This window comes from Elgaria multicarinata, chromosome 8 (assembly GCF_023053635.1).
Source record: "Elgaria multicarinata webbii isolate HBS135686 ecotype San Diego chromosome 8, rElgMul1.1.pri, whole genome shotgun sequence".
Taxonomy (NCBI): domain Eukaryota; kingdom Metazoa; phylum Chordata; class Lepidosauria; order Squamata; family Anguidae; genus Elgaria; species Elgaria multicarinata.
The window spans coordinates 37104110-37158516 of NC_086178.1; the positions used below are offsets into that span (position 1 = coordinate 37104110).

Sequence of the window (54407 nt, forward strand, 5' to 3'; positions counted from 1 at the left end):
TCTCAACCTGGCGCCGAAAAGATAACAATGTTGGCGCCAGGCAAGCCTCATTGGGGAGATCATTCCATAATTGGGGGGCCGCCCCTGAAAAGGCCCTCTCCCTTCCCTCGGAGTAGGCCCCTGGAGGAGGATCTTAGATGTTGAGTGTAATGTATGGGTAGCTTCATGTCGGGAGAGGTGTTCCATCAGGTATTGTGGTCCCAAGCCATGTAAGGCTTTATAAGTTAAAACCAGCACCTTGATTCAGGCTTGGAAACGTACAGGCAGCCAATGCAAGTGGGCCAGAATCATAGAATCATAGAATAGCAGAGTTGGAAGGGGCCTACAAAGCCATCGAGTCCAACCCCCTGCTCAATGCAGGAACCCACCCTAAAGCATCCCTGACAGATGCTTGTCCAGCTGCCTCTTGAAGGCCTCTAGTGTGGGAGAGCCCACAACCTCACCAGGCAACTGATTCCATTGTCGTACTGCTCTAACAGTCAGTACGACAACTGATGTCCAGCTGGAATCTGGCTTCCTTTAACTTGAGCCCGTTATTCCATGTCCCGCACTCTGGGAGGATCGAGAAGATATCCTGGCCCTTCTCTGTGTGACAACCTTTTAAGTATTTGAAGAGTGCTATCATGTCTCCCCTCAATCTTCTCTTCTCCAGGCTAAACATGGCTAAACATTGATCTTATATGTTCAAACCTTCTGGTTCCTGTTATCAATCTGCCCGCTGCATTTTGCTCAAGCTGCAGCTTCTGAAACATCTTGAAAGGCAGCCCCACGTAGAGTGCATTGCAGTAATCTAACTTGGAGGTTACCAGAGCATAGACAACTGAAGCCAGGTCATCCTTGTAGCTGGGCCACCAACCAAAGTTGATAGAAGGTACTCTGTGCCAATGAGGCCACCTGAGCCTCAAGTGACAGAGATGGTTCTAGAATCCCCAAGCTACGAACCTGCTCCTTCAGAGGGAGTGCATACAGCTTTCTAGCAATTAAAACATGGGCTTCAGCAAAAGTAAACCGAACATCCAAATAAGTATCCATTTCAAAGTGGAGTCTATATGCCACCCTTTCAAATATTGAAAAAACTGTATGGTCTTCAATCCATTGCAATATAGGTGAGTGTTTAAATGATATAATATCAGTTTTTTAGCTGTGAAAATGATGCAGATAATCCATTTATGCTGACCAATTGTTAATTTCCATGAAGCAGATAAATAATTTAAAAGACAGTGTACATCAGTGAATATTAAAGGCTGTTCTTGTACAAAAAAAAATATCTGTGTAATGATTTCCCTACAAAAAGAAGCAACTACCGGACATTGCCAAAACATATGTTTAAAGGAAGCATTAACTGTATTGTACTGCCAGCAATGAGCAGAATTAGACAATCCCTTATTAAAAAGTCATTGCAGTGTCAGATGCAAAGCAAACATTTTTGCTGAAAAAGACACAGCCTAAGAGCCACAGATGTGAAAGGTAGACACCAAAGCAGGGATCCACTGATTAGGCATTTTATAGTGGTGACTACAGCAGTTGGCGTCTTTACATTAAGGGGAAATCGCGTTGCTTACCCGGAGCGTTTGTGCTTTCTGCTTTTTGGCGCGATCATTATGGGCTGCATTACACAGACGGAGATGGGGAAACGTGTGGTTTGAATTGAATATTTCCCCTCTAAGCATGCTCTGTTCACTTCCATTGAGACAGTGCTATCTAATAGTGGAAGATCCCACTTTTTTTAAAAGTGATACCACCTTAAATGTGGTTCTCTTCATGATGGAATTTCCAGTGGATGTCCTGGTCATTCACAATGTCATTTAAAAGACCCGGAAACTTTTGTGAGCTGCCAGTCACGAACATGCAATAAATTGCTCATTTAGAGAAGTCCTATATCTCAAATTCCCAAATGAGTGTTTTCTGCCTTAACTGGGTGTGTGTTTTTTGTATAGAGAAAAAGATGGAAGACACAGTGGGAAAACATGAGAGAGTATCGAGCTGAGGTGTCACTGTGATCCTCCATAAAATTCCAGGAATGAGTCAGGGTGATTACATGACAAAAGTGTTATCTGGAAGTACCCCTTGTCATGATTTACCTTCAGCTGCCCCATGGGAAGGATTTTAGGAAAGAGAGGAGACCTCAGGGCCTGTTCCAGCTGAACTTTTCCACCTTCCCACAAAGCCACCTACTACCAGCTACCCTGTGAAAAGGATTCCAGGAAAGAAAAGGAGGCATTGTTTTTAGTCCAGAAAATATTGGAAATATTATTATATCCATACAGTTGCCTAGGTGGAACATTGCCACAATAAGGTCATTGCATTTCTTGCAAAAGCGAAGCTATGCTAGCTATTCCCAAGCACACGCTCATGTGTATGAACATGCTGTATGTGTATTGCATAATCATAATGATGGGCTAACAGCCACTTCTGATGCCAGCACTGGGAAAGATGCTCCAGCAATCCCAGAAATCGCTGCCCATTAATAAGTGTGATCACCTGATTCATGCACTACATTTCTACATGTCAGCTTAACCAGCAAAGGGAAGGTCTGCTTGAAATGTATTCACACTTCTGACATCAGTACAGCCACAGCGTAAAAATACAGAAGCCATTTAAACCTTTGCCTCTTCTAATACTTATATTATAGCCATGTCCTACCTTTATATTCTTTCCATATTCAGGATGGTTGCTTGTTTATATTGGGTACTTAGGAGGGAAATTTCTTTCTCTAATGAACCAAGTAGGCTACTGTAATATAATTTATATTCAGTGGCCCTTGACAACTGTTCAGTAGTTTCAGTTGCTCAATACAGCAGTCCACTCATAAAGATGAGACAGAGGGAATATTATTACTCTTCAGCAGTCTTCTCCAACCAGATGTCCCCCAGATGTTTTGGACTACAACTTCCATCAGCCCCACCCAGCATGGCCAATTGTCAGGAATTATTATTTTTTATTTTTTATTTATTTATTTATTTATTACATTTCTATACCGCCCAATAGCCGGAGCTCTCTGGGCGGTTCACAAAAATTGTGGGAGTTGCCATCCAAAACAGCTGACGGGCACCAGGTTGAGAAAATCTGCTCTACAGATTAAGATCCACCACAATCTCTGTATTAAGATTGAAAAGATCTTCATGACTGAACAAGAAGGGAATGCAGAGAGGCTCAAGGCAAATGTCCACGATTACTGAACTATTGCCAAGTTAATCATGAGAATCTTGCAAAAGACATGCAACACATGCCTTATACTGCAATATGTTACACACACACACAAATATAATGTTTGAAATAGCTTCCTGATGGAAATGGCAATAGTTCAATAATCGTGGGCATTTGCCTTGAGCCTCTCTGTATTCCCTTCTTGTTCAGTCATGAAGATCTTTTCAATCTTAATAAAAATGAAGTGAATGGGACAAGTTAGACTAACATTGGATACAAACCTAAAATTTTGTCAGACAATCCCTGAATGTGATTGCATATTTATTTTTTATAAGTCAATCATGAGAATCTTGCAAAAGACATGCAACACATGCCTTCTGGAAGCCAGGTTAAGCTGACCAGACAAGGTACAGAAGTCGTTTTTGTGTTTAATCAGATTTAAACAGGGTTTTTTTAACAGAATATATTGCACACACACACAAATATAATATTTGAAGTAGCTTCCTGATAGAAATATAAAAAATAAATATGCAATCACATTCAGGGATTGTTTGACAAAATTTGGGAAATTTTAGGTTTGTATCTAATGTTGCCTCATTCATTTCAATAAGTCTACTCTAAGTAGGATTAACATTAGATATAACCTGTAATATTAGGCAACATTTCATCTTCAATAAAAGAAAATTTGTTCTGATTTGGGGTACTATGAAAGTATAGCAAGTTGTTGTTATACTTTTATTGCCAGGGAAGGGGAGACATCTGTGGGATTTTCTTGTCAGGCACCAAAATAATTTCACTAGTCTTAGGCACTATTCACCTTGACTTGAGGTGGACCCATCATTTGTTGCTCCGCCTCAGGCAGCAAAATGTCTTGATTTGACCCTCCCCAAGGAAGTTGCTAGCTAGAGTGGACCAGTAATCAGAATAGCCTGGCTACATGCTTTCTCTCTCAAGTCTTAAAGGGTCAGGACAGAGCATGTATGTACACAGCATATTCCTGCAACATGTACTCCTTTTCAGACACTAAGAAAACAAGAATGTATTACAGGTGCTGTAAGACTGCACAGTGGCAATATTCAGATCAGCCAGATGATTCCTGCTTCATAGCAGCTTAAAATAGCAGGCCAAGTTGACACAGATAGGCACAGCAGCAACTAAGCTGGATCATGCCACAGCACAGATAGGAGGGCATCAGTGAGGAAAGATGGCCTGCCAAGTGGCATGAAACGCTGGCGCTAAGGAGTTTTAGCCATAGAAAGAATGGTTCCTGGGTAAACCAGTTCAACTCTTCCAACTTTCAAGGTTTTTTAGCCACCAGCAGACATGCCTAATCACACACAAAATGTCCCCTTGTTTACAAATTATTGCTCCATTGCCTCTTCTTTTAAATTATGAATTGGCTATATATATATACACACATTACATCTTCATGTTTTATTATTTACTAATTATTCCATCTAATGGGAGCTTTCAAATTACTGGTTAATTTAACCTTTTAAAACTAATAGTAAGTTATGGCTGACTCATATTCCAGCATAACAAGAATATTGTTACTTCTAAAATACAATGTGATAATTTTGGAACGCCTTGTTCAATTGATTTGAAACACTGGGTTTGTTTGGTTTTTAGGCAGGGATAAAAGAAACATTAGAGAAGTAAAAAAAAAAAAAAGGCCCATATGGTCCACCAGACAACAGACTTGCTTAATTCAACTTTTTTAATGCACCTGTCACTGGCAAGAGAGGCTTACAATACTTCCTGTCACTTTTGATGTTCAGATTATGCAACTGTACTGATTACACAACTGCACATATGATAAATGTACAATCTCCCTAAGGATAATCTACACAATAGACATTATTTCTGATGTTGTTCCCCGCCTCGATCCAGAGAGAGAGGCCGGTAAGAAATAATTTTTATTAATATTATTCCCATGGTGGATTTATATTCCCACCCAACATAGAAAAATAGGTTTCAATGATGCAAAGTGTAGATTGAGTGTATACTAGTCAGTTTCATAATTTAGAATAGTATCTATATTAACTGCACAATGCAGTGTCATCCCACAAGTTAATTATCATGGCACAGGAAGCCTTTTGGCAAAGCTCAGTAGGCTTTACCGAAGAAAATCCAATTAACATTTTACTTTGTCGGTCTCTGAAAAGAATTGCCAGGCCATTGTCTCCATTGTTCAGAATGGCTCTATGCTCTGACATCGGAGTATGCACTTGTGTTTATTGTCAGAAGCACAGCACAGTCCTGCGATGAACCAAATCCTACTGTAATCAATGGGAGTAAATATGGGAAGGATCTAATTGGATCATATACTTTATGTTTATTATTGAATGCGTTTCACAAATGTCTTGAGTGTGAGGTTAACCTGAATTTGTTTGTGTGTGTGTGTGTGTGTGTGTGTGTGTGTGTGTGTGTGTGTGTTTAAAAAAACTGGATTGCCTCAACTGTGCATGTCTCTCCTGTCACTCCCTGCTTCCTTGACAACTACAGGTCAGTTTTCAAGTAGGGAAGCTACACAGAGACCTCCAAGGTAAGCCGCGTGAGGAGATTGGGTTACAAGGAGAGGACAGCACAGCCGAGTGCGCCAGCGCAGACGGGCTGCCTTTTCTTCGACAGGATCATTTCACCTACTGTTTAGCGAGAGGAACAGATGGGGAGGAGGGGACGTCGTGCGAAGGGGCGGGGCGTCGGCGGGATGTCCCTGCTGGCGTTACAAATTAATCGGGGCTCCCGGAGAGCTGAAAGGCACTGCGGTCTTTGCTCCCGTGGTGGGGACATCAATCATTAAGCAGCGGCGGCTTCATCTTAGGGCGCAGATGGAAAACGGGGCACGCTCTCCGCAGCGGGTTTAAGGAAACCGATGCCGAGAGGGGGGTCTTGCTGGGCCACCGCAGACAATCCGTGACCCGGGCGCGCCTGGCAAGGCTCGAATTACCGCGATGCTCTTGCTGCATCGGTTCTCTCCGCAGGCGCCTGCTGCGCGCTGGCCGGGGGCGAGCGAGGTTGCTGCTGCTGCTGCTGCTGCTCGCCTCCTGCCCTTGCTGCAATGAATGATGCGGAGGGAGGAGGAGGAGACGGTTGCCACCGCCGCTGCTCCTGTGAACAAATCCACTGCAACCCCTCCAGCACCGGCAGCGGCGGCGGGGAAAGCGGCTTTGCCTTGGTGAGCTTACATCACAATCCCGGCTCGGGTTGCTGCTGCTGCTGCTTCTCTCAGCAGCTGCACGCAGGCGGCTCGCCTCTCGGCAAGCCCGGCGGCGGGCGACGGAGGCGGCGGCGGCAGCAGCAGCAGGAGAGGATCATGCCCACGGGCGGAGCCGCCAAGGGCCAGGCGCCCCCCGGAGCCGGTCCGCCCGAGCCCGCTCGCCCTCGCGGCCGGGGCCCTGCCGCTGCCTCGCTGCCCCGGCGGGGCGGCCCGCTGCTGCGCTGGGACGAGGTCCCCGACGACTTCGTGGAGTGCTTCATCCTGTCGGGCTACCGGCGGCTGCACTGCACGGCGCAGGAGTGCCTGGCGTCGGTGCTGCAGCCCACCAACGAGACGCTCAACTTCTGGACGCACTTCATCCCGCTGCTGCTCTTCGCCGCCCGCTTCTGCCGGCTGCTGCTGCTGCGCGGCGCGGGCCACGACCTGCCCTTCCACCACCCGGCGCTGCTGCCGCTGTGGTGCTACGCGTCGGGCGTGCTGCTCACCTTTGCCATGAGCTGCACGGCCCATGTGTTCAGCTGCCTCTCGCTGCGCCTGCGCGCCGCCTTCTTCTACCTGGACTACGCCTCCATCAGCTACTACGGCTTCGCCAGCACGGTGGCCTATTACTACTACCTGCTGCCGGGGCTGAGCCTGCTGGAGCCGCGCGCGCTCAGCCGCTACCTGCAGCAGCGCCTGGGCTGGCACGTGGACTGCCGCGCGGCCCTGGCGGCCTACAGCGCGCTGGTGCTGCCCGTGGCCTTCGCGCTGGCCGTGGCGTGCACGGTGGCGTGCTGCCGGAGCCGCTCCGAGTGGTGCGCCTACCCCTTCGCCATCCGCACCTTCGTCTTCGTCATGCCGCTCAGCATGGCGTGCCCCATCATGCTGGAGAGCCTCCTCTTCGACCTGCAGGGCCACAACCCCACCCTCTTCGCCTACTTCTACCGCCGCTACTTCTGGCTGCTGGTGGCCGCCTTCTTCAACGTCAGCAAGATCCCCGAGCGCATCCAGCCGGGCCTCTTCGACATCATCGGCCACAGCCACCAGCTCTTCCACATCTTCACCTTCCTCAGCATCTACGACCAGATGTTCTACGTCGAGGAAGGGCTGCAGCAATTCCTGCGAGCTCCCGCGCCGGCCTTGCCCACCTTCGCCGGCACCATCGGCTACATGCTACTCTTGCTATTGTGTCTGGCCCTGGTCGTCCGGAGGTTTTTAAACGTCCAGGAAGCCTGCAAAGACGATTGAGGTATCCGCCTTTCCTTAGGGGGTTTCTGTTGAGTTGCTTATTGCAATCTCTGGTGGCTTCGAGAGGCTGCTGCTGCAAACCTCGACAAGGCCGACTCTAAAGAAGGAAGGTACTGCTAACACAAATGAGCACTGAATTTGCCCAATCAAGCACTGAACTCCTAGAAAACTGCTGTCTCTAGAAACACATTTAGGTCTTGAAGGAAAGACACTCAAACCACACAGTACTGTATACAACTTAATTCTATTTATTGCTGCTTAGGATACAAAGAGAAGCCATTTAGGACTATTGCTTGAAATCTCCTACAGTTTGATCCTCCCTGCATTATTTGAGAGTAAGCCTCCTTGACTTACTTCCGGCTAATGCACTTAGGATCAGGGGAACAATATGCATGGACCACGTGAATGCTAACTACTGATTTCAGCCTGTCTACTCTAGGAGATGCTCTTTCAATAAGCAATATGCAGTAGACCTGCACTGATGAAGAATTGAGATTTTAAAGCAGATCCTGTGTACAATTCCTTGGCATATTATGCACTGAAGGGTATGTGTGCGTTTTCTGTTTAAGCGTTTTGAAATCATATGCACTGGAACTGGGTTTTCATTTTCAAGACAACCAAATTGAGATCCGTTTCTTTTTTGCGTTAACAGCCTTGACCCAAAGGCAAATGCACAGCTTAAAATGGTATGTACAGAGAGATATCTTTAAGTAACTGTGAATTACAGTGGAGCCAGGTTATAATTTGATCAGAAGCTGTTGGTCATATTGTGAGAACAAAGCTTGAACCGTTAGTATAGCCGTTTTAACAACTCAGACATATAAAGCCTGCTTATCACAATATGCTTTGTACTCTGGTTCTGATACCCAGTTACAAAATATATGGCATATCTATTATGAAAGGCGCACGTATTTACAACTGGGGCATAGGTCAAAAGAATAGCTGCAATGGGTCTCCCCTTGCAGTGTTTTGTACATGAGTATCAGAATTGGGTTACCAAAGTCCTACAAAAAGTAGCACTAATACAGGACCAAACCATTAGTGAGATTATAAAAGCATGTCAGAATCTTGTTTGTGCTCTAAGTACCCTGGAATAACAGCCACTGAAGTCACTGCTCCGTCTGATTTGCATGCACATGGGGTGGGGTGGGGGAGTCAGAGTTGAGCAGAGAGAGAGAGAGCTTTGCAACAATCTATGGCAAATTCTTGGTTCATCTCTCTCCTAGTGGTAGAGCTTACAGTTTCATAGAGAGACATGGGATACATCCAGACGTAGGGCTCTTAACACTACCACTCAAAAGGCATTGTGGTGCTATTCCATCTTTTCTTCTTGAACAGATTTTTTTCTGGTAAGGCATAAGATGGAAGAAGAGATAGGAAAACACAGGAGGGCTACAAATTGAAGATGATATCACCTGGAAACACAAACAAACACACACACACACACACACACACACACACACACACACACGGCACACACCATGCCCACCAGATAAAATTCTGTGAATGAGGCAGTGCAATTGCATAATAAAAGCCTTGCCTGGAAGCGCTCCATGGTAACCTATGGATGACCCAGGATAATTGACAAGTCCATGAAAGGTGCTAGAATTTATGTTCCTATTGACAGCCACTGTTATCTCAGGACTACAACTTTGATACAACAACTTCTGAATGTTAATTGTGTAAATATGTCATCAATAAAAAAAACCCAAAATAAAACTCATAGACATGGTGTTAAAATCCAAAATATATTGAGAGAGCAGTAGAAGTAGAGAGAGCCACAGTCTGGAAGACACTTTAAAAAAGAAAGGCACTTTAAAAAGCCTTAACAGATTTATTGTGGCATAAGCTTTTATGGGCTAGAGCCCATTACATCAGATGCATAAAGTGTTATCCTCAATTGACATGGGTATAGAGCAGCCTTCCTCAATTTGATGACCTCCATATGTATGGGACTACAACTCCCATAATCCCTGACCTTTTGCCACGCTGGGGCAGATGGGAGTTGTAGTCTTAAACATCTGGAGGGTGCTGATATAGAGGGTTGGCAACTTAAAACTATGTTAGATTTTTGAAAAATGGTACATCTTTAGAAAGGTTGTACAACAACTAGATGGCCTTTTAGTAAATAAGGCCATATATAAGTGTTGTTAATTGAATACCCATAGTGAGAGAAAGAACCTCGGACCCAATCAAACCCTAAATGAATAGAATCAAATTTACACAATCAGTTCTAGTTTGGCAGTTTTCATTGGAGTCTCCTGTTGGCTCTTTTGTAGAAGAATAGTGACTTTTGGGTTAAAAGCAAAGTGTCTTGGGAGATTTATCTATCTATTTGGAAAGTGTATTGCCCACTTCATAATTGAAATGATTCTCAAAGTGAGTATAGTGTTTAAAAAGATTAACAATGCAGATAAAATACTACTACTACAATAAACTACAGGGCAATAGGATAAAACCAAAGGCTGGTGTTAAAAATAAACCCAAAATAGTTTATTTTGTTATAGAGCCAGTCTGTAATACTGTTAGGTGTCCTCTTGTTGTTGATAAGTAGCTATTTTAGAGCTGTCTGTGAGGGAAGACAGACCAATCACCAAAGGACTAGGAAAAAGAAGTATCACTGTCCAAAATGGGCCTATGTCATCTCACAGGCCTTGGACAGAGGCCTATCCTTGTTTGCAAGCAATGCCCTTCAGCTCAAAAAGGTCAGTCCTTCCCCCAGTATGTAAATATCTAGTATAAAACATGGCTGCATTTAGAAACCAGTGGAAAATCTGCTAGGACACTTGGCTGCATACCTGAAAGTCACTGTTCTCCCCAACTTTCAAGGGAGAACTCAGCACAAACTTGTTAAACTAGCATTTATCAGATGCTTGATTCTATTAATTTAGAAGAAAATTGGAACCAAAGTTTTCTCTTCCACTCCAGGCATCCAATTAGCATTGCAAACCTTAGAAGATTGTGTTGTCACCAATTAGTGCAGTTGTGAATGGTCACTGTGTTTATTTTGCATACATCTGAGCTTTCATGGCTTTTGGGCCCCACTGTTTACCATTTTCCCCTCTATATCTCAGTGACCTGGTTTGCACATAATGCTGACCCGTGGATTATTTAACCCATTGCTTTTTGCACTTGTTGGTCTGGCAGTTGATCAAACAAACTATGACTTTTTTCAATCCCTTTTTCTCTCCCCCTTCACCCATTCCCTCCCTCTGTTCCAAATGCCTTTGTGGCACTGTAAGTACTTGCATGTGGAGTGGCTGGGTTTTTTTAAACCACTTTTGGTCAAGAGTAGTAGTTTAGTGAAGCAAACCATGAACCACTTGTGGTTGTGGGTTTGCATATAATGACAATCTATGGTTTAAAGAACCCAGAGTTCATAACCTAAAAACAAACCATGGCTTCTCTTTCTGTGTTCATAGTTCACAAACCATGATTTATTAGCATGGCTGGGTTCACACATCACAACAGCCCAGAATTCAATAACCCATGGGTTAAATAAGCCATAGGTTACCATTACCTGCGAACTAGGTCTGGGTGTGTTTGTGGAAAATCTGCTCACTGAGAATACCACTTTATGTGTATGATGAAGTGGGTTGTAATTCACAAAAGCTTATGCCACAATAAATCTATTAGTCTTTATGATGCCAGAGTACTTTTTTCTTTTATTTTGCTTAACAGACTAATGCAGTTCCCCCACTGTATTCCGTGAAGTGATCTCAGTCCCATAACTCTTGTACTGTTGCACTTGAATTCAGTTTCCCTAACAGAGGAAACCACACCTGCTCTGGGTTGACCTAAATAAAATACTACTGAATGTAAGGATAATAGCATCATCAATTTGGGGAATGAAAGATTTGCCAATAATTTAGTTGAAGGAAGAATGTCATCCTGTATTACATTTATATCCTTTCTTCTTTGTTCTTCTGCTGTCTCTTAATTCAATGAGTGCAGTAGTAGATGGGCATTAAGAGTCACTTAATCTCAGGATGTGGATAGTCCGGAAGGGTTATTGTGGTTGTTGACTCTGATTTACAGTTTCATATCTGATATTTGGATGAAGGGGAGGGGGATCCCCTTATGCAGAAAGCCTAGAGCTGTTCAGGCTATTGCATTTTTAAAGTTGTTCTGTGGTTATCAAATGATTTGATTTTTGACCAGACATTTTGCCAGTGTTTACATCAGTTCTTAATGCTGTAGAAAATATTTTTTCCATAGGGGAACCCCTGTTATCTAACAAGATACGACAGTTAGCTGTGAAGTCATAGTGGTATAGTACAGTATACTGCAAGGAAATTACACTGTGAAGTTCACGTGGCAAACCAATGATTGTCTCCATTGGAGATATATGGCATTGTTCATTAGTAGATTATTCCTGGCTTGAATTGAAAAATAAGCAGTCTTTTCTTGGACCAAATTGCATAGCTCAATACCAGCATACAGAGTACTGCCTCATGTCTTTCTCTCTCACACACACACACACATGCACACGCCGCCATGTAGAAATGGGGTTGGATCCAGGAGCTTACTTCCATGAGAGAGGCAGTTTCCATGAGAAGAAGGGTTCTGTTCACGAAAGGTCCCTCTGCCCACATTTTGGGGATACGCCCCTTCCCCCACACACACACACCACAGCTGTCCCCATTAAGGGCTCTGTGTAGCATTTTCTGGGGGCTGGAGAGGCTGCTGTAGGAAGGGGGGGTCAGGAAAGTCCATATCCTTTAGTAGCACAGTTGATTTTCAGTAAATCTATATACAACCCATAATGTTTAATCAAGGCGTTTTTTCTTTATGGCTGTATTATGTCTGAATATGTAAACCAAGTTTTTTTAAAAAAAATCAGGTGTTTATATCCCACATTTCAACCATTAAAAGGTTTCTAGAGCAGCTAACAATTAAAACCAACAACTGAACACAACCATCACATTAAAATGATAAGCAACAGAACATTAATGACTGTGGTAAATGTTAAAACCCCAAGCCAGTAAAACAAATATCAGCACAAATTCCAGTTAAGTGTTGGGTGAAAACTAGAATGGGAAACCTTGATTTGAAATTTATGTACAAACAATGGTTTGTGTTACCATGGTTAAGTATTATATCTGCACCCAAAAAACCTTGTTAAGGGCATTTCCTTGCCTCTGCAGTCTTTCAGCCTTGCATGGTGACAAGTAGGTCTTTGGGTTATTAACCACATTGGGCCTGTTCAGACAACACTTCAGGCTCTGTGGTTAGCACTAACCACAAGCCATGCTGTTGCACACAACACTTTAAGCCATGGTTAGAGCCGCTAACCCTGCTGCAGGCGGTCTGACTGGGATTAGCGAGTGAGCATGGTTTAGCAAAACACATTGCACAAGACACCTTAAACCCTGCTGCTTAACTAAAAGCCTTAAACAGTAGGATTTAAGGTGTCTTTTGAACAGACCCATTGTGTAGGCTTAACTGTTGTTAGGCTTAATTTATTATTATTATTATTATTATTATTATTAATAATAATAATAATAATATTTATATACCGCCCCATAGCCAAAGCTCTTTGAAGTGGGTCTCATTGGAGCATTTACTGGAGCAAATGTGCAGTGAATCTACATTTTGTTCCCCTGACTGGGGCTAAGTTTGCCCAATACCCTAAACTTTGACTCTGTAAACTTTCTTGATGCTTCTCCTGGCTTCAAAAGAATCTCCAAATGTGGAGGAGCTGCGGGATTTAACCTCCATCATATTCTACATGTATTCTTGGTATATGTACAATGAGTCTGACATTAGGATTGCTAAAAAATAAATGTTTTGATGTAGTGCAGCCAGAACAACATAATTGTTCTAATGATTTGCCCCAAATGACTCATCCAGCCTTCAAAATAAATTATTTACTTAAAAGATTTCTGCAGGAGATGCCATTAGAGTATGCAGCCAACAAGGAAGAGTATGAGATAACAGAAAAGTCAAGCAGTTAATGCTAGGAGAAAGCTCAGGGTCCCACCTAAATTTAAAGAGAGCCTGTAAAGTCGATTATATAATGAGTTTTTTTTTGCTTATCAGTTACAAAGTAAGAGGCATCTTGAAGAGCAAAGCCAGAAAGATCATAGCAAACAGTAAAAATACATTTGATATTTGGACCATGTGACTTCTTCTATATATATCTCAATTACAGATAAAAGCTTATGGTGCTAGCTGTCCTTAGAGTCATTTAGTTTACTGCTCTTTCTCTGCAGTTACAATCCTTGTTGTTCAGTTGGGTTGCAGTGAAGGCTTTATTTCTTTTTGCTAAATAATGTTCCGTAAACTTGAAGCATGCTCACAATCTTGGCTCTGTCTAAAAAAATCGGTTGTGACTTGAGGTTACTGCTTACCGTCTTACCTTTTCGTGATTTACTGCATTTATACATTCCGTTAAATTGCCATTTTTATTTGGAAGTTTTTAAAAATATATATTCATTACTTATAATGCCAACTGCTACATTTCTCTGCAGGGTTTCTAAGGGTACAAGGGTTGAATCCAGATGTGTTCATACTTAGAGTAGACCCACTAAAATCAATAGGACTTAGGTTAAATAAGAACATTAGAAGAGCCATGCTGGATCAGACCAAAGGTCCATCTAGTCCAGCATTTTGTTCACACAGTCGCCAACCTGCTGTCCACGGGCAACCCACAAGCAGGACATGAGTACAGCAGCACCCTCCTGCTCAAGTTCCCAAGTAACTGGTGTAAATAAGTATACTGCCTCTGAAACTTAAAGCAGCACATAGTCATTGATAGCCCCCATAAATTTGTCCAATCCCTTTTACAGCAATGCAAAGTGGTGGCCATCACTACATTCTATGGAAGTGAATTCCATAGTTTAACTGTGTGAAGAAGTACTTCCTTTTTCCTGCCCTGAATCTCCCACCAATCAGCTTCATTGGATGACCCTCAGTTCTAGTATTACGAGAGAGGGAGAAAAATGTCTCCCCATCCACATTCTCCACACCATGCATACATTTGTACAACTCTGTCACATCTCACTTGCCTTTTTCTAAGCTAAACAATCTCAGATGTTGTAACCTTTCCCCATAAGGGAGTTGCTCCAGCCCCTTGATCATTTTAGTTACCTTTTCTGCACTTTTTGAAATTCTGCAATCTTCTTTTTTAGTGTGATGATGAGAACTGTACTTGGTATTCTAAGCATAGGGACGCCATAGACTTGTATAAGAGAAGTGTGATATTGGTAGTTTCATTTTCAATTCCTTTCCTAACGATGCCTAACATGGAATTTGCCTTTTTCACAGCAAACACACACTGGGTGAACATTTTCATTAAACTGTTCACTACAACCCCAAGATCTCTTTCTTGGCCAGTCACCACTAGCTCAGATCCCATCAGCTTCTATTTGAAGTTGGGATGTTTTGCCACAACATGCATTCCTTTACACTTGCTTACAATGAAATGCATTTGCAAGTTTGTTGCCTGTTCTCTCAGGCCACAGCTAGACCTAAGGTTTATCCTGGGATCATCCAGGGTTCGCCCATGCCTGAGCACTGGATCCCCTGTGTGTCACCTAGATGAACAGGTTTGACCCCTGGATGATCCAGGGATAAACCTCAGGTCTTGCCATTTTCTTCTGCTGCCCCTTACGCCTGGAACGCTCTTCCAGAACATTTGAGAACTACAAGTTCAACTGCAGCTTTTAAAGCTCAGCTAAAAACTTTTCTTTTTCCTAAAGCTTTTAAAACGTGATTTTGTTCTGACTTTATACTGTTAGTTTTACCCTACCCTGTGCCTGTTTGCTTTCTCTTCCCCTCCTTATTGTTTTATTATGATTTTATTAGAATGTAAGCCTATGCGGCAGGGTCTTGCTATTTACTGTTTACTCTGTACAGCACCATGTACATTGATGGTGCTATATAAATTAATAATAATAATAATAATAATAATAATAATAATAATAATAATAGCTATGGCCTCAGTTTGGAGAGAACTTTTTGGAGCTTCTCGCAATCTCTTTTTGTTTTAAACACCCTAAATACTTTGGTGTCAGCAGCAAACTTGGCCACTTCTCTGCTAACTCCTAATTCTAGATCATTTATAAACAAGTTGAAAAGCATTGGTCCCAGTACAGATCCCTGTGGGCCCACACTATTAACATCCCTCCATTGGGAGAATTTACCATTTATTCCTACTGTCCACTTTCTGTTACTGAACTAGTTACTGATCCATAAGAGGACCTCTCCACTTATTCCATGATTGCTATGATCGCTCTGGAAACTTTGGTAAAGGACTTTGTCAAAAGCCTTTTGGTAGTCCAAGTAAACCATTTCTACCGGATCACCCCTGTCCACATGTTTATTGATACTCTCGAAGAATTCTAAAAGGTTAGCGAGACAGGACTTAGCTTTGCAAAAACTTGATTATTCTTTTTCAGCAGGGCTTGTTCTTCTGTATGCTTACTAATTTATCTTTAATAATGCTTTCAATTAATTAACCAGACCAGCTGTTAAGCTGTAATTTCCCAGATTCCCCCCTAGGTCCCTTTTTAAAAATTGGTGTTACTTTGGCCATTATCCACTCCTACAGACACTGATCTTAGGGACACGTTACATATTTTTGTTAGAAGATCAGCAATTTCATCTTTGAGTTCTTTAAGAATTATGACTAACAAGTCCTATTGATTTCAATGGGCCCACTCGAAGTATGACTAAATCTGGATCCTAACCAGCATACAAACTGCAATACTAAATATGAACAAAAATTGGGGTAATGGGTTCAAAGAAACATTTTAATTAATGTTCGTTTGTGTGAACAAGAGATAACCCCTGGATTGTCTCTTGCATATGGGAGACCATTCCATTTATCCACAGGCATGCGCAAAGTCCACACAATGTTGAGCAGTGTTTTAGGACAGGAGTGGTCAGCAAGTAAGAGCGTGTCTACACCATGCCTTATCCCAGGGATCGTCCTGGGATCATCCCTGTGCATCCACATGTTGCACAGGGGATCCTGGGGCCAGGGAGGGATGATCCCTCCATTTCCCCAAGATAACTGGGACAGCTTTTAGCCTGATTTTTCCTGCATTATCGGGATTGTTCCAAGACCGCGGGAGGTGGGGGCAGCTGTCCCAGCTCTGTCCCACCTCCTCGTGAACAAACGTGAGGAGGGAGGAACTGGCACAAGGCACGGAGCTCTTCAGGCACTCCATGCCCATCACGCGGGGGAAGGGGGAGCGCGATCGGGTTTTCTTTGTTCAAAATTTACTTTCGCATTGGAGCGCTCATGGGCTCACCTTCAGTAAAGAAAAAAAATGGCGGGCGCAACATCCCTCGTTCCTCCCGGGATGTTGTGCACACCATCTGTCCAAAAGGGGAGGATCTCATGAGCAGAATACCGTGAGATCTTTCCCCTCCCTCCTGGAACGCTGGGAGGTGTAGACATGCCCTAGATTTCTGACCATTGGCCATGTTGCCAGGGGCTTCTGAAGGATCTGGAGATCTACCTCCTTATCCCTGTTCTAGAGGACAGATTTTTGCAGGGCTTTGGATATTCTTCATTTTACATTATTCCTTAGGCTTTCTGTAATATGTGTGAGCTTGTCACCTTTTTCTAGAAGGTCACAGGGGACTGGGGAGATCATATCTGATTGGTATATGAAAGCTGGACCTACCTATGCAGTGGAATATAAAGGCTAGTAATATGGCTTAAAGCAGTGTTTCTTTTCTTGGTTGCGTGCCAATTTACGTTATCCTCATATGCATGTGCATGTGAATTGGGGGGCAATGTGTATCCCAAAAGAGAGAGTGATATCAGTAGAGTGCGTAATGGCCCAGTTCTCTTGCAATAGTAACCAGTTCACATGCAACTATTTGCATGCTAGTTCGCACGGCTCAATCACTCCCACTTGGCTCATCCTGCCAGCAAGAGAGGGGCTAAACATCCACTAGAGTGACATCTGAATCCAGAATTCTGGTTTGTCTCTCCCTTGACAAGTTGGAGTTGGCACCCGAGGTTTATTTTCATTCCTGGGTTATTTATGGTAACCCAGGGTTTGTTCATGGTAACCCAGGGTTTAAAAACAAACAAACTTGGATTACTATTGCGTGTCAACCAGGCCATAGTTTCCAACTACTTTATAGAATGTCTGAAAGTGAAATCTGTGGCATATTCTTCTGTATGTCAGTATCTTAAAAGCACAATCCTACTTAGAGTGGGGAAGGTAAGTGATGGATGGTCCACCACTTCCAATGCCCTGCTGGCTCACGGAAGCCAAGATGGTGGTGGAGTACCTTTTGTGCCCCAGTAGTTCTGGATTTCAATAGATGGGAAAACACCTAGCTCAAGACTGACAGAGGTTCAGGGACTGATCCATAGCCATTTGGGGGGCAGCAAGAGAGCTTTGGATCCAGCAATCCAAGGCCATACCTGGAATACCCCGTGGAGTTTTCCACACGTATATCAAGGGCCTCTGAGGCAAACATGTTGATTCACTGGCAGAAGTCTTCTCCAGGCACTTCCGCCCAATACTAACTTTCCTCAGCCAGCCTCTGGTGGGAGTTAGAGTACTCTTCCCAACTACTTTTTCATTAGGAAGTAGATTCATTGGAATCTATGGGAATTATGTCTGAGTAAATGTGCTTCAGATTGTGCATCCCTTGCTTACAGTAAGGCTAACATTTTGAAAATGTAAGAAGCGATAGAAAAAGTTTTGAATGCAGAGTTTGATTCTCCAACAGAGTAACCAGATCCAAAATATTACCCTTCTGTCTTTATAAGTTCTGATCTTCATTTGAACTCATTCTCTGTTTTATGGGTTCCGGCCTGGTTAGTGATTCCCAATGGAAATGTGATTTGACAATTGTCTGTATGTGAATCAATAGGTATAATATTTCTCTCTGTTTAATATTCCTGACTGCACAATTGTAAGGAGGTGTTGTACTTTGAAACTAGCTGATATCATTTGGTTGCTGTCCACATGCCTTACACGTGCTGCATCATGCACACAGTAATTGCACAGAGAGAGACACTCTAGCTTTCTGCCTGAGTGGTTAGAGAACAGAGTTAGGAATAGGATGCTACCTGTTGTGTTGTATTTCCAGCTTGGCTGCTAGGTGTTGGTTCAGTCCAGCCCTCCAAATGTGTTAGCTTGGCTGCTAGGTGTTGGTTCAGTCCAGCCCTCCAGATGTGTTGGACTGTAACTTCCATCATCCCCAGCCAGCATGGCCATGATTAATACCTTAATCCTAAACTCTTAGGACACAGACTGGTTCAGCCAGGGGAGTAGAGCCCTGAATCCTCATCTCCCTGTCTGTGTTTACAGAGGCAGCACAGTGGGTCGTTATGGATAATAAGAGGTCTGTGACTTTCTCTGTCTCACTAGGCATCCTTCTACAGTCATTCAGTGCACATAACATCCCCACCTATGCTCACATAGATGGGGAAAGGGCCATCCACTGAGCCTTTGAACCTTTGGATGTCTTCCCACCAAACATGACAGGACTTGGTGATGGCTTTAGGGTGCAGTTCCACAAAGATTAGGCTCTTTTAAGTCCCACTGACTTCAAGCACATGTTTAGTTGACTCTCAGTGAAATAAATGACACTTGGTGCTTAACTATGACTAGATCACTCTCTTACTTGGAATTTTATTTCATTGTCTTCCCTGGAATTAAGTCCAAAAGTATTAAGTTCCATTGATTGTGCATAGGATTGAGAACGTACTCAACAGAATTATGCCAGGCAGATATGTGGTTATCCTTGATTTCTGTTTCTCCATCTGTAAAATGGGAGTTCTTTGCTCACCTACCTCATCAGGGCCATTTGTGGATTAGCTAGTACTTTCAAATCAATGAAGAAAAAATGCTATGTAATGAATAGGCACTAAGAATGTCATTTACACCTAATGGCTTGTTGTCTTTCGCTGTAAAAGAAGCACATTTACCTGTATGATCAAAAACCTTTGGGACTTGGGTATAAGACCAGGGCCCTCTTCCAGTTGTGGCTTGGCTCCTGCTTAGGGAGGATAGGGCTCCTGTATCTTTAACTGTTAAGAACATAAGAAGAGCCATGCTGGATCAGACCCAGGGTCCATCTAGTTCAGCACTCCGTTCACACAGTGGCCAACCAGGAGTCAGCCAGGGATTAACAAAGCAGGACATGGTGCAACAGCATCCTCCCACCCATGTTCCCCAGCAACTGTTGTGATGAAGAGGGAATTTCACCAGGTGCTGCATGCATACAAATGACACCTGCTGAAATTTCCTTTTTAATACAATGGTTAAAGATATAGGAGCCCTGTTTTCCTTTCCATATGGTCACCCTACTCCTGCTACACAATTATTATTATTTTAAAATATAGTCCTTTTCCTCTTGAGGCCTAAATTCTTATTGTCTTCACCAAAAGTCTTAGCAAGCATGATGTCAACAGCAAAGGGTTTTGTTCTGCTTTTACATCAAAGATGCTGAAATGAAAATGAGTGGCAGTGGGGCAGCACTGCTACTCCAGATAGGTTTGTGGCCTTGATCACAACTCATTCTTGCCAGAGGGAGAGAGACAGAGAGTAATTAGTAGTACAAGCTAACCCTTATTTAGTCATTTTAAAAGAAGCCAATTTAGCCCTGGTCATATATGACTGCAAGTTTCAAAGCTACTTCAGTGCTACTTCAGAGTGTGTAATTTAGATACTTCATCCCTTTTCCTAACCCATGTGGCCCTCCTTTTTAAATAACTTTTCTGAATGGAAAGGACAAGTGGTGCAGCAGAGTAGATGAGAAGGACAAAATGTTTCTAGGGTCTTACTTGAATGGTGGCATTAATGTGATCTGGGGAGATTTGAAGGACACTCTTTGCTGCAGCCAATTTAAACAGAAGGATTTTGGATTTAAGCCAGTTGATTCTCAGTGACTTCCATTGGGCTGTAAGAGGAACTCCTGGAACTCTCCAAGAGGTCATCATTTGCTAGCACAAAACTAGTTCCCAAACCAAGCTTGTGGGACAAGTTGGGAAGCCAAGTTTGTATTTTAAGGATATCTTAAGATATATGTTTTATAACTCAGGTGTCATGCAATTTCTTGTTGCTGTCTATTATTTCTAAAGAGCCAGCAGTGTTCCTGCAAGTATTTGATCTTTCTTTAAAAAAAAAAGAAAGAAAGAAAGACTGCAGATCTCTTTCTCTCCATTATGCTTGTTCATAACAGCCCACTGGAAATTTCTCCTTCTCAGCTGTCCTATGAAATGAGTGGGAACATGATTGCCCAACAAAAAATGAGGGAGAGAAAGGTTTTATAGCCAAGGGTGTGCAATTTGTGACCTTATAGATGTTTTGCCTACAACTCCCATAAGCCCTAACCAGCATAGACATTGGCGTGGGATAATGGGAGTTGTAGGAGGGCCACAAGTTGGCCACCCAATAATAATAATAATAATAATAATAATAATAATAATAATAATAATGTATTTCTTACCTGCCTCTCCCTTTGGATCGAGGCAGGGACAACCAATACAAAATAACAATAACAAACAACAAACAACCAGGACATTTTAAAATTCTTAGGTTTAAAATTCACCTGGGTAGGCCTGCTGTAAGAGACTAGTCTTTATAGCTGTCTTAAACTCGGAAAGAGTGTTAAGTTGGCGAATCTCCTCTGGCAGGCCATTCCACAGGCTGGGGGTGAAAGAAGAAAAGGTCCTCTGGGTAACAGTTTTCAGCCTAGTTTTGAAGTACATATATTCATCATCTATAAATCCAGAATTCTCAGAATTTTTAGTAGGCCTTCCTAGAGAGATTGCTCATAGAGGCATAAACTTTGGCGACCTTTGTGTACAGTAATTCACTACAATAGCAAGCTGGTGTTTTTGTTTCATTGTATGTATTTCCTCAAAGCCATTTTGAAAGTACAGCTGTGTGAATAAGACAGTCCTTTCATGGAACCCTACTGTCTCAGAACGTAGAACATGTATTTGGAGCCTCTCCCATCACATAATACCAGGAAGCACGGAATGAGGATGTGCAAATTGCTTGTGCATCCTCTGCTACCTCTTTCCGGTTAATGTGTTACGCGGGTCCAAGAGTAGGCATTGAGATATCCTGGCAACCTCCTGTTTGATGGCCTGCCATGGATTTGGGACCTCATACTTTTTCCTCGCTATCATTCCTTTCATTTGCTGTTCTGACATGGGAGGGTGGCAAAAAGAGAAGGGAAATTTGCATCTAGAATTGTACAAAATAGGTTTCAGCAGGTTGAGTTGGAAAATTGAAACAATTCTTTTATTCAGCTCCCTTCAGGAGCCTTAAATCGGGTGCAATGGTATCTTTTCTTCTTCTTCAGTCACTCTCCAGGCTCTCTGTTTTGGCCTTGCAGCTCTTCTCTCTTCTCTTTCTGTCCCACTTCTGGTCATGGAGGGAGGAGGAGATATAATATGTACCATGCCAATGTCTGTTCATCTCCTTGGGGCTCTCTTCAGATAAGATGAGCAACAGCTACTAGTAAAGGAGCTCTCTTGTTAGAGGACCTATGATGTACAACTCACCATACTTCAGGGTTCCCTGCTGCAGTTAAGCATTTATTGCATGAAAATGCTCAAAAGGACTATCAAGACATCTTAGGGATATCTTTGTACCTGCTGTTGTGTTGAGCACATGCTTGTATCACTGTTATTTTTATGATTCTGTGCATGAAACTGAACAAACCAGAGTGTGAGTTTTCATTTTAATATTTATTTTTGCTTGTTTGTTTGCTTTTTGAAGGATTTGTTCATAAAGTCTTGGTTGCTAATTATATTGTATAAAGGTACTGTACATTTTTGACAGAAAGGGGAATAGTAAAGAGCTCCAAATAAAAATTGCTTCTCAACTCAATGTGAACTTTATGAGTACTGGAATTGCTGCACCACTATTCCCATAATCTCCCATTTTATATGTAAGTGATGGCTTGTGCAATGACACTGATTCAGTTTAATGTACAAGTAGGTGTTTTTATGGAATTTGTACAGCATGTTTCAACTTGAACAATAAAAGAAAAATCTAATTTACACTTTTCGAATAATTGAAACATGTAGGTTTCAAAGAGGCAGTATGGAGTCACAGAAGGGCCTTGAACTCTTACGGAAATGGAAAGCTTCTATAGCTTAACCAAGAAGGTTCTACTACGGCTATGTTATAAACCATAACTAGGAACCTGTCATTTTAATTTAGTGTTCAGTGGTAGTTCCATGTTGGTTACTTTATTCTTAATAATAGGGGATGACCAGATTCATAAACCTTTACTTCCCATGGCATAGGGAGATGTTAGAACCTTGGTGATCACGTCATTAGAAATTGTATATCTTATCCAAAGTTCTCACCCACTGTCACTCACCAATTCAGATAACTACCAGTTGCCACCATACGTGTGAACTGCCATGAGTCAACTGGAATAAGAAGTATTATAACTACGACTTATCACTGATATCCTCACTCACAGATCACTGAAAAGGTGCCATATTTTGTAGAGCTCTCCATAAAGTATCATTTATTTAATTGTTTAGGGATACTCTGATGTCTCGCATTTCAAATTGTTTTGTTCCCCCAGTGGTGAGCAGACCTCAGGTTTGTGGGATCTTCTTTGTTTCTTTTACTAAAACCGGAGATTCATCAACCAGAGTCTAGCCAACCCATGAAAACTGGATTCCAGTAATCTTCAATGGAGACAAGGTTTAAATGAAACACAGGAACAATCCTGCTGGTCCTGGATCAGAAAAACTCTTTTAAAAAAATATTCTAGAATGGAAGAGAGTGTAGGAGGATAGAATCAAATGAAATTAAACAAACAATAGCAAAGGTGTGTGACAGATTTTAGCCCGATATCTCCCCCTTATCATCAGCAATAAATAGTGATGGTTGTCAACAAGTGAGAGGAGGGTTGTTGTTGTTTTTACACCTTTTGGGTTAGGCAGGTATTCAGGATTACAAAACCTCAAGCATCTCCCCATTTTTAGGCTTATTTACTGGCACTAAGATCTTTAAGCTAAAATTTGCTGGTATTTTGGGTCCTGCCCCTTTGCCTCTGTCTGCAAGAGGTTCAACACCTCTATACTAGATTTATGGAACATACATCTCAAAGTTCTATAGTCTCATATATACAGTTTACTCAGAGGGCTGGAGATATCTATTTTCACCCCCCCCCACACACACACACACTGTTTATGAATTCAAAGTTATGTTCAAAATCCTGTGTGAGGAGTTAATATAGTAGACCTCTCACTCCTTTTGAGAATGTAATTATTTTAGGAAAACCAAAGAAGTCTTGTTTTGAAAAGTCAATTAAAAAAGTCTATTTAAAATAAAATAAAACTATAAACACAAAATAATTCATCAATTTCATTAAATAAAACCTTAGTGTATCATAATTTTATTCAATGGCATAATTCTTCATTCTACTGCTACTGTAAAATTGGTATTATGCTTGCTGTTTTTTTCTGAAATTGCCAGCACATCAGTATCTGATGAAGACAATTCTTCCCATATTACTATATGTGTCACAGTCGTTATTTGTAAGGAGAGAGAGCGCCTTCTCCCTTACCAACCTGCCCCGTCACTGAGGTCATCCGAGGGCCTGCTCCTGGTGGTTCCACCTAGATCCATCCTCCGATTGGAATCCACCAGGGGAAGAGCCTTCAGCGTGGTGGCGCCCCTCCTGTGGAATTCCCTGCCTCTGGAGGTCAGGCAGGCGCCAACCTTGTACTCCTTTCGGTGCCTCCTGAAAACACCTTTATTCCAAGAAGCCTTTCTTTAACATGCAGCCTTGGATTTCTGTTTTTGCTTCTTTTAAATTTTGTTTTAACTGTTTTATTCTGTTTTTATTTTCATTTTACCTTGTACACTGCTCCGAAATTTTTCAATGGGGAGCGGTATATAAATATTCTAAATAAATAAATAAGGGTAAGGAAAATGGATCCTCATCTTCCAGACTAGAAAATACCATAAAGAAGAATGGTGTTTCCCCTGGAGAATTGAATTTCACATTAATGGCATCAGTAATGGCTTGTTCACCTCTGTTTCCATGTGTAGCAATACCGCATGGTAAGCTAAATTTTGAGCATTGTATTACCTAGTACAGTAGAGCTTATTTTTGCCTTCTACTTTGCACAGCAAAATTTAAAAATATATACATCTCTCTTGCTGCTTGCTAAGTTTCCTTTATATTATCTCTTAGTGAGATATTTCCTAGTTTGGAAACACTCCTTGATCTTAAAAATGTAGTAAATGGCTTAAGAATTGCTGTGCAATAGGTAAATTTAGTCTGACTCTTTGTCCTGTTCCACAAAGCATCTTCAGCCTTTGTGGATGGGAGGGGAATGTAGTCTCTGAATGAGTGCTTGGATGGGCGGATGGACCAGTTTACCATTAACCATATGCTTATTTGTTGTATCCAAGTATTTGTACACAAACAGCAAGACTGTAGTTCACAATCTTGTTATTAAGGAGAGGTACAGCTTATCATTTAGACGTATCAATAACAAATTGTAAGATATTTTAGAAATTAAAGGCTACAGTCCTGTGTATGCTTACAAGAGAGAGAGAGAGAGAGAGAGAGAGAGAGAGAGAGAGAGAGAGAGAGAGACTCACTAAACACAGTGGGACTTAACTTTGAAGAAAACATGCATAGTATCACACTGTAAAAGCTGTGTCTGCACAATAGCTTCCTTCAGTAGTAATAGGGATGAACAAGAAATATGCATGTGTGCGAGGGAGAAAATATCTTTATTATAATAATACGGTATCAACTGGAGGGTTGGTGCTAACATTGCTGGTTTTCTGCTGCGGTTGCTGTGCAATGTATCTTTGAGTCAATTTGAATAAAAGTAGACTGCAATGTCAGACCTACGCAGGCCCGATACAGTTTCCACTCACTGTCTAATCTGATCAAGATGAAACATTCATGCTGCTGCTAGGTTTCATATGGACACTCTTTAAGATTTAATGTACCAACCAAGCAATAAGTTTTGCATTAAAAGAATTGCGGGCTGTTGCGTGCAAATCAATAAAAAGGCATTAGTCTGTGATTCAGTATGAATCTTTTTAAATAAACACATTAGCCAGCCATGTATGGAATGTTTCTCTCAACTTTTAAAGTGCTTGTTTTAAAAGGAAAAGGCTTGGATCTTACGATAAGTTAATTTAAGGACATTCATGGAAGAAATGTTTCTTACCCCCTTTCCTTTTGCAGCCACTTGCACCCCTCAAAAAGCCTCTTCAAATGGGGGGGCTCTGGCATATTATTGGATGGGGCACGTAGAGGGCTGCTGAAGATAGAGGGGGAATGGAAACTCCTGTGGACTTCCTTAACAGAGCAATCCTTTGGGCCCTGCAAGAGTGTCCAAGGAGCCGTATGGTGTGGCAGATCACCCACCCACCCACCCCTGCACAAGCCTGTAGACAGAGCAGTGATCTGGGGGAGGGGGTGGAATCCAAGTGGTGATTTCACCCACCCCCTCCCAGGTGCCATGGAAAGCTCTGCAGCAGCTCCTTGCAACCTTGCACAAGGACAGGGAGGGTGGAAAGGGGGTGAGGAGGAGAGAGAACATGGATCCATTGGGTCCACAAATCTCTCCATCCCCATCTCTCCTCCTGTGAATAAGCCAACTAGATAGACTCAGAGGCCCTAGGAGGAACAGGAGGAAAAAACGTCTCCTTCATTTTTCCCACCTTGCCTGGTTCTTCCCTGGAACGCTCCAACATTCCAGGGAACGCTCTGTCCTATGGGGCCTATAGGATTGCTCTGTAAGTTAATGTATCTTAGGAGCTGTCTTCATGGCTCTGAGTTGGCACCATTTTCCCCCTAAACCCTGCAGTTTCACTTACCCAGGGTGGCATCGGGTAATCCCCATGCCAAGAGGGAGCATAGGATTTCTGGCAGTCAACTGGATACTGGAGCCACCCATTCACCCTCTTCATGGCTTCCAGCGACCAATTACCAGTCACCATCCTTCAGGATCAACCCCCCGGATCAGCCATGAAGTGAAGTCAGATTGCGGAAGAGCCAGGGTGACCTCGTGCCCACTGAAAAATTCAGGATAAATCCCTAACTATTTCACTGTGCAGCTTCACGGAAAAGCCCCATAGTGGCTGTGAATCTGTAGCTGTGTCATATAACTGATGCAGCACAGATTCACAGCCACCGTGGGGCTTTGAGCACGTAGAGACAGCCCCTTACATTCCAATAACTTTTCATGAATGGTAGTTTAGAAACTTCCTCAGAAATATCCTACTAGGTCCAATTTTGGGTGATCCCCCTCGCCCCTCCAGCCCATTCCATATTGTTCAGGAGGGCTCTCCAGAAAGGCTTTGTGTGTGGGCAGGTGCCGGGGGGGGATGGGGAGGGAGAAAGCATAGATGGCTGTAGAGGGGAGGATTTCTGTGAACTTTATCTTAGCATCCAAGCCCCTGTCTATAGTTTTAAACTATTTTTGAAAGGGTGTTTTGAATTGTATTGCACAAATTCATTGATACTTAGAATTTCATAGTATATGTGAGCACACAAAGGAAAAGTGATCTAATGTTTTTTCAAGTTTACATGCAATATTCATACTGAAGATATACAAGGAGAAATACATGTCAGGTTCATTGCAATGCAAAGCGCTGTCTTCATGGGGCCAGCTTGGCACTGCCTCCCTCTTCAACCCCACGCTTTCCCTCTCCTGAGGCAGCGCTAGGTAATCCCGACACCGAGGAGGAACTGAGGGGTTTCTCGGCAGCCATCCAGGTTCCAGAGTTGCCCCTGCCCTCTTCCTGGTAGAAGGCGACCAATCAGTGGTCACCTTCCACCAGACTCTACCCCCCAGGTTGACCCCAGATTGGCTGTAGAGCAACGTTATACAGCACCATGTTGACGTCCCTCCATTTGAAAAAGTTGGAGTACATTCCCAACTTTTTCAACATGCAGCTTTGTAGGGAAGCCCCATGGTGGCTGCGAAGTTGTGCCTGCGTTGTCTAACCAATGCAGCACAGATCCATAGCCACCATGGGCTTTCCCCGCATATAGACAGACCCCAAGTGTTTCAGATTATTCCAAGCTGATTCCCCCCAAACCTTGGTCAGTCAGCATTAATTTATTAATTATGAACAGGTTTTACTAGTAGTTTTATTTTAAATCAGAGCTGATACCTGTGAAAAGTGATGTTATTAATATATGTATGTGCATCTTTATTAAAAAAAAATCAGCACTGTGTGTAAAAATTGTCTCAATGGCATATTATTTGCCTCATTTGTTTAATTGATAGATAATTTTAAAAAGTGGTCATCATAATTAATTATCAAACTTTCATCTGCTTTTACTTGTATATAAATATACCAACATATATGCAGTGGATCAGTGGAACTTTCCATCTTCAAAGTAGAAAAGGCCTGTATAGTGACAGAATACAAAAAAGGACTTGATAAATTCCAGGAAGATCTGAGCATCAGCAGTTACCAGGTAAAGTACACATAGTCCAATAGAACATGGTTTGCAAAATGTACACAGTGTACGTAATCCAAGCTGTAATTTGCAATAGGAGTTTGTCTGGTAAGAGTGTAAACAGTAGGACTGTGATTAAGGCACTAGGGGCTCCCAAGTATACCAAGGAAAGAAAGCTAAATATATCTGACACATTGTCATGAGAGCTTGGGTTAGAAATGCATTCCAATAGTGGGAGAGTGAGGAAGGCACGGACTAGCAGGAAACAGAGCAGGGAAATGAAGTGCATGTAAAATTATGGCTCCCCTTGAGCTAAGAGTAACCTGAGAATGAAACCGAGAACTTGTAAATATTAATAATACTGGTGTAAGGCACCTTTGTGTCTGTGCTACCATAAATCTACAGCCCCTTTATTTAATATACCCCTTCTTACCTAAGTAGCGTGTCATTAGACATGAGACAAGTGGATCAGAGGTATAAGTTTAGTAAATATATAAATATTAAGTGTGCAATGCTATGCATATTTAGACAGAAAGAGACTTAAAATTCCCAGTGTTCCCTGGTAGTAGTTTTTCCTGTCTAAACATACATAGGATTGCATCCTAAATATTTTATTTAAAAGAAGTTAAGCAAGAAAGCTTATTAACTTATGTTTACTGTTACTTTAGAACAAGGCTTTTATGTTGTTAATCAGGCTGTAGAAGCTACAGTTCCTAATGTAGTATAGCTAGAGTGACCAGATACAAAAGAGGGCAGGCTCCTTCAGTTTTAACTGTTGCGATGAAGAGGGAATTTCACCAGGTGCTGCATGCATACAAATGACATCTGCTGAAATTGCTATTTCTATTCAACTGTTAAAGATGCAGGAGCCCTGTCCTCCTTTCCATGTGGTCACCCTAAGCAATACTGCCTCTGCCATTACATTGCTTATATGAGTAGACCACAGATGGCCATGAGCCAGGGGACCTAGGGCCACTGGGTGGCTGCACCCTCTGGTTCGCAAGAATGACATCAAGCCAAGGGGAGCCAACCTGGCTCATCCATTGGCCAGAGAAGGAGCAGTTACAGGGAGTCCGCTTCCCCCTCCCTGCCAGAATGAACAGTCAGCTCCAACTGACAGTTGGCCTGGGACTAGACAACAGGGAAGCACACCCTGCCCCATGCAACACAGCTGCCATTTACTATTCAAACAATTACACCAGTAAGGGAAGATCAGCCAGGCCTGAAGTGCATTTAAATGCGCATTTATAGCTCACCACCTTCTTATTTCTTAGAAAAGAAAATGGCCTCCCTCCTCTTCCTTTTCCTTCCATCCCCCCCCCCTTCTCCTTGTGTTTCTTGTCATTTTAGTTTGTAAGCCTAATGGCAGGGCGTGTCTCTCTCCTTTTTATTGGTGTGAGCCACTTTGGGAGACAATAATTGTCTGCAAAGTAGGATAAAAATGCAGTAAATAAATGTGTGGGGAAATAACATACAAAGCAGCTCTTAATGTCTACAGAATGCACAACAGCATCGTAAATTGCTGATGAAGAAGATTCTGCCTGAATGTATTCCACTTTTATCAGGGGGAGAGGCAGGGGTTATCTTTTGTCAACCATAAACTTCTGCCTGATCTTCAGTTGCCATTATTGCCATCGTCCAAAGTGTAAAGAAACAGGCTATACGAAAACGTTGATAAATGCAGGCCTCTTTCTGAATGCATAAGATTGCAAATGAGAATACCCACTTCAAAACATGCTGGAAAAGGAGCTATAAGAGCATGAGCATGAGTGGTGGTTAACATCATTTTATCTGTACATCGCCCTGAGTTCCTAGTGATATGGGGCGGGATACAAATGTTTTAATAAATAAATAAAATAAATTTAGAGAAGAGCTTTATTTCTATTAAACAGAGGGCTAGGTCTTCCATGGGAGTAGTGGGAGAAGTTTTAAATCGACCACTAGGTGGAGTAAGAAGGCCACTCAGTTTGGTGTAGTCATTGGTGATAATGCTCGCCTGTCCCGGGTCAAGTGGTTGAGCCGAGAGGCGTTTTTCTTTGCTGTATTCCTTCTCCCAGGTTCTTCAAGGTCAATGACTGCTGTGCTTCTCAGAGCACAGTCAAGAGATGGAGTTACTGTTGCAAATGCATCCAGACCCCAAAGTGCTTTTCTGAAAGGGGATAAGATGACTGCTAGAACAGTGCTGTGTGTGTGCAGCTACAACTTGGTCAGGCACTGGTTTTATATTGCCGCATTCAGATTTGCTGGGTGAAGCCCAACTACTTTGCTTCCTGAGCCATTTGCTTAAGAGTGACACTGGATTTCCCCCAAGGAAGCTGAAAGGGCGGGAACTGAAACAAGCAGGGTTATGGAAGTCTGGCAGGGAGAAATAATGCCTGTCGAAACAGCTGTTTTAATTTCATCATAGCTGATGATGAGCTGAAATGAAAAGCATTTGGGAAAAAGAGAATACTTCAGCTTGGATGGCTGAAAAGAGAAAATTGGGTGTGAGGCAGCAGCAGCTGGAGTGTGTAATCAACCACAGTAACCCAGCATGTCTCATTTAAAACTAATTGATCTGATGCTTTTTCCATGTAAACAACATGATACACAGCTAAGTATGCTTACAGGCAAAGTCTAAATGTGTGTTTGCAGGGTGAGAATGAGTAAGAGAGCTTCATGGCAGTCAATCCACCACTTCCAAGCCCTACTGGCTTGCTCCTGACAGAGATGGAGGTGGGGGTGATTGTTTTTCTGGAAGATCTTGCAGGGGTCGGGGGTCCCCCAATTTCTCTCCCATTAAATACCCGTGCTAGCCTGGAGAAGGCTTAAGTTGGGCTCCCAAACCAGGAGCATGTCAGGGGAGTGAGTGAGGGCTTTGGATTCAGAGGACCCAAGGTGACTCACAACACATCCCTGACATGTCCCAGGAACATCCCAGACTGGGCCCTACCGCTTGAGGAAGCACTGGTGATTCTCCCACACCTGCAGAGATTTCCATGGGCATCTGTACTGGGATCGTCCAGGGCAGTTGTCCTGCCCCACTGATGGAGCTTCTCTCCACTAGTAGAGGAGCTCCTCTTCTGCCTTATTTCATTTTCATGAGGACTTTTTCCCAAACAAGTATGGCTAGAATTGCCTTCACAATGGGGGGGGGGGGGAGAGAAGCTGTACAATGAAATCATAATTATGAAGATGAGTAAACACTCTTAAGATGAAACTGCAGACTGGCAATGAAATCTCAGCAGAAAAGCATTCTAAAATTACAATCCTAAAAATATAGCACTGGAGCCAATACAAAGGGTATTTCACATTGAACCTGAATTCTCTGAAGCCAAACATGCTGCTGTGGGTGTTCTTTCTATAGGCACATTGAAAGTGGCTTTTTCAGTAATAAAAGTGTTCAGATAATGAAGTCAGGTAAGGAACACAATACAAATGCCAGTTAGGTAAGGAACAGGGTACAAATGCCCTGCTCATCCACAAAAGCTCTCTGGGCAACCTTTGCAAATCTCATTATCTTCCAGACAGGCCTTCTTTGGAAGCTAGTTGGAAAAGTAGCTGAAGTTAAAAATGACAGAACCCTGAGGCTGTTTCTACACAAGGTATTTATCATGCACTTGTGATTGGTCACTCTCAGAAATTTACAGATCCTGCCCATGACATCATCATCCTCCTCCAGGGCACCTCCCACTCTGCAATGTTTATCCCAGTGTTTTTTCATGACAACGAAAGTCTGGCATTTTCCCTCCTCCCGCTATAAATCTGTGGTGTATTGATGAAATGGCACTTTATTGCAGCATTAGCACAGCACCATCTAGTGGCTTTATAATGAAACATAGAACTTGTCAAGAAAGAAAGAAAGAAAGAAAGAACACCTGGAAAGGAATAGATCATAATCCCGCAAGAAAGCTGGAAGCAGAAGCCTTGGTAAAGTTGCAGGATTTTAGTTTCATGTGGAGAAGCCTTTAGTACATAATGCACAGTTTTAAGGATTTCTGGTGCCAAGTATTTTGGGGATCCCTTTTAAGAAAATCCCAGGGCCTTGCTCAGGGATGGAATTCAGTGTAGAACCAGCCTCCCATTTTTGTATGTATGTTTACAGTATATATTACCCTATTCTTTAGTACAAAAAAAGGTTCCCAGAATCAAAGATTAATAATGAGACAGTCCCTGCCCCCAGGCTTACAATCTAAAAGACATTGGGCATTGGGAGGGAGGAGAGAGAAAACACAAAGTTCATGCACCCGTTCTTAGTTTCAAAGTTCTTATAGGTGTTCTATTTGGCAAGGAAGGGGCATTTTAAAGCAGAGGTGGGGAACTCCAGCCAATGGGCCAAATACACACCTCCAGACCTCTCAGCCTGGACCTCCAGATGATCCCCAAGCCATGGCTCCTCGTAGACCCTCATCCCCACCACCAGGTTACTGAAATTATTTACTGTATCTTGCTCTTCCCACCCAACTACAAACCTGAAGGAGGGAAGATTGCACAAGTTGGGGGAGGAGAATGCTGGATACAAATCCCCCCCATCGTATACTGAACAAAGGTAGGAATTATATCCATATATAAAAGTAAGCATATCTGTGATGTGGCCATTGTGGGAGTCCATGTCGTGATGTCACAGCTTATAGGGTTTTCATGTCCCTTCCCTGGTAGTCACTAGAACAGTGTGGAGAAACCTACAACACTGAGCTTTCAGAGCACCAGTAACTTGTCCTAGATGGGAGTGGGTATTCAAATGTGCAATTGCCACCATCTGTGCCCACTGCACATCCAGCTTAATATATCATTTCAGTTTCTGTCTGAACTATTTCACCTTGCCACTTGCTCCTATAAAACTCGCTTGTTTAGATTTTTTAAAAACAAATCGTACTACTACTACTATCTTGTCAATGGTTTTGTCTTTATCCTTTGTCTTGCAAGTTGCTAACCACTTAAGAGAATTCTATTACTCTGACTTTTTTTCTTCTTTCTAGGTTATTATTTTTGCTCCATCGCCTTTTTCTCCTAATACTCAAGACATGATTTTTTTGGCTTTTGAAATTAAACACCCAAGAACCTTCAGCAGCTTCTTCTGTACATATTCATCTTGCCTGAACATAGTATTTTAAAATATCTTGCTACTGCCAGCCATAGTCATTAAAGTAAATGAGTCATATCAGCCAAATAATCAGATTGTCTTAATAACAAATTGTTTTCTAAAAACGAAACTGCATGTTTACTTGTCTTATAATTTCTGATCCCTTAACGTACATCTCAAGAGAAAACCTAATTCCATTCTTATATAGAGTCTGCTGGAGAGAGCTGTCTTAGGGTTCGATGTTTAGGAACTGAGCCTTGGAATTCAAAGTTGTCATCTATCAGAGCAGGGGATGTAGTCTGTGAAACAGTCATTTTTAGAGGGAGATCTCAAGACTGCCTTTCAGATTGTTGTTTGGTGCAAGATTATTGTGCTCTTCCACAGATGTTTTCAAAATTACACGATGCCTTTATTGGTGCCTACTGCTCTGTCACTCTCTCCCACTGGAAGGAACTGAGGCTGGAAGAATATTCTGAGAAAGGGTGTGGTTTAAAATTTAGGATGGGGAATTCTTTCTCCACACCACTGCTTGACTTCTGGCTCTTCACTTAGATATTTAACTCCACTAGAGACCCTGAGAAGGAGGATAAAACCATTAAACTTTGGATCTAACTCTGAGGCCTGCTCTGATGTTTTACTGGGCCACCACATTTTTTCAGTGCCAAGTTGTACTCTCTGCCACTCTTCCTGGGATAGTCTGATGCCAGATCCACAAAGTGACAAGCTCTGAAAAAGCGCTCAGCAGATTTACCATGACATTTGAACCAAAAAAGGAAATATAATACAATATAATAGGAAACCCACTTATAAACATTGACAAATCCAGCTATAAACTTAAAAAAGGAGAATGCTATTTTGAGAGCCCTCGATTTGTGCTATTATGGAATTTCCTGAAAAATAAAGCAAAGTAGCGTTATAAAAGAGAATGCTTCACTCATAACATAAGCTCAGCCAGTTGTAAAAAAAAAATCACAATCTTCTGTGTAGCTTTGATCAACACATAAAGGCTGAGATACTGGGCATGGATAAAGGACTACACTTCCCTGTGCAGGATCGCACATGGCTGAAATTCTTAACTCCACATCAGAAAAGCGAATTAACACAGCTCCCAAATCTGGAGGTGCAAAGCTTTGGAGCTAACACCACATCAGAGAAACATAATAACACAGCTCCCTGTTTGCAATTCTGGAGCTGCACAGCACCAGAGTTAAAAACACATTAGAGAACCAAATTAATGCAGCAGTAAAGAAGCACATAGACATATCTCAGCAGGAATGCTAAGGAAAGGAGTGAATGGGGGAAGAGGCAGCCCACATCACAGCCAGGTTCACAGGCATGACCAGGATTTAATGCGGAGGCAGCAGGGCACATTGCAGAGCAAGCATCTGGGAGCCACTTTAACTAAAAAGGAGTCTGATACTGCAGTTTTCCAGGCAGAAGAAGCTGGTTGGGGGTGCGCTGGCCATCATGTCATGTGCCACCAATGACCTCACACACAGCCAGGCTGCAGGAATACTCCCATGAAGACAGCCCCCAGTTCATGCGAAATCCTGCATGTGTAGGTCTTTTGCCCGCCCTGCACTGCGCATGAATAAGCCCTTACAAATAATAACAGAAAGAAATGTGTTGATGCATGGGAAGCAACAGACTTTTGTGTACATCTACCACCATAAGATTTGGTACATCAGGACATTATAGTCCTATGTATATTTACTCAGAAGTAAGTGGCCCTGGAAAGCATGTTTAGGATTGTACCCTTAATGACAAACTGATAGTCAAATTGGTAACATGGGCTTTTCTATATGAGGTTGTTAATCCACTGCATCTACTTTCAGTTTCATCACTTGCCTTCTTGCTTTCGTAGCTTGGGGGTTCTTTTAGACCCATCATTGTCACTTGAGGCTCAGGTGACCTCAGTGGCACGGAGTGCCTTCTACAAACTCCGGTTGGTAGCCCAGCTACGCCCCTATCTAGACAGGGATAACCTGGCTTCAGTTGTTCATGCTCTGGTAACCTCCAAGTTAGATTACTGCAATGCGCTCTACGTAGGGCTGCCTTTGAAGACGGTTCGGAAGCTGCAGCTCGTGCAAAATGCAGCGGCCAGACTGATTTCGGGAACCAGAAGGTTTGACCATATAACACCTGTTCTGGTCCGCTTGCACTGGCTGCCTGTATGTTTCCGAGCCCAATTCGAGGTGGTTTTGACCTATAAAGCCTTACACATCTTGGGACCACAATACCTGACGGAACGTCTCTCCCGACGTGAATATACCCGGTCACTACGTTCAACATCTAAGGTCCTCCTCCGGGTGCCTACTCCGAGAAAGGCTCGGAGTGTGGCAACGAGGGATAGGGCCTTTTCAGTGGTGGCCCCCAGACTGTGGAATGATCTCCCTGATGAGGCTTGCCTGGCACCAACACTACTATCCGGCGCCACGTTAAGACTTTCCTCTTTGCCCGGGCATATGGCGGCACATCCTAATTACCCACATGTTTAGTTTTAAATTGGTTTTTAATGCTCTATGTGTGTATGTTCTGTGTTTTAGAGTTTTAAATTTTGTATTCTTGTTTTTAGCTCAATTTTAGAATTTCTGTAAACCGCCCAGGGAGCCCTGGCTATGGGAGCAGTATATAAGTAAAATAAATAAATAAATAAATAAATAAATAAATAAATAAATTTTATGCTACCTAACTTCTAGGTGTCACCGGGGTATAGCGGAATAGCCCAAATACACAACAGGAAATCACACTTTCTTTCACCATCAGAAATAATTTCTCATTTTCCCTGCTCTAAAGAAACTCACAGGAAATACAGTTCACAAACAGAAGCAAAACAGGAGGGTCATGATGTCATCTAAAGAACCTATAAAAAGCCATGAGTACGGAATAACGAGCACACAACAAATGCCTCAAGTAGAAAAGCTCCAAGTCTAAGCTCATACAAAGTCAACCAATTTGCTAATCTAGTAATCATTCTGTATGTATGCAACTAAATTTGCTGTTTCTGTACAAATCAATAAGGTACATGTCTGTTGCAGAAAGGTTCCTTCATCAAAAGAAGCTCCTTTCTTCAGAGGAAGGTGAGTTTTGGATCCAAGTCTCTTTATACACAAAGAGAAAAAATACAAAACCAGTGTTTTCTTCTTTTAAATGGAAAAATCATACATTTATACACAGCATAAATGGGGATTTATGCTGGTCTGTTCCTTTGAATGGTTTTTTTTCTATTTATAAAAACCCTCTTCCTTTCATATATACTTTTCTGTCATATTATGAGCATTTTTATAGCATTTTATAATGAAGCCTTAATTTGGCTATTGCAAATCTGCAATAATAATAATAATAATAATAATAATAATAATAATAATAATTGTTTCTTACCCGCGTCTCCCTTTGGATCCCTTTGTACTTTGGAGTACATTGACGCCACTTTTATTTTACAGCTATAAGAGCAAAAACAAAACCCCAAAGTTATTTAATGGTATATCTTTTTTGTTTTTGTTGCAAATCAGCAAAGATTATTATACTGATAAATTTTTGAAGGTTTTTTGTTGGTGGTGGTGGTGGCAGTGTGTGTGCGTTCGTAAGGTTTCAACTGCTGTCTTGCATTAAATGTGCAAACAATTAATGATTCCTTATTCTTTTCTTTAAAATAAAATTACAATGCAGGAATAAACTATTCCTCTTAGCTGATATTGTTGAACATCTGAAAATTGTTTGCGCCTCTGTTGAAATGAACTGGAATGGGCAAGGGCTATCATACTGAAATCTTAAAACAGACCTGTATTTCTGCCAAAAACCACATCATGCGGATGAGGATGACTGTGTGTGTGTATATATAAATAATAATATGTATTTTGTTTTTTCCATTTTCTTCAGTTTTTTCCTCAGTGCAAATTTTGTGGGACCACCTTGCTTCCCCCCACCCCCAACCCAGTTCTCTGTTTCTTGGCTTGTTTCAGTGGAAAATGGCTGTATTTCTTGATTATTTGAAATAGTTGATTTACATTCACATTGAATACCACTTCATTAAAATATTTTTATAGGTTCTTTTGGATCTATCATTCCCATGAAGATGCCATTTCATACTAGAAATCGCAAACCATTCCATGATTACTAGACCTTGAACGTAACGGTGGTGGCATCCAACAGAAAATATACAAAGGAATGTACTTTAACCAGGAAGGTACTGTTTATCCACCAGGCTCTGTTAACCTGTTTATTACTTCAGAGATAAACAGAAAGTATAATGAAGCAGAGGTCAGTTCTACTTTGTCTCTCCAAAATCATGAACTTAATATAGCCTCATAAAATATTATCGTTATATTTTTCATCCACCCTTCCCCACAAAGAGATTGAGGTAGGGTACATGATTTCCCTCTGTGAGGTGGGTTAGACAGAGATCTGGCCCAAGGTCACCTACTGAGCTTCATAACTGAGTGACAATTTATTTTTTTATTTATTACATTTTTATACCACCCAATAGCCGAAACTCTCTAGGCGGTTCACAAAAAGTCTCCTGGGTTTAGCTAACCCAATACTCTTACCAGTATACTGTCATTTTCTCTCAAATGGCTTCCTTCTGGATGAAAAATTCCAAGTTTAGTTGCTAAGAATGTAGCCACTACAGCAGCACTATATTGAATCAGTCCATTGAAAATATGCAAAAAATTAAAACAAAAATAACCCTCCCCACTCCCAAGTTATTACTAGTTCTTATTTGCTATTTTAAGCAATGTATTCAGCCTATTTTAAGAAACAGACAAGTATAGTACTTGTCATATATTTTAAACTTTTAATATGAAGCGTTTTACCTTGCTTTTTAACCAAAAAGTCTCCCAAAATTTCTTAAACATCAAAAAAGAAGAAGAAACAACTCAAGATGTCTCATGTACTCAGACATACAATTTAAAAGACATAACACAAAAAGAAAAGGGGACAGGCAGGGAGAAGGAAAAAAGCAAACTTGGGCACCAGTTCTTAAAATTAGCAGTTTTATAACATCGAGCTGAGATAGAAACAGTTTAGATAGCTTGATGGAACAGGTGCCACTAGGAGTTTCTCTAAGTTTATTGCACGCTCATGATTGACTACTCATAGAAGTTTGCAGGTCATTTACATGACACCATCAACCTCCAGGACATCTCCTACACCTTCACCTGGTAATCTTGCTTTTAAAAATATCAGAGACAATGCTCTATTTAAAATTATCATGGGATTTTGTGGGCCACTAGATGGCAATGTTTCATTTAAATTTATAGAGCATTGCCCAGAGGAGAAGTTTTCAATTACAAATCACATGGTTGCCTTTGGTCGCCATGTGATGACTACAGCTCCATGTAAAGGAGCTGTAGTCATCGTGGAAAGACCCCAGAAGAAGAATGTACTGATGCTCTAGGTGACAGTTAAAGGATAGAAACAAAGGCAGCTGTTCTCTCGGCAGAGCCAATACTTCCCTTTTCTCCCTGTACTGCAGCCTGATGGAACAGACGTCATGTGAATTTCACTTCCAATGGTACTTTTCTTGAAACAAATTAACTAAAAGGCATTTTACTGCAGTGCCTACAGCTAAGATTGTGTTTCTATTTGGGGGGAAATGTATTTGTGATGTTGTCCTGCTTAATTAATGTTTTCCCCAGACAGATCCTGGGGATCCGAGGCACCAGGGATTTTATCCTTTAGAACTAAACCAGACTTGACATTATTCACATTTATAGCTCTGACATGAAAGATCTTTTTTAACAGCTGCTATTGTGGGGTGGGGGGTAGTCAGATTGGGGTCATGATATGGGGAAGGAGCTTTAAGTCCCACCCCATACTTACTATTCACAATGGGAGGAAAGCTCCCATTGGGAATCTCAAGCCCCTTCTCACATGCTACCCGCTATACCAGCTATTTTTAAAAAATGCCAGGATGAACAACTTTGTCTTCTTCCAGAGCCTCTCCCATGCATTGCAACCATTTTAGTGGTTTTTTTTCCTACCAAGGGAAATATGGTATTATTTGTGAATGGCAGGATAATGCCTAGTGGAATTGCACAATTCCACTACACCACAGCACCACCTAGTGCTTGTGAAATGGAACATAAGGAAAGGAAGAGAAAGAAAGAAAAAAACAGAAAAAAACCATGTGTAAAGGAGCCAACTGTAATGCTACAAAGAATCTGGAAACAGAAGCCTCAGTAAAGAGGTAAGTTAAAAGCCTCATGTAGAAAATCTCATTAATAGTTTGGCCCACAGTCACCATGTTAAGAGACTGTTTCGTTCATCTGGGTTGTTGTAATGGTTCAACTGTTTTTCCATTTTTCCCCTGTTTTTGCTGCTGATTATATTTGTGTTGTTTTTAGTCTTTTGGTGTGTTTTCATTTTTTAAAAAACAACAACAACACTAGATTACTTTTTATTGGAATTTGTTTTGCTGTTTCTCTTCTAATCTGCCTTAAGGATTCAATTGTAGAAAGGTGGAATTTAAAACTTTTAAGCAAATCAAACCACTCTTAGCAAATTCAACCAAGCTGTTAAAATACTTGGTTTTAAACTGACTGACTTTTACTTGCTTCACAAGGGAGTGTTGACTTAACTCATTGGTAGATCACACACTTTGCGTGGAAAGGATTTGTGGCATCTCCAGGTACTGCTGGGAAAGATCCTTACCTGAAACCTTGAAGAGCCTTTGCCAATCAGTAAGGACTATACTGAGGTAGATGGACCAATGATAGACATGATAGTGGTGTACAAAATTATGCATGGTGTAGAGAATGTGGATAGGGAGACATTTTTCTCCCTCTCTCAAAATACTAGAACCCAGAGCATACCATGAAGCTGATTGGTGAGAGATCCAGGACAAATAAGACAAACTACTTCTTCACACAGTGCATACTTAAATTATGGAACTCACTACCACAAGATGTAGTGATGGCCACCAATTTGGATGGCTTTAAAAGGGGGTTAGATAAATTCCTGTAGGAGAAGGCTATCAAAGGCTACTAGCCCTGATGGTTGTGTGCTATCTCCAGTATTCGAGGTAGTAAGCCTGTGTGCACCAGTTGCTGGGGAACATGGGTGGGAGGGTGCTGTTGCACCATGTCCTGCTTTGTTGGTCCGTGGCCGATGGCTGCTTGGCCACTGCGTGAACAGAGTGCTGGACTAGATGGACCCTTGATCTGATCCAGCATGTCACTTCTTATGTTCTTATATTCTTAATGGGCTGATTTGTTTTAAAGCAGCTTACTGCTCTCCTATGTCACTAATAATGGGGCTCAGGCTGTTAGTGGAGAGAGAGGGAGGGAGGGAGAGAAAGAACTATAGATGTTTCGTGGTTTCAGCTGCATATTTGTTCTTCTGTTGCTTTTATGCTATTTTATGGTTCATATTACATTTTGCAGTAACACCAGCCAAGAGCATCCCTAGTGAAATCAGGCAGCATCAAGTATAAACTTGGCCCTTGGTCCAGAATGCAGATGAAGCTTTTCAGCATTAAAGCCAGCCAGACTGAGACAACTGAAAACTTCATGGTGCCATCCTGGAGTAATTCATTCTCCTGTATTTAAGAATTTTGTAAGAGGAAAAAAAAGCAGGGCAATCCTATACTCGTATTATGCCAGGACCAGAGATATGCTACTCTGGTGCTCAGCCTTGGAGGGGGAAGGGAAAACCACATCAGTAGAAAATGCAAAAGTGGCAGGAAAATTATAGATATGCCTGCAACGTCTCTGGAAACTCTGCCAGCACCTACCACTAGCCGTTTGCATGCCTGGTAAAAAAAAAAAAAAAAGTCATGACAGGGACAAAAGAGAAGGATCTTCCTGGACTCAAACCCACACCCTAAACAACATAGAAAAGTTCTCTAAACCTGCAGTTCTTTTCTACATGAGTGCTTCTACATGAAGAAAAGCACTCATGTAGAAAAGCAGTGCTTTTCTCCCGCCATTTTACTGAGGCTTCTGTTTCTGGATTTTTTGTGGGATTAAGATCAGCTCCTTTACACATGTTTTTCCTGGGTGGGTTTCTTTATCTTTCTATATGTTCCATTACACAACCACTAGGTGGTGCTGTGGTATAGCAGAATTGTGCAAATACATCAGAGTATCATGCCACCATCCACAGAAATGCCAGGTCCTGGAGGATGGCGAAGTTGGGTAAAGCATCCACAAACTACCATGAGTACACAATAAATGCCTCCTGTAGAAAGGCTTTAAGGCAGACAGGAATTGGAGAGTTTATGGGGCATTTGTTTTCCCCCTGTCCCCAGCCTCAACACCTCATCCACAACATCAAGGGCTTTTCTAGACAAGGCTGTTAATCCTCAGCATCACAAGGACCATTTCCTTCCATACTTTTCCACTACATAACCTTTAGTTGGCACTGTAGTATAGCAGAATAGTGCAAATACAGAAGAGGACATCACACTTTCTCCATCAGAAATAATACTCCAATTTCCCTGCTCTAAAAAAAACCTCACAGAAAGTGCTGTTTACAAACAGAAGTTAACTGGAGTGTCATGAGGTTGTCCAAAGAACTCATAAACAACTGTGAGTAGGAATTTTGAGCACACAACACATGCTACATGTAGAAAAGCACCAAGTCTCTATATGACTACTCAGAAGTAAGCAGGAGCATCAAGTAAACAGGAGAAAGCTGAGAAGGAAGCAGACTTTATCACTCAGATGCTTCCTTCCATTACCTTACAGAGTAAAGCTCTTATCTCCTATCTGTGTCTAATCAGTGAAGCATTTATCTCCACAATCAGCTGAAGGGAAGAGAAGCCCCAGTGCTGGATGGAGAACCTCCAGAAGGTTTTCCTTCCCTGAATTAGACAAGACATTTGCTCTAATGGCAAGGGGGGGGGGGTATAGGAGGCAGTTGGAGCAATTATACATTACAGTACACTTCCTGCCTTCCATTGCTTACCTGTTGTAGGGTGACCATATGCAAAGGAGGACAGGGCTCCTGTACCTTTAACTGTGGTATAGAAAAGGGAATTTCAGCAGGTGTCATCTGTATGCATGCAGCATCTGGTGAAATTCCCTCTTCATCACAGCAGTGCCCTCTTTTGTATCTGGGCACTAGAGTGCATACAAATGACACCTGCTGAAATTCCCTTTGCTATACAACTGTTAAAGATACAGGAGCCCCGTCCTCCTTTCCATATGGTCACCCTACCTGTTGGCACCTCCAATTGTTGGAGTGGAGATAGGTGTTTGTCTGTGGAGTCCCAAGGTGAAGTACCTGTTATGTTCTGGGCAGAGAAGAGTTAGCGAGTTCATGCTATTTTATACAAAATTATACCCATATCCTAAGTCAGGGCTGGGCAACTAGTGACCCTCCAGATTTTTTTGGCCAACAACTCACAGCAGCGCTCACCATTGGCCATGCTGGCTAGGGCTGATGGGAGTTGTAGGCCAAAGGCCAAAGCATCTGGAAGATGCCCACCCATCTTACACTCTGCCGTGGTGTGGATAGGGTGATGTGGGTAAGGCAATTGTCACTGTGGGATTGGCTGTTTTTGAATTTCCCACTTCCCACTGAAGAAAATGAGAGGGACATTTTCTATTCCAGAACTGAGGCTGTTGTAATGTTGTGCCCTTGTTGAGGGCCATAGATCAAACGGTATAAAATGCAGTGTATGTGTGTTCCTCCCATGACGCTGCCCTGTTTCACTGGTGTATCTGCTATCACCATGATAGTGGTGTATCTGGCATTGTGCCAGCATAGCAGGGCTCCTGCCAAATCCTATAGTGCCTTCAGCAAAGGATTGCCCCCTAAGTGTTGCAATCCATATGAGAGATCTATTTAGTTCAATGGAATTTGTATCAAGTTTACATTTCTCATCCTTTGTTGATTTTGTAGCCATCATATGAAATATTTTTCTATGTCTGTGCAGAGCCAAGTAGTTCAGGCAAAATGCTCTGTTTAACCTAATAAGCTTCAGTTAGAATCTGGCTGGTTTTGTATTCAGCATTCCAACCGTGCATTGGAGTAAAATCGGTTTGTTTTCAATTTGGTCTTCCCCCTGCTGCTATCATTAAGTGTCATAGGAAAATGCTTTTCTTCCCGAATAAATCAAAGGACTTGGTAGAATAATCTCATTCTTTAAAACCTATTCTTTTTGTTGCTGTTAAATTTTGCATCCTAAACAATACAGTATTTTTTATGTGCAAAAGGAAGGGAACAGAAGGGATCAATGAATAGCCATTTTATCTTATCCATCGAAGTGTCAGGGCAATTCTGAACACGCCTGCTGAATCATTGGTATGTCAGGAAAAGCTCCTGCCTGAAACCCTGGGGAGCTGCTGCCAGTCAGTGTTGGTAATACTGGGCTGGATGGACCAGTCATCTGACTCACTATAAGGCAGCTTCCTATTTTCCTGTCTTCCTAAATTGTGATTGACACCCACAATCCACTATGTCAATTTCTGTGCTACTTAATTATTCTCCAAAAAACAAAGGGTCTTTGCACCTTCTAAGGCTAACATGTTTATTTTGGCATATTCTTTCGTGGATTGTAGTTCATTTCATCAGATAAGGTGGCTCCATACCATGAAAGCTTATGCCAGAATAGATATGTCAGCCTTTAGATGCCACAAGACTCTTTGTTGTTTTTGCTGCAATAAACTAATCTGCTGGAAGTTAATTATTCCACTAGCAGGAGAAGAAAGTGAGGAGGGGTGACCATGGTGCAAAACCAGCATCCATAGTGCTAAACTGCCATGCTCATCTAGAAGGGTTTGAGGATTGTGCAATCCCCAGAGACAAGGAGGTGGAAAATGTAGCTATTGAATATTTCTTATAACTTGTTAAAATATTAACATTCTCAATCCCAGGCATACCTATATTAATTGTTTATTGCAGGCTAAGAAACAGAGAGGCACAAGTGCAGCAAATGCTGGATCTGTATTGTCTACATGAACTTTGATAAATCAGTGTACTTGTCAACAGAAGTCTCATAAGCTGAACACAACTCTTGACATTGAGCAAAGCCTAGTGTGCGTTTTCTTCTAAACTCCCTTTGTTCCATCTTCTTTGTCTGTTAGATGAGCATGCAGAAATACTCCCCATAGGAGTGTGTTCCTATAAGTATGTATGTTCCTATAAGTATGTTAGGGAGTACGTTCCTAACAGCAGGAACATACTCCCTATAGGTGTGTGTTCCTGCTGTTCCTATAAGAAGTTTAAAAAAGAGAGAGTTGCTAGTGAGAAACGTTGGCCCTGTTCAGAAGACACCTTAAACCACGGTGGTTAAGGCTTCATCACAACAGTGACAAGTGCAGGAGCCCTACCCTCTTTTGTATCTGGTCATGCTAGGCAGGGCTCCTGCAGCTTTAACTGTTGTGATGAAGAGGGGATTTCACCAAGCTCTGTATATATACAAATGTCACCTGCTGAAATTCCCTTTTCTACGCAACTGTTAAAGATACAGGATCCCTGCCCTTCTTACTATTTAAGGTGTCTTCTGAACAAGGCCACCTTGTGATTTGTTTTTAATTCTTTTAATGTAATAAATATTTTTGTATACATATTTGTCAATATAGCAATCAAGAATGTTTTCAGGATGTTTTAAAGATGTTTTAATCAGTTTTTAATGTGTATTTTATATCATGTTTTTATACTGCTTGTTTTGTACTTTGAATGGTTTTAGTTTTTGTGAACTGCCCAGGGAGCTTCAGCTATTGGGCAGTATAAAAATGCAATAAATAAATACATAAATAAATAAATAAATAAATAAATAAATAAAAATAATAATTTGTTGTTTTCCTTTACACTGTTGCAATCTTCTGAACAGGGCCATATATAAGCCCTGGGCATCTTGAAGATTCATGCTATATGTACATTCATGCTACATTTAATATATAGCACTCAGCTGATTCTTACCATTTTGTTTACCTTAGTGTAAGCATGCACGGTCCCAATCTGAATTGGGACCACTGTACATAGGTAGGGGAGATTTAAACCTTCCCACACAGTCACTTTTAAAAAAAATCCACCACTTCCCTCCCCACACACTCAGAGACTAAAAAAAGAGAGAAAAGGCCTGTTTATGTCTTTGTTTTAGTCCCCATGGGATGAGAGGATGAATTGGGGGAGGATGGGAAGGTTTAAACCTACCTGTGCATAGTGGTCTCAATCTAGATTGGTACCCAAATGCTTGCACCAAGGTAAATGAAATGGTGAGTATCAATTTCATGTTATATATTTAAGGTAGAATGTAGTTTAATCCTCACTGATGAAGTGGAAGATGAAGCAGCCTTCACCTCCTGCTTCATTGGTTAATTTAAAGGTACCTTCCAGAGTTCAGACTGGCAGTCCTATGAAACAAAGCCATGCCCACACCTCCCTGGGGAAAGCTTAGTTGACCCAGAACAACAGAATAATTTGAAAAGATCCTGAATGTATTTCTAATACAGAAGCAGTGAAAAGATCAGACAATAAGGAGAAACAAAGTATGTGAATCACCATTGCATCCACTAAAAGCCAGAGAAATACACTGCAGCCATGTCTTTAGTTAGGTATTATTTGAGCAGGTGTGTTCAAGGGAGGAAGCTATTAATATATGAATTAACAGGCATAGTCATGGGAATTTAATGATGGAATAACTGTCCAAGCAAACAAAATATAAATGCTTGGGAAGGAAGTAGAAGTACCATTCAAAAGAGTATTGGCTATAGTAGTATCAACATAAATACTCATGAGAAAACATAATTTGCAAATAAAATTCAAGGCTGTTATGTGCAACTACGGGGGTGCTGGAGTTTTTATAATGTGCATGTGCATCACTAGTATAATAAAGCAGAGCTAATAGCAAATAGAATATGTACATATTATTGAAAACAGGAATTTTGGGCTCCTCTAAACAAGTGATTTATTGCATGTTCATGACTGGCCACTCACATAATTTTGTGGATCTATTACATGATGTTGTCAATGACCAGGAGGTCTCCTGTGGAAATCCCACTATTAAAAGAACCACTTTTAATATATTGCTATCCCGGGGAAGGGGGATCTTCTGCCACTAGATGGCGCTGTCTCACTCTAAGTGAATGGAAGGGGAAGTATTCAATTTAAACCAGATGGTCAACCCTCTCTGCCTGTGTAATGCAACCTATAATGCAAAAGATGCAGGAAGCACAAAGCCCTGGGCAAGCAATGTGATTTCCCCTTAATGTAGATAAGGTCTTTGTCAAGTGTTTACCTAAATATATGTGAAAATGTGTCATACTGCCTATAGATAAGACCAAAATTTATATAATCACTTTACAGTTCTTTTTATATGCTGCTATGGAAACAACTTAAGACATTCTCCATAAGACTGATTCCATATATATATCAAGTAAACATTTTAATCCTGGCAAGAAATGTATAAATTTCCCTTTTACAATAAACCATTTCCAGTTTCTCCTTAGGCATCAGCATTTTCATTCTTAATTGCCCCTGAGGTTATCCCACTTCAAAAAGAATTCCAGAGTTGCCCCACACTCTGGCTGAATGGCTCGACAGAAGACCTGGATGTGTGACCAAAAATTCCATCTGATTTGCTCACATATGGAACACATTACCACTATTGTCTCAGCAATGTAATGCCTTAGGAAACTGGAAGGCCTGCTGTGTCTCAAGCTAACCCAGGTAATGTTGCTTTCCACCTACTGCAATTAGATTTAAGTGAGTATATGCCTGCTTCATATCTCAGTTATACTGGAAATCATCAAGTCTGAATTCACTGAGGATGAAAAGATGTCATTTTACAATAATTGGAGAAGGACAAGAATGTTTCCTTTTAACAATTTACTTTATACATATCTATCCCTGACAGACTACATACAATTGTGTACCATTTTATTCCCTTTTGTTGAACCAGAATCAATATCTCGTCAATGTCCCTACATCTTGCAGTGAATCATAAAATGCATCCTAGGGTCTGCCTTGATGGCACCAGTTTGCCCGATTTAGAAAAAAATCCCACCATGCTTTTGCTGCTGCAGGGTGGTGTTGGGTAATCCTGACGCAGGAGGCAGCCTGGGCTTTCCAGCAGCCATTTGGCTCACCAGGCCCGCCCCCTTCCCCAGCTTCCCAGCCAATGGCAAGTCACCTTCCGCCTGGGAATGCCTCCAGTACAGCGCCAGAGCAAGGACAGACAGCAGAAGAGTTGTGTTAATCTCGATGTGGCAGGAAAAGTCGGGGTAAGTCCCCGACTTTTCTGCTGTGTACCTTCGTTTCTTTGGCCCACCATGGCAACAAATCGGAGGCTGCATCATAAACCAACACAGCATCAATTCATAGTCACTGTGGGGAAAAGACATCGCTTAGACAACCCCCTAGACACCATATAAGTATTTTGGTTCAGATATTCTTAAAAGCAACTGGGGAAGGAAGGGTTAAGGTTTGATCAAAGCAGCAGAGCTCCTGGGTGGCGTCTTTAACCCTTCATTCCCATGCTGTTTTGGGGGTCTAAGTTGCTCCTTCAAAGTTTCTGTTTTCCCACAGAGATAGATAGATAGATACTTGCAACATGGCTATATTTCCCCATCTCCCACTATTGGGTGTAAAAGCAACTTCAAGGGTTGATTTAGCCCAGGAAGATGATGTGTGGAGGAGATTAATCATTCCTTCACAGCATTGTTGCTCCAAGCAAAATTGGGAGCCCTCACAGCTGCTTTAAATTTGTTGTTTTAAGTCAAGAGACCAAATCATCGATCTCCTGTGTCACATGTGGCATGGCCCAGAATCCCCCTCCTCCTAAAAAATATTCCCTCCTGCTGCCCTCACACTTCAGCAGCTGTTTTGAATCCAAATAGCAAGAAGTACTACATGAGAGTCAGGGGTGGGGGGAGAAGCTTGAGTTCACTTAAGAGGTTTTTCACATGAGGCATTTATTGTGTACTCTCCTTCCCTACTCCCAATTGTTTATGGGTTCTTTTGATGATGTCATGACCCTCCAGTTACACTTCTGTTTGTAAACAGAACTTTCAGCAAGTTTTTTTGAGACCAGGGGAAATGTGGTATTATGTCTGATGGTGAAAGAAAATGCTGTTCCATTTGTGTGTTTGTGCTATTCTCATACACCACAGTGGCACCTAGAGGTTATGTAGCAGAAAAACAGGGAAGGAAATACTCCTCATCTAGTGCTCCAATCTCAATTCTAAGACAAAACCAAAAAAGATGCAGTGAATTAACAGCCTCGTGTAGAAAAACTTAACTTTTTGCACAAATATGAAGGGATTTTTAACTGACCTAGGTTTCCTCAGTGACTGAATTTGTCCTATGATGGGAATTGTATGGTCAGGCTACTCTCAGCTGATCTTATGTGTCACAGTGAGACATAAAAAGCACACCATCTGTAGGACTAGAGGTTCCAAACTACCAGGGGCTTCTACATGATCATCAGCACTTTGAATGGAACCTAGAAGAAAACTAATATGTACCCCAAGGTACCCTCACAATTAGTGCACCATCTTCTTTTCTGCACCCCAAAGAGAACTCCATCACACCAGTGTTTTATCACACTCTCGTCATGCCTGGGTTGCAGTTTTGCAGCACAGTACTCACATGAGGTTGTGCCTGTCCTGCAGTTACCACTCCTCTTCCCCTCATTTTTCATGTTTTCCTAGGGCAAGGAAAGTCTGATTTATTTCCTTCATGCCGGGATTAATGTGCCCTTCTGCCCCATGTATTGGTGTCCTCGAGCTATGTCTTTTTGTTGGGGGCATGTGCTTTGAACATGTGCTTGCTGACAAAAGAGGAGGGCGGAGTGGTTCTCCTCCATCACACCATGTTGAACAAACAGGCTTGTGCTGAGCTGATCGAACAGGCTTTTGCTGCTCCAACCTCACCCTCCTTGCCTGCAGAAATGGCGCCCAGCCAATTAAACAATGAATCGGTAAAATACTAGTCAACAAAGCCAGAGTGAGCTGGGGAGGTGCCCATGTAAATCACCCAACAAGAACCAATGAACTGGAGGGGGAAGGAGAGGGGGCGGGGTGGGGCGGCCACAATAACGGGAGAACAAACAAGTGAAAAGTGACTCCCCCAGTATAGCTACTTGCCGTGCTAATGAAATGGAGGTGAAAATCGTGGGTGCGTACCAGAAAAAAAAGTAGGTGTGATGGAACTCGGAGAGTTACAATAGTTAAGTCATGACAAAGACATGAATTAGTTTAGTATCAATGGCAATACTAAAGGCTTGTTCCTTTCAAATTCTACAGTTACCCTTGTGTGAGGGTGGTCCCCCTCAAGTGCTCAGCAGAAGTTTGCTTTCTTGGGCTGTGGAAAAACTTGCCCTGAAGTGCTCTATGCAGATTATGTTCTGTGGATAATCAGAGGATGTCATTTTCCAGCTCTGTAATTTCAACCCGTTTTATGATCATTATAAAAGGAACTGTAAACACTATTAAAACAAACAGCTAGCCTTTCAATTTACTTGGGTTGACAGCAAATAATTTCTCTGTAGTCACATAAATTCCAAAAATTTTAGTACTGTTCAAATACATTGAACAGTTGGCTAAGCCAGCAAAGTAAAGAATGCCCTTTTCAAGCTAAACAGATGAAGACCTAAAGAGCTCTCAGTGTCTAGAAAGCGACGTTCTTTAACTTGTATGATATTATTTCCTCAGTACAAGGTGACCTATGACGAAAGTAGTCTTTTCTAATGCCATATTAAAACACTAAACATTATTTAAAATGATAAATGAAGCAATAGCCCTTTTAAAATATTTTAGTTCTGAGAGAGTAAAAGGGAGAGCTTAATTGACTGTATGATAGTCGGAGGGATGCTTTGTATAACAAACTTGAGAGAGAAAAACATCAGCACAAGCTGTACCTTCATAACTGCTCTGTCTGTCCCAGTGGAAGCACTGACCACCATACTTTTATCTGGTTTGGACCTGTAACAATGTAGGTGTGCATGGGCTGTAAAAATGATCCTATGGTGAGGATGTTTATTTGAATTTTTACAGTTTACTTTTAATGTTATATAACTTGCTTTTCCATAAAAACAGAAGTTCGAGTCGGATAACAAGCAAAGCCATCATAAAATAATATAAAATATATTATATAAAGCAGTCCAGGATTGGAAGTATAGGACTAAACACACACACACACACACACACACACACACACACACACACACACACACACACACACTTCTGCCTGGCTGGTGTGAGTTTGCAGGGCTGGGGATGAGATTGTAGATTCACTAATGTGGAGCCATGGAAAATAATAGAAATTTAAATACACATGGCATATTGTAGGATTCTCTAGAAAACAGTGAAGATTAAGTAGTTCACCTAAATCTAAGAATTTTGTCATCCCTCATTTACAGATCAAGCTTTAGCAGATTTTGGGTTACTAACTGTGCCAGATTTTTTTAAAAAAAAAATGCAATTGTTAGTTTCTTTTAATATAAGAAACAGTAGTGGAAAGTTTTTAAAAACAAAAAACATTTCAGAAGTATTTAAAATATCAATTATATTGCAGTCCAATCTGTTCAGAATATTTGTGTGCATTTCTTACAGCACTCATTTTTAGCCATAGGCCTTACCTAGACCTAAGGTTTATCCCGGGATCGTCCCAGGGTCATCCCTGTTCATGTAAATGACACACAGGATATTCCGGGAGCAGGCAGGGACAACCCCGGGACAATCCTGGGATAAACCTTAGGTCTAGCTAAGGCCTTGATTTAACTATTGTAATATCATTGGCAGTTAATGCAAGGATCACTTCACATGATATACAACATACTACATCAGTCCACATATTTGTACGCCTGCTGCTCAAATGACTATTTGAAATGTTTTATCCCAATAAGAAGCTTAAGCAACACTGAACAGCTCTCTAATTTGAACATCATATATGTTTGCTCTTACGTTACATATCTAGAGATGAAATAATTAAGTTGGATTTCCTTATTCCTTTTTTTAAAATTTTCATTTTCATTGCATAACTTTTTTGTACAGACAGCAAAAACTGAACTAACTCCCCCCAATTGGGGTCATACAAAAAATATGCAATAAGGTGGTAGAGAAGAAAGATAATCATCAAGAACAATAAAGCCCTTTAGAGTCATTTTTTATCAAATCATCCAAAGCAGCCCATGAGCAGCTGCAGGTGAAATGATTTTTCTTGGTTACATCATAAACACAATAAATGTGTACCATATGGGATAAAAGTAATCTACTTATCCATGTTCCTTTCTGCTGTAACCCCTTTTTTCAGCTTTTCCATTAGCTACCAAACTCAAGCTTTACATTGTACCAAATTTATTTTTGTCTCTGATTTCCAATGAGTTGACATTTCCAGTTTAGTATATATACAGATTTAGCAGTCCTAGTAGTGGGGACAGTGTAGTCATCTGACCTGTTACCAATTCAGCCTCTTTGAACAGCTACAACCAAAATCTAGGTACTTTAGCACACAGCCACCACATATGTAAGTAAGATCCTATCCCTGAACACCATCTCCAACATAAGGCAGAACCATTTTTAAAGGCCTTACTTGCCTTCTGAGGAGTGAGATACCACCTGTGTAGATCCTTTAAACTATTTTCCCTTATCCTAGATCAAATCAATTTAAAGGGGTGTGGACCAAATAGTATTCTATTCTGTTTATGTAAAATGTACCCCCAAATCATGTTCCCAGGATATTTTGGCTCCTTCTGATTTATGAAATTGTACTACCACCAATATTTTGTATACTTTGGAGACCAAGCTCTGCATACTTTTTTCAGTATTAACAACCAGCATTTCCAGTTGTGTTAGAGGATGCACAATCTGAGCCCTAACATGTGGATTAGATATGAGGTGAATAATCTGATGAATTAACTGCAAAGGGCTGTTCTGTCCTGATGTTAAACCCGTTTTGGAGTTTTTCTATATGAGGCATTTATTGTGCATTTGTGATGCCTTATAGTCGTTTACGGGTTCTTTAGAAGACATCATGATCCTCCAGTTGTGTTGCTGTTTTTTAAAAACACATTCCTAGGTGGGGGGTTATAGCAGAGAAAATGGGATTTAATTCTGAAAGTGAAAGAAAAGTAATTTTCCTACTTGTATAATTGTGATATTCAGCTATAGCACAATGCTTCCTTCTTTACTGCCCCTGCATAAGATATTGTGACTTGGTCTTACTTTTTTGTCCAGGTAAATAAAATTACTTAATAACTGCTACCACTTTTTAAATAAATTAATCAGTTAAACTTATAGGGAATACCTGAAACAAAAAGCAATTGCAGCTATATTCCCTAACCAGGTCAACTTTAATTTAGACCAATTTCTAAGTGTCTTTATTATTTGTTTGTGAAGTGGTTGAAAATCAAGTTTTAATGAGTTTGTGTAAATTACAAGGTAACCATATTCCCATATGTTTCATTGAGTCTGAAGAGACTAGAATTTTAAACAGGTTTTCTAGTTATGCTCCCCCCCTCTTTATTTACAATGAAGAACTAATATATTGGATTTGCGTATTTTATCCAAAGATCAAAACAAGCACCCTTATTCACTGATAATTTTCCAAATTATGTTTAGGGAGAGTGTTGTGTAGTGGCTAAAGTGTTTGACTGGGAGTTGGGAGATCTGGGTTCTAGTCACCATTCAGCCATGGAAACCCACTGGTTGACTTTGGACCAATCACAGTCTCTCAACCCAAACTACCTCACAGGGTTGTTGTTGTGAGGGTAAAATGGAGAGGGGGAGGATTATGTACGCCGCCTTGGGTTCCTTGGAGGAAAAAAGGCAGGATATAAATTTAACAATAATAAATAAATAAATAAATAAAAGCCAAGTACTTATTTCATATAAAGCAAAAATCAAATTTCTACATAAGCTTACCAAAGAAAAATGAAAACCACCTATCTCTTTCCTGAAGTCCTCACTTAAGCCTTTCCCAGCCACTCTTAGGCTGCAACCCTATACCCACTTACCTCACTGAAATCAGTGGGATTTGCTTCTGAGCAGGCATGAATAGGTGTGTAGTGTTAAATTACTAAACTAGAATTAACAAAGTATAAATTTAAGGTTGTTGTTTTTCCATATTCTCAACTGTGTTATATTACTTTTTCATATGAAAGGCATCCATAGTACATAACTGGTTTTCCTTCTCCTTTCACCACTTTCATTTAATGTGCTAGCTTTTTCCATGATCATAAATTCCCACAATTTGTCTATATTACAGATTGGCATATAATATAATAATTTTTTTCCATTTTCTAGCAATAAAAAGCTATGCTGCTAACAGGAAAATGTCAAAAGAATTGTAAAGCAGCATAAAGCACAATCCTGTACTGAAGGGCTACCAGTCCCTCAGCCAGCAGCTTTGCTGTGCTGGAAGAATACATTGCTGCCTTGACGCATATGCTTGTAGACTATCTCAAATAGGTGGAACATGGAGCCAATTCACTGACCTAGTTATGCTGATAGAACAACTGCCATGGCGTAGAGTTGCAGGAGACACAAGGGAGGCACATTTAGCTTAGTCCCCTCCAACCCATGGCCATGTCCCCATCTAGGCTGACTACAAGTGAGGCCCTCCCTATGACAGGCAGCAGCGAACAGGATGCTCCCAGCTCTTCCTCTGAGGGGTCGTTAACCTATTTGCTCCAAACAGGCTCCCATACACTTGCAAGCTCTATGACAGACACTTATGCAATAAATGGTGGCTTTTCTAACATTAAAGAGTAACATAACGCTACAGGAGAGGTATAAAGAGGCTTGGGACTCACAAGTGCACAGGTATAAGTTTGGAAGCTTTCATACGGTATGGAAACAAAGTAGGATAATTCGAGGGAAAACCAGGACAAATGTGTAGGTGTGATGGAGCTTTATAACTGCTACTTTACTGGCCTCATCTACACCAAGCAGGGTATTGCACTATGAGATCACGATCTTCTCTTAGATTCCCTCCATGACCTTGGACTCTGTGGCTCTGTCTATAACTGGTTCGCCTCCTATCTAGAGGGTCGCTCTTTCAGCGTGTCGGCTAACGGCAGCTCGTCCTCCTCCTTTCCCCTTTCAGTAGGGGTTCCGCAAGGCTCGGTGCTTGGCCCGCTGCTGTTTTCTCTATACATGCTGCCCTTGGGTAAACTTATTCAATCTCATGGCCTCCAATATCACCTGTATGCCGATGACACACAACTATACCTCTCATCTCCGGAACTTTCTCCTGATGTCCACAATCGTATCTCAGCATGTCTTTCAGATATCTCAGCCTGGCTGCTTCATCGCCGTTTGAAACTTAATATGGCAAAAACTGAACTGCTTGTTTTTCCTCCTAAACCTTCTCCTCACCTCTCATTCTCTCTTACTGTCAACGATGTCACGCTTACTCCGGTCAAGGAAACTCGTAGCCTTGGCTTTATATTTGATT

General features: G+C 41.6%; 1 protein-coding gene across 1 annotated transcript; it reads left to right on the forward strand.

Annotated features, from left to right (window-relative positions):
- Positions 1-6208: 6208 nt before the first annotated feature.
- On the forward strand, positions 6209-31556 carry PAQR9 (progestin and adipoQ receptor family member 9). Its single transcript, XM_063131978.1, has 2 exons — positions 6209-7595; positions 31508-31556. Exon 1 carries the CDS (start codon positions 6209-6211, stop codon positions 7592-7594), a length of 1386 nt encoding a protein of 461 aa, XP_062988048.1. The 3' UTR covers position 7595; positions 31508-31556.
- Positions 31557-54407: the final 22851 nt, after the last annotated feature.

Excerpts from the sequence above, each read along its gene's own strand:
- PAQR9 (XM_063131978.1), top strand. The coding sequence starts at position 6,209 with ATGAATGATGCGGAGGGAGGAGGAGGAGACGGTTGCCACCGCCGCTGC.